At 38.5% G+C, this 70064-nt stretch overlaps 7 protein-coding genes, 2 long non-coding RNA genes, 1 other non-coding gene and 1 pseudogene across 15 annotated transcripts; 9 read left to right on the top strand and 2 right to left on the bottom strand.

The window, feature by feature from the left end:
• The first annotated feature begins 9288 nt into the window (after positions 1-9288).
• Positions 9289-11607, top strand: LOC137743655 (uncharacterized). Its single transcript, XM_068483587.2, has 2 exons — positions 9289-9431; positions 10557-11607. The coding sequence occupies exons 1-2, from the start codon at positions 9393-9395 to the stop codon at positions 11478-11480; spliced, it is 963 nt and encodes a 320-aa protein (XP_068339688.1). The 5' UTR covers positions 9289-9392; the 3' UTR covers positions 11481-11607.
• A 799-nt stretch (positions 11608-12406) lies between these two features.
• LOC137743104 (RING-H2 finger protein ATL52-like) lies at positions 12407-12949 on the top strand. The gene has a single exon (XM_068483012.1). It carries the CDS (start codon positions 12407-12409, stop codon positions 12947-12949), a length of 543 nt encoding a protein of 180 aa, XP_068339113.1.
• Positions 12950-13514: 565 nt separating this feature from the next.
• Positions 13515-15999, bottom strand: LOC137742409 (large ribosomal subunit protein uL23). 2 transcript variants are annotated; one of them, XM_068482267.2, is made up of 4 exons: positions 15913-15999; positions 15760-15827; positions 14323-14683; positions 13515-13820 (listed from the first exon to the last, which is right to left on the bottom strand). In XM_068482267.2, the coding sequence occupies exons 2-4, from the start codon at positions 15773-15775 to the stop codon at positions 13736-13738; spliced, it is 462 nt and encodes a 153-aa protein (XP_068338368.1). In that variant the 5' UTR covers positions 15776-15827; positions 15913-15999; the 3' UTR covers positions 13515-13735. The 2 variants fall into 2 exon arrangements, with proteins under 2 accessions (XP_068338368.1, XP_088536220.1); XM_088680094.1 differs by having other exon boundaries at positions 15760-15818; positions 15913-15990.
• A 1416-nt stretch (positions 16000-17415) lies between these two features.
• LOC137743621 (UDP-galactose/UDP-glucose transporter 5B-like) lies at positions 17416-22056 on the top strand. Its single transcript, XM_068483546.2, has 10 exons — positions 17416-17881; positions 17973-18179; positions 18270-18335; positions 18734-18832; positions 19679-19770; positions 20237-20349; positions 20756-20844; positions 21073-21159; positions 21254-21322; positions 21413-22056. Exons 1-10 carry the CDS (start codon positions 17771-17773, stop codon positions 21518-21520), a joined length of 1041 nt encoding a protein of 346 aa, XP_068339647.1. The 5' UTR covers positions 17416-17770; the 3' UTR covers positions 21521-22056.
• Positions 22057-22668: 612 nt separating this feature from the next.
• Positions 22669-22740, top strand: TRNAH-GUG (transfer RNA histidin (anticodon GUG)). Its single transcript has one exon. It is a non-coding gene; the product is annotated as a tRNA-His (tRNA).
• A 1345-nt stretch (positions 22741-24085) lies between these two features.
• LOC137742146 (glutelin type-D 1) lies at positions 24086-26278 on the top strand. The gene is made up of 3 exons (XM_068481912.2): positions 24086-24521; positions 24830-25547; positions 25836-26278. Exons 1-3 carry the CDS (start codon positions 24326-24328, stop codon positions 25987-25989), a joined length of 1068 nt encoding a protein of 355 aa, XP_068338013.1. The 5' UTR covers positions 24086-24325; the 3' UTR covers positions 25990-26278.
• Positions 26279-26408: 130 nt separating this feature from the next.
• RAD51D (DNA repair RAD51-like protein) lies at positions 26409-29479 on the top strand. Of its 2 annotated transcripts, none has more exons than XM_068481913.2 (10): positions 26409-26781; positions 26932-27011; positions 27119-27234; positions 27331-27412; positions 27641-27775; positions 27895-28008; positions 28094-28181; positions 28358-28428; positions 28757-28906; positions 29125-29479. In XM_068481913.2, the coding sequence occupies exons 1-10, from the start codon at positions 26694-26696 to the stop codon at positions 29155-29157; spliced, it is 957 nt and encodes a 318-aa protein (XP_068338014.1). In that variant the 5' UTR covers positions 26409-26693; the 3' UTR covers positions 29158-29479. The 2 variants fall into 2 exon arrangements, with proteins under 2 accessions (XP_068338014.1, XP_088535420.1); XM_088679294.1 differs by having other exon boundaries at positions 26501-26781; positions 29014-29143.
• On the top strand, positions 29320-33185 carry LOC137743103 ((2S)-flavanone 2-hydroxylase-like). 3 transcript variants are annotated; one of them, XM_088679291.1, is made up of 2 exons: positions 29320-31148; positions 31584-33185. In XM_088679291.1, exons 1-2 carry the CDS (start codon positions 30205-30207, stop codon positions 31618-31620), a joined length of 981 nt encoding a protein of 326 aa, XP_088535417.1. In that variant the 5' UTR covers positions 29320-30204; the 3' UTR covers positions 31621-33185. The 3 variants fall into 3 exon arrangements, with proteins under 3 accessions (XP_088535417.1, XP_088535419.1, XP_088535418.1); XM_088679293.1 differs by having other exon boundaries at positions 30076-31128; positions 32856-33105; XM_088679292.1 differs by lacking the exon at positions 31584-33185 and adding an exon at positions 31299-31442 and having other exon boundaries at positions 30076-31128.
• LOC148692832 ((2S)-flavanone 2-hydroxylase pseudogene) lies at positions 31633-33185 on the top strand (annotated as a pseudogene). Its single transcript, XR_015953194.1, has one exon. The product of XR_015953194.1 is annotated as a (2S)-flavanone 2-hydroxylase pseudogene (transcript).
• A 1228-nt stretch (positions 33186-34413) lies between these two features.
• LOC137743786 (uncharacterized) lies at positions 34414-36422 on the bottom strand. The gene is made up of 3 exons (XR_011069529.2): positions 36290-36422; positions 34949-35151; positions 34414-34788 (listed from the first exon to the last, which is right to left on the bottom strand). It is a non-coding gene; the product is annotated as an uncharacterized LOC137743786 (long non-coding RNA).
• On the top strand, positions 36272-41970 carry LOC148692833 (uncharacterized). The gene is made up of 2 exons (XR_015953135.1): positions 36272-36410; positions 41646-41970. It is a non-coding gene; the product is annotated as an uncharacterized LOC148692833 (long non-coding RNA).
• The last annotated feature ends 28094 nt before the right edge of the window (positions 41971-70064 follow it).

A 70064-nucleotide genomic window follows, 5' to 3' on the forward strand; every position in this document is an offset into this window, starting at 1 on the left:
GTCAAGTTGGTGGGTCGGGTGGAGGAACCGGGTTAGCTGATTTTCTCTTTCTCCTGTCCCTCCTTTTCACTCCTTTTCCTTTTTCTCTCCGTTCCCTCTTTCCTTGTTTTCTGATTGGGCAATGCTCTGTCTTTCCCAGCCAATGCCACACACGTGGCACCTCACAATTATCTGGAGAAATCTAAATTATGGTCAAATGACCATTTCGCCCCTTACTTCGCTAGTTCATATCTCATTTGTTATAACTCCGTTTCACAAACGGTTTGTGCCTACACGTTCGTGAGATCGAGCTCTATCCAACTATGCTAAGAAATATGATGAAGCATATAAGGACAAAATACGTCCTCATAAAATTACGTTTAGCCAAAAAGGGACATTTTTGTCATTTCACTTTCTGATAAAAATTTCCACTTAATCATATATTTTAAAATTTTTAGGGTATTACACCTGGAATGTTATAAACTTCGTTAAAATTCTAATTGAATACACCCAGATTTCTAAGGATTTTAATAAACTATCTTAAAATCTTGATTGAATACACATTGAATTTTAGAGAATCACTTAAAATTCGGATTGAATACCCCTAGATTCATTAAAAGAATTAAAATCCCTCAAAATCCCAATTGAATACACCCCGCTTAATTTAGTTATTTTAGTTTATATGTTCAACTATGATTCGTAAATAAGAAAGAAACGGCTATTTACAATGTTACAAATAAGGAGTCAAGCATTATTCAAAATAATATCAAGCATAAAAAGAAAGTCACTTAAAATAGCATGATATGGAATTACATGATTAATGTTACATAAACTACAATACTAATTATGTATCGAGGTGAGATGTATCATAGATACAACGGAATTTGTAAATGTGGCCTACTTAGGTTCATCCATTGGTACACAATGTTATAAACTCCTATGCTAAAATTAAAAGTCCATGTATGAAGCACAAAAAGTCAAGAGGTGGATAAGAACAATAAGATTCATATGAACATGAAGTTAATTACAATTCGGGAACATGGGTATTGGTTATTGACCATAGATACCTATTCTTCTTCCTTTCTTTATAAAGACAGGCCTTGGAAGGTAAAGATTAACGAGCAGCTAGCAGCCAAGCTAGCATTTCACATGAACACTGTAAATGAGAGAGATATTTAAACTAAGATAGAGTTCTAGAAGAGGCCGGCAAAGACCCAATAAACAATTTTGGTAGGCATTGGAGTGAAGCACAAGTTACAAAGACTGCCTTGGATTGTGTTTTGGTTTGTACACTAGAATGTTGAAATTTTCACATACAACAAGTTACAAGTGATGTATACGTTTTGTCACGTAAATTCATAAAATACATTTTCCACAAGATCTGAGCCAAACTGTTTGATAATAAGTCAATTTAAATCATATATTCAAATAAAAAAACGTGGTGTGCAATAGATAAAGACCATTTTCCTTTTGAGTTCGAACAAATATTCAATTTAAAGCATAGATTATCTTTTATACTCAAAATGACACAGTTTTGAGTTTTTGTACAATTGATTTCATTTCAACTAACGCATTGTAGCTTGTTTGAGATTTATATTATCTTACTATGAAACTACTCAAAATATTTTTTTGATCATTGTGCTCGAAACATATTTAGTTATTGGCTTCCTAAGAAATAGTTCGAGATTAAATCTTTCGACCTAGACCTTTTATCTTGTTAAGCTTAATCACAAACACTGAACCCTAAACAGGATTTTACTAGCAAATGAAATTTGAAGAAAATTCCATAAAATTGACTTGTAACCATTTCTTGGTCCCCTCAACGGGCTATCTAAATTCTAATGGCAATGCCGTTTGTAGACTGTTTCCTTCGTTCACAAGGGAGGACCGATTCGACCAGAACCACTCACTGAGTCACTGTTTACTATTGCAAGTCTTTCTGCTCAATTTCTTCACTAGCTATAACTCTTGGGCCACATGTGAGCTCCTCATCGGCCAGCTTCCATGCAGCGACGGACGCGCCGCAGGGTGAGTAAACCCAATTTTGTTTGTGCGACTTCCGAGCTCTGGTTATAGGTCTTTGGATTGTCATACACGTGTCGTGACGACGACGATCCACACATGACCCGTACCTAATTGCATGTGCAGCTGCAGTACACGACAATCCAATCGGCTTTGCCGCAACATCGCTTATGATAAGGACGGTCTTAATAATTAAATTTAATCATAAACACTTAATTGCATTTGTCTAATTACGAATAATTATATAATACGGTGGGTAATGTGCCAAGAAAATGGACAAAAGTTTACAGTATGATCGTCAGTATGATCGTCATGCTCCTATCAGCGATTCAATTGTTACTAATTTGTTATTAATTTATAACCTATACTAAGAGCATTGTTTTAAAAATATCCGTGTAGTGCCACTTAAGTTCCGTTTAGATGCTAGAGGGTTAGACACTTCTTCCGATTAATTTTTAGGCATTTGAAAATTAAGAAAGGATGTTCAGGCCTACTTGGAAGTACGTCTAGCCCGTTCAAACCCACCTAGGTACCTACTTAGGTCACGACTCTCACCTACACAAAAAATACCTAACTTTAATTTTGCGTGTTTTTTTTAATAAATTATAAGAGACTTGTTGAATATTTAAATAAACACACATTATAGTTCATTATGTATTTTAGATATAAGCAGACACTTTATACAATATATAATAAATTTATTTAAATCCACTTTGTCCGTCTAGGCCCCCACCTAGCCGTCTAGGCGCTAGACTCCAGCCCGCTGCTCAACTAACGCCTAATGTCTTTTAGAACCTTGATTAAGAGTAAATGATTAAGTTAGTTTGTGCAAAATCTACAATTTAATATATTTGAGCAATTTTCTAATTTAGTTACGGGTACATAAAACTTGTTAAAAAAAGAGACACGTTACTTTAAAAATTTGTACACTACATGATACACGATCGAATTAAAAGATTACTCAGCAAAAATTTGCAGAGAAATAGATCCTCACATGAGTGGCTACGACACCGTCTAATTATACAGATAAAGGGTGATAGTGATTTCTTTTTCCCCAAGAAACAAGAGTGATGAAAGTGTTTTCTTTTGTATATATTTTAATTTTTTTTCTCCCAAGAACATGATTTGGTCGACAGGTAAAGTCGTTACCAGTTAGGAGGTAAAAGTGGGAGGTGGTCTCAACTTTTTAGGACCATTCTTCTAAGTTAATCACTGCAATTACGATAATACCCCTAGAATGCGGCTGCATAGCATTGTCCATAGATCATTGCCCATAGCTTTGTATCATTCTCCATCAGCCATTGAACATGCATGCATGCTTCCAAATCATGCAGATTAAATTTATCTAACAGTAATAAGTAGGTATTATACCATCACCTTACTTAAAAGTGGTGAACAAAAATACTTCTGAATATTATAGCCTACATACAAGATTTTTTTATTTTATTTTGGTAAAACTACGTACAGGATTTGCTTCATTTCAAACTACCAAAATTATTCATGCAAAAGCAACACTCAATCTTGACCATCTGCAGTCCAATATTGGTAATTTGACAAAATTAAAGACGACACAAGTGTTCAAGTTCTAAGTATATCGAGTTTTTTTTTTGTGATAAAACGTATCTTTATATCTACTGTACAAACATCAAAGTACAAGTTGAAAACCACATCCGTATATTCAATAACGGTCTCCGTAGTCCGTTTTCTCTCAAACATTGACAAAACTTAGACCTTTAGTTGATTAACATCGCAAGATTTAGCCAGTCAAATTTAAAAACTCAGTTAGCCTATTCAAATACAACAGAGGTACAATCACTATAATGAACAAGTTATAATCAAGCTTAGTTTGCCTATTCACATAGAATAAAGGTACGATCGCCATAATGAACAAGTTATAATCAACCTCAGTTTGCCTATTCACATAGAATAAAGGTACAATAACCATAATGAACAAGTTATAGTCAAGTATGTAAACTCAATATAATATCTATTGTGCTTTATCTATGTTTGTTATTAAATGCGAATAACTAATAGATAAGTTTTGCGCTCGATTAGATAGATCCTAAGCTACAATGTTAGATCATTTTTACTCTTAACAACATAAATCTTAATAACAATATAAAATTAAAGGGTCAACTAGTGAAGGTGCCGAAACCACAAAGCGAAGATTAAAGAACAAAACAAATACATAATCACTCACTTACACACGTATAAGCAAACCAGATACATTGAATCAAAGAGATCAAATGTTTCTAATGCAGTAGCCTTTGTCCCAAACCAAAACATTTTTAAATTTAGAATTTTTGTCCTTTTTCAAGTTCAACGAGAACCGTCAACAATAAGCAAGAAATCAAGTAAACTATCCAACAATTAGAATAACATTGTGGGAATACCAAAACATTTCTCGCTGCCTGGTTGTGTGGTACATGCATACTTATTTTCTTAATCTCAACGGATTAAGGAATAATGCTATAATTAATATTATCACAAGGGTGAAGTTATTGTGTTTGATATAAAATTATGAAAGAGTGCCGAAACCGTTTGTCGGGATAAAGAAAGAAATACTGTGGTCTTTTCAATGGAATTCCTGGGGAAATCATCCATGTGCATTGTGCCTTTGTCTCTGTCGGAAAGAGGTTTATCAGGTTGGTTTTGTTCTTAACTTGAATATAAATCCTACAAATAATACAATATTATGCTATATATCTGGATCCACACCATGTCCAAATGGAAATCTAACTAATTAAGATTCTAATATTAACATGTAAAGTGTTTTATTACTTCAAACGACTGATAACCACTAATTGAAGTAAATTTCATATTAATTGGTGGGTACAAATACCTTTATATATAATATATTTAGGGGTGCGATGTTCACACACCCTATTTTACTTTTCACACACCTTTCTAATTTTCGGTCGTCGGGTCAGATAAATTGAAGAAAATCAATGGATATAAATTAACAAGGGATGTGTAAGAAGTAAAATGGGGTGTGTGGATAGCGCACCCCTACATTTACCTTAAAAACTTCAGGACCTTCAAAATCGAGAGTCTTATGCGGGTGCACCACCTGCACTCCCTCAAAGCCAACCCATGGGTACATTGTTAGAAAATATGAGTTTCATAGCATGTCACGTACCAATTGATGACTTAAATTCAACCGTTTATGTACGCACAGTTTTACAACTTCAAATGCTTACAACATTTAAAGAACAAAAAAGTCGCTCATATATGCATGAATAATTAATGCTAGTAAATCTTTCAGAGTTTAGTATGTTTAAATGAAAATGAATGATTAAGCCTAAGGAAAAATAATAGTGATTCTCTTCGACATATATATATATATATATATATATATATATTGAATCTCTTCATATTGGTAATGGTGAACCTAAAACTTAAGAGTACAGGGTTTAGGCACTAAAATCGTAGAAGTATGGTAGAAGTTACAATGTAGAACCCTAGAAATTGAATCAAGAAGCATACTAAGTCAACCGTTATGTTGTTTATTTCAGTTTCCTCGGGCAGTTCACATGGAAATCTAGTACAACCCTAGAACTTAAGATAATATATGGGTCCATCCTTCATAATATAATAACCATCAAAACGAAAAGCCAAATTTTAAATGAGTACATATATTTTATGATTCATCAATCATTCAAGGTGGAAAATTGATATTCAAGGTAAGTGAACAAATGTATCTCTACTGTCATTGTCCCGGTCACATGGGACTTAAACTATACTCTCCATTTTTTAATGTAAATGTATCGCTATATTAAAAAAAATTATACAATAATTTTGACAGATATTTGTATCATATCTCATTGATTCAATTCTTTTTTTTTTTTCCAGAGATATATGTATAAAGAGACCAACTTTCTTGTTGATGTCATTATTAAATATTTTTTGTTGACGTATATTTGATTTAGTTGATTTCGGTTGTACTAAGGCTTCGAACTTAACCCCTTTTTTTGTATTTTTTTTTTTTATAAACAAAAACACGATTGCCCGTGAATTTTAGACTATTTTTTGTAAATAAAATTTGGGTGATCCTATCCACACACCTATTTTTATCTCTGACACATCCCTTGTTAATTTATGTCTGTTGATCTTATTCAATTCATTGGACCCAACAACAGGAAATTGAAAAGGATGTGTGAGAGATACAAAGGGGTGTGCGGATAGAACCACCCTAAAATTTTCATATAATAGAATTAAAAAGAGGGTGGTTCTATCCATACACCTGTTTTTTACGTCTCATACATCCGTCTCAATTTTTGGTCGTCAGATTGAATGAATTGAAGAAGCTCAATGGACAAAAATTAACAAAGTTGTATGAAAAGTGAAAATAGGTGTGTGAAGAACCAAACAAATAGTTTGCGTACGTTACACTGCAAGATTGTGTCATGGTGGCATTTATATTGCACTAACAAAAGTACATAAAAATATATAAGGAAGACAAATTGCAATTCCAAACTACAAACTAATATTGGTTTCATATAATATTTTATTTTTCAAAATCTTAATTTTTCATGTTTCATGTATTATGGATACGAACACATTTTTAATCCTCAATCTTGACGGGATCCACTTAGACTGATAATCTCACCCTCTAATATCCACTTAGATAAACACGCATAATATCACCTACTAATCTTGAAGGTGATATTATGAAGAATTCACTTAATTAAACCTCATAATATCACCTACTAATCTTGAAGGATTCACTTAATTAAACTCATAATCCCATAAAGTTCGTACCAAATAAAATCATAGTTAAAATAAACACACATATCACCCTTTTTAGCTCATAAAATGGGAGCAATAATAACCTATATAGAATGATGTGATTTGGCAAAATAAAATAATTTATTTGAAGCATGTAAAAGTAGGATTAGCCGTTAAACTAGAGTCCCATAAGGCCATCTCCATCTAAAGGGCTAAACATAGTCCCTTTCAGAAATATAGCACTACAAGAAATTATTCTTTAATGAAGACCATATTCATATACTATCTCCATCCGAATGGGCTAAATATAGTCATCTTTAATTATTTATTAGTTCTAAGTTTATTCTTTAAGTTTATTGTTTAATTTAATTAAACTACTTCTTATACCATATTAAAATAAAGTTATTTAGACATGAGTTTTTAATGCCACGTGTCGTTGAATGAGTAAGTTTTCAAATTTCTTATCTTTATATATTCTCAATAATATTTTAATTATGATTTTTAAGGATTAAGAGGGTATGAGAAATGGTGTAGAAATGGGATGGGTATTCATAGGAAAAAGTTTGGAACTTTTTAAAAAAAAAGAAGAAAAAAAATAGTATACAAGTGGCTGTTGGAGATTCAAATATGATCGTTAGATTCTTTCAAAAGTGACTGTTGAATCTATAAACAGACTGCAGCTGCTGTTACTAGGCCCCAGCAAACGGGCTAGGTATCAGGCCAAGCTTGGCCAATCTGATGGCCTTTAGGCCGTGTTAGTTGGCTCCACTGACATGAGTTTTGTCCAAATAAGACCATATTTTTGCTTTTTAGCTCTCTTCGTTATAAATGACCTAAATTAAATAACTTTTAAATTAGGGATTAAATTTTCACATTAAAATTAGGGAATCCCTTTCTATTAATTAGGGTGGGGTAACTTTTTGTTGATTTCCTTTTTGGAATGTAGCCAAATAAATATTTCGATAAACTTTCTAAAGATGAAAATAATTTGAAAGCTGATCCTAATGAGAAACGACGCAAACATCTCACCGTTGATTGGCCAGGCAATCCTATCCTAAAATAAATTTCCTTTGAACAGAAAATTTTGGCTTATTTTTAGGAGCTCTATTTTGATCTTACTTTATTGCTGGAACTTAAAAGTCACCACTTTATTTTTTAAACTCAAAATTTGTTTCATTTTAACTTTTGGACTCTCTCTCATCTTTGAAACTATAGGTCGTCTCCGGAAGCATATGTGAGATCGAACACCCAATAAGCCTATGTTACATGTGTAGTAAATTTAATTATAAATCTTCATTATGCATTAACATTCAACAATCAGAGAATAGTAAGTTGAAGAGAAATTGAAGGGATGAAAAAAATAAAAAAATAGCTTGGAGCACCCAAATCAAACTCACATAAGAAATTAGCAAATCTAAGGACAATGTGGAGTGGATTTTGAGTTTTATAGAGACGACTTTCAAGTTTCAAGTGGTAAAATGAAATCAAAGTTGAGTTCCAGGTGGCAAAGTATAGCGAACTTTGATTTTGAAAGTATAAAGTGATGACTTTTGAGTTATAGTGAAATTAAAATTAAGTTCATGAGACATAACTAAAAATAAGTCAAAAAATAAATAAATCTTGCCATTATCAACCAATAATGGAGGTAGCATGTAACTTTTTACCACAGTAATGAAAATAAGTTAAGTTCTTACCAATAATGGAGGTAGCATGTAAATCTTGCCATTATCAACCAATAATGGAGGTAGCATGTAACTTTTTACCACAGTAATGAAAATAAGTTAAGTTCTTGTATAATGATATGGATTGAAATTCTGTCGGTGACTAATATAACATTAAATCTAACCAAATATATCGTTTAATAAGAAGAAGAAAAAAAAAAACCAATAATGGAGGCGCATTACTCTCATCGTGCTCCGCCGCTATACAAAAACACGTCTCATCAAGACATGGTGAGCCGCCGGAGGAAATATTTCATTTTAAAAAGGGGTATTTATGGGAAGTTACCATATACAAACAAAGTAAAACCGCGTAAAATCCTCCACTCAAAAAAACAGCAAAGCTTCTGTAATCATTTGAGAATTGAGTGGGAAGTTTTATTTCATTTTTTTATTTTTAGAAAAAAGAGGGAAATAAATTAAATGATTTTAAGTTTTGGATGGATTAACTTGATTTTTCTTTTTCGTTACAATTGAGAGTTTTGAACCTCGAATTTAGCCTATACGTACACCTATTTTTGCGACTAGGTAATCCAGGTAAATTTAACGTATTAAACAACAATTAAAAAAGAATACAAAAGGAGAAAACGAGAGTGAAAAATCATTAAAAAAAACGTTCAGAGTTTTCTTATAAAAAGTAGAATATAAATTTTGGGTAAGACACAGGTCTTGAAAGAGTGGGAAAAGTTTGAATGAAATTAATTTTAATTGGAACCTCTAAAAAAATTAATTTAATTAAATAATTTCTTTTTTTTATAATTTGGTCGGGGGCTTTTGTGGATCCTTGTGAAAAAGCCATCTCTCTCTATTGTCTTATTTGCCTCATTTTCCATCTATAAATGTGTCACATTCCCACCCTACCTTAACTCCTAATTCTCTGATTTTCCTCTGCCTTTCCTCCTCCCTTCTTCCACTTTTCTCACCAGAGAGGTTGAAACTCTTCCAATGGAGGAACCGGGTTCTCTGTGGACTACTTACCCTGAGGTGGGTCCCTCCTCATTCTTCTTCTGTGTGCCACTTTTTGTTGGGTTCTTTTTTCTGCTGCAGTTTCATCAAAGTTTGCTGCTTTTTCTGCTTCAATTGTGTGTTTTTATGGTGGCTTTTCTACTTCATGCTGTATTATTCTCACATGCAATTGCAAATGCTTCCCTTCATTGCCTCTTTCGATTCGTTTTTCGGTTTTTTTATGTGAATTTAATTGTTAGTGATGGATCTTCCATATCTGAGAGGAATTCAACCATTAAAGTCCGAATTTTTGGTCCCTATGAAACATTAATTTGTACTTGGCACGCAAGTCCTGCAGTCTCATTAGAAGTCATCGTTCTTGTGAATGCAAATTTTGTTTTCTTTGTTTTTCTCCACAACACGACGTTTCTATTAGGAAATATTCTAATCTTCATGCACGGAATTCAAACAAAAGGCGGCCGCGTTGTCTTGTCCAACTGACCTAACTTACGTCGGTATTCAAAAAATTCATATGTCAATTAATTGGCTTTAATTTTTTCTTTATAAAAACTATGGTAAATGTGTACCTCTTCTATTAATATATGTGATGAACAGAATATGCAGAATTTGAGAACCAATGTGTTTGTAGTATTGATGGACCCAGTTCTCTGATTTCGGTTACAGGGGTAGGTTTTAATGGAGTTTCTTTATATATTAACCCTTTTTTTTCACGCTCCCTTTTCTCTTTTCTTCAAAAAGATAAGCAGGATTTGTTGACCAGGACGTGGGATTTTCATGGGCCCTTTTTGGGATTTCACTGTCTTCCTAACCTTTGAAATAGTTGCTTTCCGTTTTCCACCATGATTTTGTTCCGAATCTTTTGATCCTCCCTTAGTTACCTGTTTGAGAATTGGTGGGTTTGGTGTTCATGTTTGAGTTTGAACCTGTAACCTTCGATGTTTGTTTTGGTTTGTTTGGTCTCGAAAATGTTTTGAGTGTGATAGTCGCACCTGTTATTAATTCACGTGTTATGATATGAGCTTATGTATTCTTTTGGATTCTACTATGTTTAGAATTGTTTTTTTTTTTTTTTTTTTCTAGGTTCAATTTTATTATTTTGATGGAATTGAAACTCATTTCTTGAATCCTGTTTTGAATTGACAGAGCGCTGATGAGTTGAAGGAGAAGCTTCTGTACACAACCCTTGAGCTAGAATCTGTAAAAACACGCGCAACGGATGAAATCCGAAAAAGCGAGGAGAATGTGGAGAAACTAGTCAATCTTCTAAACGTTGCATCCAAAGAGAGAGATGATGCCGTAGATCAGCTACGAAAGCTGGTAAACAAGATCATGCCTTCAGGTCCAATGGAACTCCCACTCAACATGTTTCCTCATGAAAGTACACTTTTGCTTCCCACCAAAGCAAACTCGAGCATAACTGAATCCAACAGCCTCTCTGAAACCTACAATCCCCAAAAATCGCATGTCTCTTCCTCTGTGGACTCCTTATTCGATGCAGTTTCTTCACCCGAGTTTTCGAACATAAACATGGCTGAATCTGGCTGCATTCCTTTTGTGAAGCACCAGCCTCGGGTGCAAGAATATAATGGTACTGTATCTGCTGGTGTAGTCTCTTCAGGGATGATCAAACCCGACCCGGCTTCTGAAGTGATTGACAACTTTGTGAAAGGAAAGATTTTGCCTGAACAGGGAAAGCTCTTGCAGACTGTGATGGAAGCCGGTCCACTGCTCGAGACTCTTCTTGTTGCTGGGCCAATGCCTCGTTGGCGAAACCCCCCGCCTTTGCAGCCCTTCAAAATCCCACCTGTTTCAATCAAAGGCTGTGAAGCTGCTGTAAGCTTCAACCAGAAACCAGTGGGAAATACTAGTTATGTTGTCCATAAGCCAATCAACTCGGCATCATATCCTGAGATGTCTCGCGGCTTTTCGCAGACATGTTCGGCTTCCATGTTGAACTTCAACAATGGTGGTGCTTCCATTTCACGCCTGGACAATGCAAGGATGTTGGCTTCGCTTTCCGGCATTGACCACCAATTTTCGATTGGCAAGCGGCAGAGGCTTCAATGATAGTACGGTGAACTTTTGCTTCTTAATTTTTAGTGTAAAAAATTGAAGTTTGAGAGCTTTGAAGGTGTAAAAATGGGATACTTTTGTTTTTGGGTTCAACTTTAAATGACATGGCCATTTAACTTCAGTTTTACCCTTTTTGGCTTCTCTTCGTGTACATCAAGTTGCTTCTGTTTGCCAGTTCATTTGCATAGGAAAAATAACAAGCAAAGACCATATTGGTCCAACACTACATGCACCAAATCAAAAACTAAAATTTCGGATCCCAACTTATGCAACAGTGTTTCATTTGTCCTTCGGCGGTATAATCACGTCAAGCTATATGTAGCATATAGTAATTACCATCTTTCTTCCTTGGGAGCCACTCGATTTAGATTGTTTGCATCTTTAAATTTAGATGTTTGCACTTATTCTGCCTAAGATTAGTGGAAGCTTGGGTATGGCCAAACACAGAGAATCTCATGCTTTTGTGAGAGTTGTTCTACAGATAATGTGATTCAGACGGTCTTACACAAGTTTTTCTTGTAATGCTTGTCACCAACTAATGGTGGAAACCAAATCCTCTTGCAATTTGGAGGAATGGGGTAGAAAATAAAACTATCCATCAACATGCGACGAGCGAAAGGTGTACAAACCTGTTATCTAGTTCTCGTGTGAAACTTCCCTCCAACTTTGATATTATCTACAGCAAAACAAACATTTAAGCAGCTCTTACAATTTTGAAATCCTTGAGATCCTCACGTCAACCTTCAAATATGTCCACATATGTTTGTTTTCATTGATTTAATCGTTTTAATATCATTAATTAAACAGTTTTTGTTTGCTAATCACCCCTATTTAATCAGCAACGCAGCCTAATACAAAGCCCTTTTGGAAAAACATTTTGGTAATTAGTCTCTAATTACACAACTTTAAGTTAGATTAGTATGTCTTCATGGATCGTAGCTTCTGTTGCTATTATTTCCACCTTCACCCTCCTCTTCACTTACTACAAGATACTCCAACGCCTCTGTAGACGACTTCAGAGCACGGGCTGGTCGAGAAACCCGAACCTAAGGCCTGTACTGAACGAGTTCAACCTAGACGATGCCAGGCTCGAGTCTCAGAGCAACGGACTGGACTTCTCGGTTGCTCGGTCTCTTCCCGTGACTCAGTTCAAGAAGAAAGATGAAGCTGAGGATGCCGAACAGAGCCCCGCCCAGAGCTACACAGACTGCGCAATCTGCTTGGGGGAGTTCGAAGACGGGGAATGGATAAAAGAACTACCGAAATGCTCCCATGGATTCCACATTGCTTGCATAGACACTTGGTTTGTGTCTCACTCAAACTGTCCCATATGCCGATCACAGGTCCATGATCTGATGCATGATTCTCCTCTTCCTACGCAAACTCCAGAAGAAACATTGAGCCGAGATGAAATCGAAGAAAGTGCGACGCATTTCGAAATGCTGCAATCCGCCACGATGTGAAGCTATGCTCATTGATTTTTTTTTTTTTTTTTTGGTCCAATTCAAGAGGATTAGAGAAACAATTACTTTCGTAGATGAACAAGACAAAGCTGTAGAACCGGGACCGGCGAAAGGGTTTAGGTTTATAGAAAAAAATACTACTTGGCATTTGACCTTCAACTGTTTCCGGCAAAAGATCGAAGCTGTAGAACCCAAACTGAAGCATTTGCTTGCCCCACACACACACACACACACACTCTATATATATATATATATTTTTTTTTTTTCAGCATTGTCGTACATGTTATGTTATCAAACTTCAAAGAGAACCACTCATTCAAACAAGAATCCACATTAATATCCGATTAATAACTTGAAGCTTGCTTTAATTGGAGCTTGCAAATGAAACTTGTGTTTGAAGCAACAACCCAGAAACCCTGTTCCCAGTACTTACCTAGTCTCCCTACAAACATGACGGTAATTGAACGATTGCAAGACTTTCAAATGCAGCCGGTAGCGATTCTCACCATGCAACACGGTCAGCCATACCGCCATTATATGAACACACTTACAATGAACGGTCGGATTCATAACACATTTAGTTATTAACCATTCCTTAATATGTAAAAACGTCGTCGCATATGAAAACATAAATAATGTTCCAAAATAGATTAACCTTTCACGCCTACAAGGTCCGAACTGCAGTTATAACCACAAAGGATAAAAGACTAGTAATCGGGTATCAAAACTAAACAGAGCCACCGCAAACTCACAGAACTCCCCTCTTTGCAAAGCTTTGCCATGAACTTAGATGATACCGATTTTGTTTGCCACATCCAAAGCATCGTAGTCAGGGGTTAGCCTAACATAAGCCTTTTTGGTACCATCGGGCCTGGATCAAAAAAATATTCAGATTATCAGATCATCCTATGAAGACGCACAGAAACAAGTATGGATCACAAGCCAGTAATCTTACTGAACTACGATGCCAAAATTATTACAAAATTGAAACTATATACCCATTGAAAAAAAAAATGCTCATTATTTTTCTCCGTTCACCACTAGTAACCTGTCATAATTGTACACATTTAAGGAAGTGTGTCCACACCAAGGTACTCAGATCAAATCATGAGCTACATATCTCATGCTTCATAAACCTTCGAAAAATAAAGCAATTTGGACAAAGTCACAGGGGACAGCTCATGCATCAAATATTAAAACTTGCAAAAAATGCATTAAACTAACATCTTGACCGAAGTAAAAGAGCACATACACAATTATTCTTGAAGGAGGTCCGTTTACATAATCAAGTCATCTTTGTAAAATTTTGAAAAAAAAACATCCGTTGTTCTTCTTTAGGCAGTATTCTAATGTCGAAATTGCAATTTACTAACCTGATCAGGGTATTCACTTTCTTGGTCTGAATGTCGTACATCTTCTTGACTGCATCCTTGATTTTCTTCTTGTCAGCACGTATGTCAACAATAAAGACCAAAGTGTTGTTATCTTCAATCTTCTTCATTGCAGACTCAGTGGTAAGAGGATATTTCAATATTTGATAATGATCAAGCTTGTTCCTCGGTGTAGCACTAATACGAGGGTACTTAGGGTTCCTCTCCTTTTTCAATGTCCTAGGGCGGTGAAATGTAACTGAGGTTCTGATCTTCTTAACTTTTTTAACAGCAGGGCCAGATTTCAAAGCCCTTGCAGCCTTCACGGCTTGTGACTTTGGGTCAGCCTTTTTTGAAACATTAGCTGCAAAAGATATGCACCGGTCAGAGAGAATCTATTTAAAATTTTATCCATATAAATTTTCTCGTAGCTCATTGGAGAGGGGAAAGTCGTAGGGGTACTTATGTGAAAGAACGTACTAAACGCCAGTGAGTATGGGGAATTAAGAGTGGAAAATGAATTTGCATCACCTACGGTTACTGATTAAACAAAAGCCAAGCAATTGCAGAGCTAATTACATCTTGTCAATATCTACTGGAAGGAGCGATGAAAATTTGCAAGTACAAGCTAACGTTAACAGGCATTGACCTATAATTCTGTTACCCCTTAACCTAGAATGCTAGCAGACGAGTCATAATTAAAACCCACACCTAAGATGTTCAAATCCAATTGACTATTAGCTTATAAATTTTATCTTCCAATTCCCTTGATACCCTTAGAGTCTGACTACACCGTGCACACGAAACTTAACAAAACTAGACTCCAAATTTTGCATTCAATTGGCTAAACATTCGAATTCTAACAGAGACCCATGGAACCAAGTGTAACAGGTTTCATTCCTATCTATAAAAAAAAAAAAAACTCCACAACTCATAAGCACTTAATCATTGATACATTCATGTGCAGTTAATGACTGCGATGTAAATAGGAAAGGAAAACATGTAGCGGTAAACTGAATATGATGGCGAAGATTTCTTTTGTTTAGCCGATTCCTCAAATTTCACAGCAGCCATTAATTTAGGAACGTATAAAGTTGTTCTTAGAACAATGAGAACTCACACAATGATTAAAGGTTAAAAAAAGAAATTAAGGGTTTGCACAAACATAGAACAATCTAACCCATTTGGTTTCTCAGAAAATGCGGCATACAATCTTAGTTTCCATACCAACAAGAACCCAATACATCCACCTCCGACGATAATTTGGTTAATTTGAATTCATTTTTCACTAACTAATACTAAGACTCATGCCAAGATAAATAAAATACATCGAGATTTTGATGCAATAACTAGACTTTCCACCATTTTCTCAGCAACCAAACAGCACCATAGGAAAAAAAATTGAAGCACGACAAGATAATGAGAATGAAGGGGCAGTACCTTTAGGTGGAGCCATTGATGCCGACGAAGAAGCTCTGGTTATATTCCCAAATCACCACCTGGAAACCCTAAAAGGACACACAGATACAGCACGTAAATTTCAATACTTTCTCAGTTATCAAAAGCGTGTGTCTGAAGAGAGCGGAGAGAGACCTGCCGGCGTGAAGCTGAACCAGTAGGGTTTACGGTGGAGGAGGAGGCAGGGGTTATATAGAGAGTACTCGAAATTACATAAATGTCCATGTATGTTATTTGATTTACCCGCATGAGCATGTGGGCTTTCTCGCGGGAATGTGGACCCGACTTGAAAACTCAGGCCGAAGTCCAATTGTAAGATTTGATGTAGCATTGTCTGAGAATCAGGGCCCGTTTACGGTTTCTCAAAAAAGCACTTTTGTTAGAAAAGCGTTGAAATTTTTTTTCAAAGTCAAGTGCTTTCTCTAGCCAAGTACGAGAACGGCTTTTATGGGCTCAGCAGTATATTTTTAAATTTTTTTGTCAAACAGCATCAAATACATTTTCTGTTGTTATATATACAGAGTTTGGATCCTCGTTGAATTCTTTTTGTGAGAATTCCGGAAATTCATGAATCAAGTTCGTTCATTATATATCGTGCGGTCAGAAATTATTTTTTAAATATTTTTATTTAAAAATAAATATAAACAGTACTTGACAAAAACTGACCGCACGTTGTATGATAAATAAACATGATTCATGAATATTTAGGATCCTCACCAAAAGGATCTGAAGAGGATATAAACATATCTAAACTTACGAGCCACAATAAACAGTTTACTTTATGTCCTATCTTTGTTCCTTTTGTTTCCAAGTAGGTCTTGTCTTCCTCTGTAATTGGTGTCAAAACCGGAACCCTCCCGAGTCCCGACCACGGCCTCGTGTCCCTTTGGATCGGTGAACTTTGCCGGGTTGTTTGTCATTGTACTCATCGTTCGGCCCCTATGTTTCTCAAAATCTGTCCAAAATTATTTAAACAATAGTTTGTAAGTCGCACTTCATATACACGTCCATAAAAATGTTCTTATAACCGATTGTAAATATGCATTCTAGATTGATAGTCTGACAATATAATAATTTGTATGCCTGACTTGGGCACCGATCCCATATTCACAAAAATCAACAGCTAGTCCGAGTTCTCCATTGGCATGGACTGTGTCATGGCCTTGGCCCTGCAGATTGTAGGCTTGAAGTTTGTGGCCTAGACCAATGCCTCTTCATGACCTCCGAAAATGTTAAATTATTTTTTTCCTAATTTTACATGTGGTCTGCGATCTTTTGCACTCAGAGGAGTTGTCCAAAACTTAATAAATTTGTACATTATTTATGTAAGATTTTTAGGTTAGTTTGACGACAAAATAGAAAAAAAGAAAGCAATAGTGTCAGTTGGATTGGACTTAAACAAATTATAATCTTGTTCTAGAAAAATAATTATAGTTTAGTTATTAAACTCTTCAAAATTATTATTTAATAATACGATTCAGTGATATTTCTTTTAATTTATAAGTGAAAGATTTTAAATTCAATTTTTATTTTTAATTTAAACAATATTATTACTAGTATAAACCCACAATTTCCTTTTAAGATATATAATATCACTTGTTAAAAAATAAAAAATAAACTCTTCAAAAAAAATTATTTGACCAAATCAACGATTCAACGGTCGATCTAGTACTGTAGAAGAATAAACATTGTCAGAATTTTCCAGTCTTGGGAACCTGAGCGAGGGAGAGGCTGCTGACGTGTCCACACTTTTCAAAAGCCAGGGAAACAACAGTCTTCCACCAACACACATTACAGAGAAATCGCGGCCGGCAATTCCGATACGCTGGTCGCCGCTGCTGCTAAATCCGCCACGTGTCCCCCTAGCTCTCTCCCTACTCTATTTGATCCCAACTCTCGGGCCCCGCGCCATTTATCCGGCGACCTAACGGCACCGTATTCGACACAAGCTCCCAGGCGAACTCCACTCAGCTACACTCTTCCCCATCGTGCTATGGCCGAAACGACGCCGTTGCCGGGCGCTCCGCAGCCGAGCAAGCTGTGGAAAGGGGTTTTCGCGGTGGCCGGAATCATGACCACGCTCGTCACCTACGGCGTTCTCCAGGTTCCTAATTCCCTCGCATTTCTCTTATCCTTCGGATCGACCTCCGTTTTCGTGGCGGAAATGTTGAATCTTTTGCTTCGATTTCTTGCAGGAGAAGATCATGAGAGTGCCGTACGGCGACGACAAGGCGTTTTTCAAGTACTCGCTTTTCCTCGTCTTCTGCAACCGCATCATGACGTCGGCGGTCTCCGCCGGTGCTTTGTTGGCGAGAAAGAAGGCTCTGGATCCCGTCGCTCCGGTTCACAAGTACTGCCTTGTATCGATTTCGAACATACTAACGACTACATGTCAATATGAGGTGAGAGCTGCGGTCTTTAACTTTTTTGCAGAATGTGTAATTTTTTTTTATATAGTTTTTGATTGATTTCGTACATTTCGGTGGCCGCAGGCTCTCAAATACGTCAGCTTTCCGGTTCAAACGCTTGCGAAATGCGCCAAGATGATACCTGTGATGGTAAGAAAATACAGTTTGATCAGTTATGGTGCTTCATTGTACTATTTCTGAGTAGTTTTATCTGTTTGGTTAATTTTTGTCATGATTTATTGTCAAGCTGAGTAACATGTTGTTCGAATTCGAAGTTTCAAACTATAAAAAATGCTTGGAGCATTCAACTTATCTAGTGTGCTGGATAAGAAAAAATGGGTAAACTTGCACGAGTGACGAGTTTTTCTCAACGTCTAAACATGCTTGATTGATCAGTGAGCTCCAAATGGTTGAACGTGTGGAAGTTGGGCTTGAGGTGTGACCTATCTGTGAAGAGACTAATTGAGAAACTTCAGTAGCTTTTTCATGAGGGACATATGATCTTGTGTTCTTTGGTTTGCCAATTCATGCGGTTATTGTTTATGCAGGTTTGGGGCACTATCATTATGCAAAAGAAATATAGGGGACCGGACTATTTTTTGGCATTTCTAGTGACAGTGGGCTGTTCAATATTCATTCTATATCCGGTATGGTTTGATTCCCCGTCGAATTCTTTAAAATTTTCCACTGAGGTGTGCACATACAAAGGATTGTTTTGAAAAGTGGTCTTAATTGTTAGCATGCCACTTTTTTGTAATACTCGTAAGTGACCTTGGTCTCTGATTCATGCTGCAAGTTTCTTTAGATTTCCCTTTCAGCCATGCACATACGGATGATGGTACATTAGGAACTTGCAACGAATGCCAGCATGCTACCACTTTGCATCCATGTCTATAAATTTCCATTTCCTTTCTTTTCTATGTGGAATCTCTTGCAAAACTAGAATACATATAAGTACACTTATGCCTCCCATGTTTCTTGTACAATGGCTGCTGTATGGTGCTCGGTGATACTATTGTAGGAATGAAATATTTGTTAGTTGAAGATGTTTCCTGTTTAGTTTCATAGTTGGCCATAGAACTCCCAGAATTACCACCTCTCAGTTTCAAAGCCAAAGATTCATTCCAGTTCAGGTTGTTTATTACAATCGGTTGGGTGACTGCTGTTTACATGCTAGCTTCGTCATATCTTAGTATGATCACAGTGCCATGTACCTTTGCCTTACCACACTTGAGTATCTTATATACGTACTCTGTGAGGGAATTTGAAAGTAAATAGAGTGCGCTTAGTATCCCTGAAATTCTATTGTTTAGCAACGAGATATTAATGAATACTCCCTTGCTTGTTTTCTGAAAATGGTCTAATTAATTAGAGAAAATTCCATATATGTTCATGTATGTGGCTGTTTTGTGAGCTGGTGATGATTCTAATGAGAAAAATGTTCTTTGATTTAAATTTTAAATAGAACTAATTGTTTGTGCTTTTGAATGTAGGCAGGATCTGCTGACATTGGTCCATCTGATATATACGGTAGAGGAAGAGAAAATACCATTTGGGGCATTTCCCTTATGGTTGGTTATCTTGGGTATTAACGTGAACCCTCTCTTTATTAGATGGTTATGATTTGTCAAAAAAGAATTTGTTGCTAGCTGCTGAGATGAACAGACTAAATCCACTTATACCAATTCAAAAATATTAATATATACCTATTCTTACTAAAAATGTGCCATCAAACTTTATCTCCATGTCTTGATGCTTAGTTGCTAGGGTACCAATAATTTACAATGAATTAATGCTCCCTTACAGAAGCAAACCATAACAAAACTAGTAGTTTAAAGTTTGCCTCCTTGCAATTGATTATGAGTGCAGCACTGGCAGTGTGGGTGATTTTGCTTTTGTCTATTTTTCTTTTCTTTACTTTTTACAGTGTATAGTAATAACACTGAGAATTTGACCGATAAAAAAGAATCAATGACATTGAGAATATTTGAAACAAGATACTTGGAGCCAAAAATTTATAGATTTAAGATGCTCCTTTCTTTGTCTAATAGGTTTGATGGATTTACAAGCACGTTCCAAGATAAGCTGTTTAAGGGCTATGATATGGAGATACACAATCAAATATTTTACACCACTTTCTGTTCTTGTGTTCTCAGCCTGACAGGTAATATTCTTATTCAGATCTTGTTGCTCCATAAGTAGTTACTAATCACACAGAGGGATATTTCGTAGCGGGGTCGTCTATGCTTCATATTGCTTACCAGGATTCAGTGTTCATATGTTGTCACAATTTATGTTGCGGATTTCGTATCATTATCTTGCTTGTAATCCAACTTCAAAGTTATCCAAGCATGTGTTTGTGTGTCCACTGAAGGTTGTGAATATTACTACTATGTGTGTACTAGGTACCGCTTGAGCCACTGGTTGATCACTGGTTCAATGGTGTTTGAATATATTTTCTGTTGCTTAAACTTATCTGCACGTACCACCTCCTTTATATTTTTTTTTTGCATTCGAGTTTATTTATTTAACCTTTTAGCGATGAGTTGTTGATTCTGCTAAATTTTCAGGTCTTCTATTACAAGGTCAACTTCTGCCAGCAATTCATTTTGTTTCTAGCCACAATGATTGTTTCTTCGACATTGCATTGCTTTCCACCGTAAGAGATCTTTCCTTGCTATTATGGTATCTGTTAATGTTACATGTTTAATTACTTTGTATTTATTTAGCAGATGCTTCTAAGTTTTTTTAGGGCTAGTGGCCGTTGTTTTAAGTTTTTCTCATTTCCCACTGTGCCAAATTTTTTCTTTTTCCTGTCGTGTCTTCTCCTCTGTCTGTTGGTTTCCTTTTCTTTTCCTTCCTGGTTTATAAGTGTTTTGTGTTGCAGGTAGCAACAGCGAGCCAGTTTTTTATTTCTTACACAATTCGCACTTTTGGTGCTCTCACATTTGCCACAATAATGACCACAAGACAGGTAAGTCATATCTCTCCAAAATAATCCTTGTAAGCGTTCCCACTTCTCCGTTATTAGTGCTTCTAATTAATGGTGTCTCTCTTTGGTATTGAAGCTGGCCAGCATTTTGCTATCGTGCCTGTGGTTTTCGCACCCCCTTAGCTGGGAACAGTGGATGGGAGCTGTAAGCCTCAACCTCAAACCTAGTAATTTTTGTATTTGTGTTTTGTTTCCCCAAAAGCCCAAATAACGCCACTTTTGTTACAATGACCAGGTTGTTGTCTTTGGTTCCCTATATGCGAAAAGCTTCATGAGAACGAAGCCTTCACCTTCCCAACAAATTCAGAATGGAGCTTTGAGTCCAGTGAAGGGGATCCCTTGATAGTGTTTGGGTTTTAACGGTTGCCACAATACGTCGGACTAGGTACCTACCTCTAACTTTGACCAATGGGCAGCTTTGGTTTTACAAATGTCAAGCTGCAACCTGCGAACAGGCCTTCGATGCAGTGAAATTATTCTAAATATACTCTAGATCACACGCATGCATACCGCACGCAAGGGGTCTCGATGGAGACCAAAGATTCTTGGAGGCCTACGTCTCCATAGGGAGGATTAATCATAGACTAACTAAAGGAACAAGAATGTTTCGTTTTATTCTTACATACGTTTTGGAATACACGGCTCAAAAATGTATAACGCAACTGCGCAAGCGACATTTCCTTAGAGTAGAAATCGAAGAACAAAAAAAGAAGAAAGTTTTGGATAATGCCACCCTGGAGTATTTTCTTCTCTTCTTCCTTTTAATGATTTTTCTTTTCCTGTGGCCCCAGCTCGATTAGGATTGTAATAATTGGTTTACTGTTTCGATTAGGGATGATGGTGTTTAAATTAAATGATATTTGGTGGTTGTTTTGGTTTCTTATTGTGATTAACGTATCTTTATTCTCTCATGGGAAGCTCAGAAAGATGTGAGAAGTTGGATTTCATCAGTGTTGTGTGCATATTGTTTTATTGTTTTTCAGGAAACATATGCATATTTAGGGGAGGGAATAGAAAAACAAAGTAGATTGTAATAATCACAATATCAGGTCCGGTTGTAATGTTACGTCTCACAACACATTGATAACAAACTGATCCCTGCCTAGTCTAGCCCTTGATACCACTTGAGACGGCATTGATGTCAAACATTAGGCCAAATCAACGCGTGTTCCGAAAATATGCATTGGTGGGATAAATAAATATTCTTCAATCCATCTATTATAAGCAAATGACGTTTTGTTGCAATGGCGGCAGAAAATGATGTTTATGCACTTTGTTGTGGGTTCAATCATAATCTCATCCTTCTGAACATGTAACAAATTAAAGAAAATCTACAACAAATAAATTTGACCAAATTTGGCAAGTGTATTTTCCATTTGATTATCGATGGACCGGATTAGTAAAGATATGGACGTCAGCCGGTGGGGTCCGGGGGATGGGGTTTACTGCGTATGTTACATATACCAAAAGTGCACAACATTGATCAACCAAGTGGCTGTAGTTTAGTGGTAAGAATTCCACGTTGTGGCCGTGGAGACCTGGGCTCGAATCCCAGCAGCCACAAACATTTTTAATGTTTTTTTCTTTTAATTTTGAGTTTAATTTCCATTCATCTAAACTCTGATAATAATAATTACATTGCTCTGTAACTCTCTAACAACATGCTGATTACAATCTGAGTTGTCCCGATATCTCTATATTCTTTTTACGTATCCTCAGTTTGTACGAATTCTGAATTGTTTTAATGAATATTGTACGAAAGTATTATTAATTTTACGAACTCTTACGTATGACATTGAATCTCTTTCATTATAAGACTTGGACGACAATCCATGGTGCTTCCTCTTAAAAAAAATCACATCCTAATCTCATATCTATAAGGAATGTATTCCCAACTTTATATAATTGGTGAATTTATTCCCAACTTTTGGTGTTTTTTATTTGCTTTTTAGAATTATTTTTAAAGTCTTTACAAGCATCTTATAAATAAAGCAAAATCGATTATCTTGTAGTGGTACCTTTTTTTGTAATGTTAAAAAAGGTCTTATGAGTCACGTCACAAATATAATACGAGCACGATTGTATAATACAAGCATGTGCTTAATATTTTATTTATTTAGGCTGTTTGCTACAATTTAAAATGAAGGCATGGAAAGGATAAACTATTCTTTTTTATTACAATAATAATTATTGATATAGTTTTTTATTTTATTTTATTTTACAAATTATAGTGTTGTGGATTAATTTATAAAAAGCTATTGTTTTAAAAATAAAATAATGTAGTGAAGACAAATATATTATTTTAAAAAGTTGGTCTCCATATTACCTTAAAAATAGATTATCTTGTAATACAAACTATCCTCTAATCGTACTTAAATACTTCACAGATAATCCACCCTCATCCCAAATCAAAGTCGCAGAGAACTTGAGGGACTCCAAGTACCGATTTAATTACATCTTACTTATCCTAAATTTCATCCGAATTAACCCATAATCCTTTTTCTAATCATATTCTAACACATAATAATTAATGAAAATCCGCAAACCCATCATGTTTCTCATTATTCATTCATTTACTACGCTACACTTATTTGAAGTGATCCTGGACCATCTTGTTCCCGATACCACTTTAATCCCCTGTACATCTGTCACTCAATGCAACTATTGGCGAGAACAAAGCCAAAAAATCTAAAAATCATAGAGTTTTATTAAACTAAAATCTTCCAACTAATGTTTAGATTGAAATATGAAATAGAATCACATTATCTCTCTAGTTAAAATCCAATCAAATATTTTAGACATAACAGTAGATATATCGACAAGAAAGCAAGATTATATCCAATCTAATCTGTCCCACTAATCCTCTTTTAATCATGAGAAATTGATCAGTTTATCCATTTTTATCCTTAATCCAATCCGAACTCACAATTCCTCTCCTCATCAGATTCTACCTCCTTCCTCCTCCCTCCCTAATCTCTCTCCAACTGGATGTCGTACCTCCAAACCCGCTCAACCCCCCCTATATATACACCCCCCAACACACGCCTTCCTCACCGGTCGATCGCATTCAATCATTCAATCAATCAATCACTTTTCTCTCGTTTTTGGGTTTTGGGTTTTTCTGGGTTCGTGAAAATAATCGCAAAGAATGGAGCTTGATCTTTCACCCAAGTTGGCCAAGAAGGTGTACGGCGGCGATGGTGGCTCCTACTTTGCCTGGTCACCGTCGGAGCTTCCCATGCTCCGTGAAGGTAACATCGGCGCCTCCAAGCTCGCTCTGGAGAAGGACGGGTTCGCTCTCCCCAAGTATTCTGATTCCAACCAGGTCGCTTATGTCCTCCAAGGTATACAATCTTCTCTTCTGTTCGTGCGATTAATTCATTAATTAATATTTTTTTATGATCGGATTGATCTTATTTGTTTTTTCTGATTGGATTGATCTGGATCATGAATTTTATACGTGAATAGTCCATATTTCATCATTAAGATCATATGGCTTAAACTAATTTTTTTATATTTTATTTTCTAAGATTATCTTTGTGAATCATGAAATTCGTAGATGAACTGTGATTAACTTTATGATCAAATAAGATAATGTGGGTTTTAATTTGTTATAATTGTATTTTTTATTTTCTGGGATTTGTTCTTTTAGGTACTGGTGTAGTCGGAATTGTCCTCCCTGAGAAGGAAGAGAGGGTGCTTCCAGTAAAGAAGGGTGATGCCATTGCCCTCCCTTTCGGAGTTGTCACTTGGTGGTACAACAAGGAGGACACTGAGTTCGTTGTTCTTTTCTTGGGTGACACTTCAAAAGCTCACAAGAGGGGTGAGTTTACCGACTTCTATCTCAATGGCTCCAACGCCATTTTCACTGGCTTCTCAACTGAGTTTGTCGGTCGGGCATGGGATTTGGAGGAGAGTGTTGTGAAGACTCTTGTTGGCAGGCAATCCGGCAAGGGCATTGTCAAGTTGAGCGGAGTTACCTTGCCCGAGCCAAAGAAGGAACACCGTGATGGTATGACATTGAACTGCGAAGAGGCTCCCCTGGATGTTGACATTAAGGGTGGTGGAAGGGTTGTGGTCTTGAATACCAAAAACCTTCCTTTGGTCGGTGAGGTTGGGCTTGGTGCTGACCTTGTGAGGTTGGACGGAAGTGCCATGTGCTCCCCTGGATTTTCTTGTGACTCGGCTCTGCAGGTGACTTATATTGTTAGGGGCAGTGGCCGTGTCCAGGTTGTTGGTGTTGACGGTAAGAGGGTGTTGGAAACTACCATCAAAGCCGGTAATCTCTTCATCGTTCCTAGGTTCTTTGTTGTGTCAAAGATTGCTGATCCAGAGGGCTTGGAATGGTTTTCTATCATCACCACTCCCAAGTAAGTTTTTCCTCTTTACATTATCCGATATGTTCTGCATTGCTTTACCTGCCCCTAATCTGCTTTTTTCTTCTTGCATAATTACGCTTTCGTTATTCTTGATTTAGGCTCAGCTAGTTGAATTATGTTTTTCTCTGCATTTATAACATCCTGTTGCTTGGAACACACACATACATTTATTCCCACCACACACAGAAAACTTAATTCGAGAGAGTTGACAATGTTTTACACCAGAAGTTTATCGATTGCTGTTGAATGTTGCTAATTCATTTAATTACTTCGCTGCAGCCCAATATTCACCCACTTGGCTGGAAGCATTGGGTGCTGGAAGGCTCTATCTCCTCAGGTGCTCCAGGCTGCGTTCAACGTGGATTCGGAAACAGAGAAACTTTTCCGTTCGAAGAGGACTTCTGATGCAATCTTCTTCCCTCCACCCAAGTGAACAGATCGAGCTCAGGCCTAGTTCCATGGTCCAGAGTCTCCAGACTCCAAATAAAATAGCTTTTTGCTCGTAGGATTTCTGCCTTTTAATTTTTCAATCTTCTTTTCTAGTTGTATAGTTTTGGACCTGCCTTATTTGGTATAAAAATTTCTAGCAATTTCTTGCTCTAATTAATTCAGATGGTTTTGCATGTTGGAATGTTGGATGTTGATATTATCTTGGATTGACAAAAAAAAATGTTGAAGTGCTTCCAAATTTTGGTAATGCAATTTTAACGTTTGGCTTGTTAGATTATTGCAAGAACACGAAGGCTTGGTAGGGTGCTATTTAATACTACAGTTTAGTGATATTTCTTTCAAGAGTTTGAAATTCGATTCTCTTCAAAAGATAAATTCGAACTATAATTTTATGGTTAGCCCAAAGGCAAACTTCGAACTGTAAATTAAACTAGGATGTCGCTTGTACTAAAAAAACAAATTGAAAAACCAAGAGATCCTCAATATTCAATAATATTTACAAGTGCAACTCAAATTACACAACACAGCTAGAGTCCCGGTGCTGAAAAGCGTTTCTGTTGCTCCGATTCCCTCTTCGAACAAAAACTCGTCTCTGCGATTCCGTGAAAGCAAAAACCAAGAGAAACTCGGTCGGAATTGCAAAAGCTCTTTTTCCAAAAGCACCGCGCGACTCGTATTGCGAAAGAAATGGCACCCTTGAAATCTCTGGAGGCAGAGCACCCAGTAATCGACTCAAATTTCCAGACCTTTTGCGCCTCCCATGGCATCTTCTCAGGTGGGTTCCATAATTCCGCTCCGTCAATTTCGAAATTTGCTTCAGTCCTAGTAAAAGCACCTAACTTTATATCTGGGGTCTCTTGAAGTTGATACCCAATAGAGAAAATGAAGAACCCAACTTGAATTTTGTGAAATTTTTTTGGTGCAGTGGAAGATTTCCTCATTCACGACCTCGATGAATTGGCTGGTTCTGCTCAGCAACATCCCACATCTGAAAAGCTAAAGCAGGTTTTTCCCATAAGCACTTTTTTTTAGTAATCACAGATTCATGTTTTCTGTTCATAAATCCACCTTCAATTCAATTAATCATATCATGCATGTGATGGGTTAAGCAGGGAATTACTGAGGTCCACTCTATCATTGATTCTCAGCACCAGCCATGGTTGAATGGTTTGGAGCTTTTAGATGATGCTTTGCATTTCAAACATGTATTATCAACCGGGTGTGAAGGGTAAGCTTTTTGATTAGTCAAAACACACTGACCTATTCCTTTTCACTGCTATTAGTAATACTCAATGTACTGTTTCTTGGATTGTTGTGAAACCAGGATTGATTTGTTACTCAGAGGCGGATTGCGTGAGGGGCAGGTAACTGAACTTGTCGGTCCATCTTCCTCTGGTAAAACCCAAGTAAGTAAATCGTGTTTCTCAACAATTACATAAGTTGGTGAAGGCAATGATTTCAAATTTTCAGCTTACACATCACAATTTGTTTTGTCATTGCTTATGCAGACCGTGTTGCGCCTACTTTGTGATCAATAGTTCAATGTTTATCTTTGTAGTGATACCATGAGTAACTGTATGATATTAGTAGCGTTTATATCTCAAAATTATATTCAAATTCTTGGTAGTGTTCAGGTTTGCCTACTATCTGCTGCAAATGTTGCAACGAAGCACATGGGTACTGTTGTCTACCTGGACACAGGAAACTCATTCTCACCTGAACGAATTGTGCATTTTGTTGGTGATATCTCTGACCATGCCTTTGATCAGGTCACGACAATACGACATCACTTTGGATAAATTTTCTGTGTTTTGTTTGTTTTAGCTAGCCATTTTACCCTAGTGAACTACTAAATTCTCTGATTTGTCCGAACTGAATTTATCTGTAGGCTGGACAAAGAGTTTTTCAGAAAGTAATGAACAACATTTTATGCCATCCTGTGTTTGACATTTTTACAATGTTCAATCTCTTACACCGGCTAGAGTTCAGTTTGCCATCTCAGGTTGACATTGCCATGAGGCATTTCCTTTCCCATTTCTTGATAGAGTTCCTATTCCCTGTTTATTGAACATATGTACTCGTTCCAGATGCGGAAGGGAGAGCAGGTGCGGTTGCTTGTTGTTGATTCGATCTCTTCACTAATCACCCCGATTCTTGGGAACAGTGGTTCACAGGGTATGCATCATTGTATGCAGATAACAGTTTTCTTCAGTTTGTCGTTTGCTTCAATTTATATTTATGATGTTTTCCCATAATTAAGAAAAAGGAAGGTTCACCTCGGTAGGTATATTACATGTTTCTAACTCGTTAAGATGGGAGCTGATTTACTGATGCTTGGGGAATAACTGCAGGACGTGCTTTGATGATATCTGCTGGATATCTGTTAAAGAAGTTAGCACACGAGCATAATCTTGCAGTACTGGTAAGTTTTCATTGGATACACGATGTGTAGAATTCTCAGCTTTACATAATCTTTCACCTTTAGTGAATTACTTTCTTACTAAAATCAACCTAGAGAAGCTGTCGTTCTACAAATTATTTTTAGCTGTAGTAAGTATGATGTTGTTATATAATTTGTAGTTCGGATCAGTTCTTTATCACTTGAAGATTATTTGCATCCCCGCTATCGTTTTTTTTTTGTCTTTATATTAATTAAATGTAAGAGAAAAATATTTGAATTGAAATCAAGTTCATGCTTTCAAACATGACAAACATTTCATTTGAAAGGGTTTAATGGAATAAATGTGAAGGTGACCAATCACACGGTGGGTGGGGAGAAAGGTATTCCAAAACCAGCTCTTGGACAGACCTGGAAGAGCATTCCACACGTGAGGCTTCTTCTTTCCGGTGATCAGGGAAATAGTACCCGCACTATTTCTGTCCTAAGACACCCATCAATGGTACGTTAATCCACATTTGGTTATGATTGTGATGCATTTACTAATAAAATCACTTTGCTGTACGACTTTACTATCATTACTCATGTCTCTCGCTCCATCCCTCGCAGATAGTTCCTTCTTTTTCAGTTTCCGTTCAGCGCTGAAGCATGCTCCTACCACAGTTAACATTACTTCCAATGTAGTTCCATAACTTCTTATTGCTCCTTTTTCTTTCTCAGGCTTCTGGCAAGTCTACAAGGTTTACAATATAGGAGTGCACGGTAGATTTAACTGATACGTGCCACTCCTACACGAAAAGGTAGGAAGAGTGGATCATGTAGATAACTGAAGCTGCTCTATACGACGATACTGTTAACAAATTTAAGGAGAGTGCTCTATTTATAAGTTCGAGATTCTGAGATTGGGGATAGATTAGTTAAGATTGCAATTTTTTACTGACTACAGGGAAATAGATATAACTTTATTATCTTTTGTGTGCACTTTGGTAGTTAATGGTGTTTGTGAAGTTAGGGAACTAGTCACCAACATTTTGTTTGAATGAGAATTAAATTATGTAATTTTCGGTTTATTTTTTGTTGGAGTTTTGTTTTAATTCGAGAGCTTAACCGGAAGTTTATAGAAAAAGGGTGTGGAAAGATGATCAACTGATGGAAGGAAGCCCGCTCGATGACTGCCGAAAGAAACCTTTTCACGTACAAAGTGGTAGTCCAGCACAATGTGGCGAGTTTGGGCATGTAAAACGGGGTTCTAAGCCATATACGTAGTGCTGTAAGTCGTACAGCATCGCTAAGATTATGCAGAAGGGAAAGGAGCCAAGACATCCCAGCAGACATGACCCAATCAGCGATACTCCAACTTGGCGCTCGATTGGGAAACTGTAGGTTGCTTCTAAGATCACCTAAGATATCAAGTTCGTTCTTAAGTAAACGAGATAGCAAGAAGCAAGAGGCTTGTAGAATCTGCGTCGGAGTATGCAACAGGCTTGTAGGAGAGTGCTGAGCTGCGATAAGGATTCCCAAAAATGAACTTTTGCAGTGAGATGCAGATTGAGAAATTAGGGTTTGTTGGCAAAAGTTTGGTACAAATATTAGATGGCACGCGTTCGGTGAAAATTTAGAGGAGAAAGTTAGCTGAAACTAACCTTGGCTGATTGGGTGACTACGGTACGACTTTGTATTTATTTAATCATATAAACCTTTTGGACAGTGAAGATGACCACGTTATGTACATATAATATAATGACCATGTTTTGGAATACAACCTGTCAACCATTCTTCCTCTAGCAAGAAGGAGAAGCCATGGCAGTCGTTGAGCTCCTCTCCCTCTTCTCAATTCTCTTCATCGTATTTCTTCTTCTCCGACCCCTCTCTGCCTCCAAATCCCAAACCCTACTCCCTCCAAGCCCCTTTGCCCTACCCATCATCGGCCACTTCCACCTCCTCAGCCCTCTCATCCACCAATCCTTCTACAAACTCTCCCTCCAGTTCGGCCCTTTATTCTCTCTCCGCCTTGGCTCCGTCCCATGCATCGTCATTTCCTCCCCAGACCTCGCGAAAGAGTCCCTCAAGACCCACGAGCTCTCCTTCATATCCCGCTCCCAGTCCATCGCCATTGAGCGCCTCACCTACAACTCCTCCCTTGCATTTGGACCCTATGGACCTTATCATAAATTCATCAAGAAGCTCAGCCTGAACGAGTTTCTAAGCAGCCGTAGCGTCAGCAACTTTGCTTTGATTCGAACCCAAGAGTACGTAAGGCTTTTGAGGCTGTTGGCCAAGAAAGCTGAGAGTGGTGAAGCAGTTAATCTCACTGAGGAGTTACCAAAGCTTTCCTACAATGTGATCGCAAAAATGATGTTGGGGAATTCTAAGGGGTCTAGTAGTGCTGAAGGCAGAGACGAGGAGGCTAGGCTTGTGGTGAGAGAGGTAACAAGAATTTTTGGGGAGTTTAATTTGTCAGATTTTGTTTGGTTCTGCAAGAAGCTGGATTTGCAGGGATTTGGAAAGAGAATTGAAGACACTCATCGGAGATTCGACGCGTTGGTGGAGAAGGTTATTTCAGAACGTGAAGAACTGAGAAAGAAAAACATGAAAAATGAAGGAGGCAATGGTGGCGAGGAGGTGAAGGATTTTCTTGACATTTTGCTCGATATACTGGAAAAAGGGAGTGCCGAGTGTGAGGAGGTGGAATTCACAAGAGTGCACATCAAGGCCTTAATCATTGTAAGTAAAAATTCTTTTTCGTATGACTTTCAGTTCGATTATTTTAAATAAAGGTCAACTTATGGGGATATGCTATTGAAACAACAAATAGAAATGTTAAAGTGAGATTCTCTATGAACCCTTCGCTTATTTTTTAGTTGCTCTCTGATGATTGTGTCGTTGAAATCAAGGAAGTTGGCACAAAATATTCAAGTCCGGAATAGTGGGTAGGAGGAATCTGATGCACGATTGCAATTGTACTTGGGCAATTGGATACTTCTTGGTGTCATTGAGTGTTGTTTGGTCTCTTTGCAAACAAAAGTGGTTTTATCAAATTTTAATTTCAAGACGTTAAGAATTCTCTTTTGTTACTGTTTAATTTTTAGAATATTGTTTTGTTTAGGTCTTCAAGGTCATTTTGCATGAAGTTAATTTTGTCAATAAAATTTTCATATTAAAGTGGGTGAGAAAATAAGAGAATGGGACGTACGTAGGCATAACACCAAAGCTTAATTTTTCACATAACGCCTTAGTGCCTTTTCCTATTATCGAGTCGCTGGGAATAGACGGCTAGTTGTAGAATCAGACGGTCCAAACCTTCCATACATACAAGCCATCATAAAAGAAACACTGAGACTGCACCCATCCGTGCCTATGATCCCAAGAAAGAGTGTACAAAAGTGTAACATTGGAAACTATGTGATCCCAGAAAACACAATGCTATTTGTGAATGCTTGGGCCATTGGAAGGGACCCAAAGTATTGGGAAAATCCTTTGCACTTTTACCCTGAAAGATTCTTAGCACCACTCAGTGGTGGAGGAGATGGAGCGAGTGCATTAGATGTTAGGGGGCAACATTTTCAGCTGCTTCCGTTTGGGACTGGGAGGAGGATATGCCCTGGTTTAAACCTAGCCCTGCAAATGCTGCCAGCCCTACTTGGTGCAATGGTTCAGTGCTTTGATTGGAAAGTTGATGGGGTAAATCAAAAGCATACGAACGGTGATGAACGTGTTCTGGAAATGGATGAACGGCCAGGAGTGACAACTCCACGAGCCCATGATTTGATTTGTATTCCAGTGGCACGTTTTGATCCCGAGTTGTATCCTTAACCCATAAAGCAGGTGAGCAGATTTTAAATGTTTGAAGACTCTGATCAAAAAAAAGTTTGAGGACTTGAAGAGGGTGTCAAACTTATTGGGCAAATTTACCTTTTCTATTTACAATTACATGAAAATGGATAAATAATGTTATTTCTATTCTTAAAAGGGGTGCAAGAAAAAACTCTCCTTCCGTGAGAGACCTTCTCTCATCTGTGAGAGTTTTCTTTCCCCCTTTGGTGAGGGTCTTCATCTTGCCTACCTTCTCAGGCGCCGACTCCGGCTTCGGCTGGAGTCAGTTGCCTCCTTTCCTTTGCTTCTTCTGTTTTCTTCTCTTCTACCCTTCTCTGCTATGTTCTTCTCTTCTCTTTTCTTCTACTACTTCCTCCTCCTGTTTTGTTTCCCAATTTGTTTTGTCTCTTACCTCGTTGGTATGCCTCATTTTTGTTTATCCTTGGTTCGATTTTCAGCCATGTTTCCTATTGAGATTGTGTGTAGAGCTCTGGTGTTTCCAGCACCACCACTTTCTTGTTGCTATCTGCCTTTTTCGATAGTGTTGTTCGTGGGTCTTCACGGATTTCATCTTGATAGTTGGCTTCTTTGTCTTTGTTGCTGGCTATCCTTACTCTATGGATGTGCTCGTGGAGCAGATCGGAATTGGATGGTGCATTTGATGAGGTGTTGCTTGGTTGTGGGTGAGGATTGGAGCAGATCGAAATTCTCTATGGTGGCAGAAGCAGTGGATCTTTCTAGTTGCTCTCTGTTGTGTTTTACCTTTTGGGCCGGCTTTGTTTGTTTGGCCCTTTTGTTTTTCTGTTTGTGTTTGGCCCTTTTGCTTGTTTATAAGTTAATTTTGGGCTCGTGGGTTGTTCCTTTGTTTGTGTTGCTTTTTAGTGTTTATTTTGATAACAAATAACATTCTCGTGATTGTTTGATTTAGAGAATCATTAGATAATAAAGATAATGAATTATTCCCATTATGATGTTTGTCTGCGGTAAATGATGTCACTATATCATTGAAATGGATGAATAACTTTTTACATGTAAGAAACCAACCCCTGCCCTTATCTATCTCTCTCATCAAGTCATATGTCACCCTATTAAGTTTTCTTTTTCGACCCATAAAAATCATAATAAGTACTTTTATGATTAAGGCTTACTTAAGCCTCATGTACATTACATGAAGTCTCACTTTATTTCTACAGTTTGTCATGTCTCACTTTGTTTCCTGTACTCATCCATTGTGTTTCACTTAACTCTATTCTTTAATTGGGTCAAAGAGACGTTAGTTTGGTTGATTTGACAAAGGCTCTTTGATTTTTTCAGTCAATTTTTTACATTTGGGATATCTTAAACCATAAAAATTACCCTATGTGATTCTCAAATTTCCTTCTTAGCAACCCTAAACAATATTATCCCTAAAACTCACAATTTCTTTAAACCATAAAAATTACCCTATGTGACCCCTACCATATTAATGAAACTGATGCTCAACCCAATTGACGGAATGGGATACTGTGTGACACGAAAAATAATTACAAAGGATAAAGTGAGACAGAATCAAGTGTATGTTGTGAAGTGAAATTTTGTCTAGAATACGTAGGGGTACCCAAAAAATAAGCTTTAATGGTTAAACTGGTTACGTAATTGGGGTATAAAGGGCAAAATCAAATAGGGTGACACGTTACGATGAGAGAGCTATAGCTAAAGGATATTGTTTGGCTCCTTATAATTACATGTATCATAATTGAAATCATTCATTCTTTTAATAATTATCTAAAGATCATCTAAAAAGACAATTATTTTGGTTTGAAGTCCGTTTAGTCATATATATATATATGAAACCACAACTTTTTAATAATTTTTTAGACAATATTTTGTAGACCATAATTTTAAATCATACTAGAAAAATTGCCTGCGCTTTGCTGTGGGTTTTGGAACCTTTGTCCACAACAGGCATGAATAATTTGTACAGAAAGATGCACTACAAAGATAGTACGAACAGAGTCATACCCTAAAATGAATCAATGCAGATAACACACATTTCACCGGAGTAAATCCAACAAAATCACAAATCAATACAGGCATCTCTAAAGAATTTAAATGACCAAGAGATGAGGGAACCGAGCTGATAAATATTTAAATAACCAAAAGATGGGTGAACGGAGCTGATGAGAATTTAAATAACCAAGAGATGGGTGAACCACGAGAAGAAAAGTATGCTACCTTATACTATAATTGGAAAGAATTTAAAAATATCTCCCCATCACACTGCCCAGAAGTACAACTCTTAAGGAGAAAGTGAGAATTAAAGAGGTATTCTCCAGATGATTCTCAAAACATCCTTCTACAATTTTTCACCCAATATCTCCTATGTATGATTATAGGTCAAAAGCACAACAGTAATCTGGGTAAGGGGGAAAATCTACCTTAGGAGCCAATAATGAAAGGAAATACAGGCTAAAACGCTCTTTGAATTGTTCCAACTACAGGATAATAGGATTCACTAAATCATTAGAGACTGCAACAATGAGAGAGTATATAAGCTCACCAATGTTCCCCTCTACACGTAGAACAAAATATCTGCAAAACAAATAACAGTCAGTCACCACAGATACAAATCAAAATCTACACGTAAAACTTAATGTAAAGGAATCTTATTGAGAGTAATGTAGGCGCATGATGTTTTAACATGAGGAGTCCAATAAAGATACGCTCCGGTTTAGTGAGAATTAGGATAAACCTGCAGCTATCAGTTACAGGTTCCACTGGATGAGGGTGCGCGAGCATATAGTTCACCTGCAAGGATACATCAGACCATCCTTCAATCTCACCGACAACAAACCTACCCTCTCCCTTCTCTCTCCGTCTGAATTCCTTTCAAATGACAGACAAATGCAACCACCATACATGAAATCACATTTTCGCTTCTCCCAAGCACTAAAGCTGAAAAACAAAGTAGACTTCCAAAATCAAAATAATTGATTTTACCATCCTCAACGTGCTCGAAACCCAAAAGAACAAAAACATAAATGAAAGCAAAGGGAATAACTTCAATCATAAATGGACTTAAAGAACTCAATTCAGTGAATTCATTAATCTTCTATCCTTTTTTCCCTCGATTTTCTCGGAAACCAAACAGAAAATGAGAAATGAGTTAAACGCCACTCAAAGGGGAGAAAGTGCGAATTCCCTATCACTCAATTTCTAATATCAAACAAACAAAATTAATCCAAACCCAATACAACATTAAACGTAAATATTCAAACTTTACTGCCTTTTAGCTCTCTGAATTGACTCTCAAACCAAACACAGAAACTAAACCCAGTAAAAAAATTATCCATTTTTTAAAACCACTTGTCAATTCAACATAAAAAAAAAGAAAAAAGGGGAACAGAAACAGTCCTAATTACTCCACGACACTGTGCTTTTTTTGGTCTAGTAATGCTGCATACATGGAAAACTTAAAGCTCAAAATTAGACATCCACGAAAATTAAATCCTTCAGCAAGGGATACAACTATTAACAAAGATTTGGGAAATTTCAATTTTCTGAATGAAGCATCTCTTCTGAATGACAAACTCAGATCTTGGAAATAAACAATAATATTTTACTATAGGCAAAGAAAAAAGAAGCAAAATGAAAGCCAATATTATAGGTGGTCCGTGGAAATGACAAATTGCACTGCGATAAATCTCCGAATTGCTCATCGTCCACCATCCCCAACTCAAACTCAAAAAGAGAGAGGCACTACATGAACTTCTAGAATCCCAAAAAAAAAAAAAAAAAAGAAAAGAAAAAAAAAAAGAGCCTATTTTGCTAAAGATACCCGAAACAGTGTACAATGCAATCCAAAACCCAATCAAATTAAACTCCCTAATATCAAATTTAAGAATCCCAATTAAACAAAAACTGACCTAATTAATTGGATAACCCCGCGAGTACCAAATGGAAGCAAAACCCATAAGAAAAACCCATCAACTAAAACCCAGCGCAAGGTAAATCATCAACCAAAACTAATAATTTATCAATTACAGTAACTAGGTCAAGCCCACATTGCTAAAAGTTAAAAATGAAAAGATACCTTGCACTGGGCGGCCTCCTGGGCATTTCATGTTCAAACTTGGGGCACTTCATTGGTTGGTGGAAAAACCAACGGAGATCGCAAAGCAGGGATTGAAGAGTTCACAAATCAGGGATTGAATGTTAAGCATTAGCCATTAACCAAGAAAACGAAAGAACTTAGAGAGAGACAGAACTTAGAGAGAGAGAGAGGAATTTCTATAAAACTGTATTTCTATCTTTTCTTACTTGAGCTATTACATTAGACTAGTATTTATAGAAAAGCCATTACATCACAACTGACTCTCCAACAATCCTAACTAATTGCTCATATCTTGAGCTGACACGTGGCAGTATATCTATCCTTGATTATACTCTAACATCCTCTCGCAATCGCATGTTGGGATGAGCCAAGCATGAGATTGTTACAATGAGTGTGAAATAAGGGTGCACTAAGACCCTTAGTGAAAATATCTGCAAACTGTTCCCGAGATGACACAAACTGAACACCAAGCTGCTTCTTGGCAATCCTCTCCCGTACAAAATGAACATCCACCTCAATATGTTTCGTCCGTTGATGCTGAACAGGGTTAAAGGACAACGCTATAGCCGACAAGTTGTCACAAAAAAGGACAGGTGGAGAAAATATGTGAACCTGCAGAAACTCAAGGAGTTGTAATATCCAATCAATCTCAGCAGAAGTAGTAGACATAGCCCAATACTCAGCCTCTGTGGAGGACCGAGAAACAGTTTGCTGTTTCTTGGAAGACCAGGAAATGGGATTTGAACCCAGAAACACTACCAAGCCAGTGGTTGACCGGCGATCATTCGGATCACCCGCCCAATCCGCATCACTAAAAGCTCGTATGGTCAAGTCACTCTTGGAGTAAGTAAGACCAAGCTGCATTGTGCCTTTCAAATAGCGTAGGATTCGCTTGACGGCAGTAAAGTGAGAGACCATAGGATTTTGCATAAACTGACAGACTTGGTGTACAGAGAATGAGATATCTGGACGAGTAAAGGTAAGATATTGTAAAGCACCAACAATACTTCTATAGGCAGTTGGATTATTATACGGAAGGCCATCATCTTTCAAAAGCCTGGTATAGGGTAAGCAAGGAGTATCACAAGGCTTGGCCTCGAGCATTTCTGTCTTCTGCAGCAGGTCCTGAATATATTTAGACTGGGAGAGAAACAAACCAGAATCTGTTCTAGTGATCTGAATGCCAAGAAAATAATGTAACTCCCCAAGATCCTTAAGATCAAACTCAGAAGTAAGTGACCGGATAACCTGTTGGATAACAGTGATGGAGCTTCCAGTAATTATAATGTCATCAACGTAAAGTAACAGAATCACAACATCACTACCAATGGTGTTGATGAACAGAGAAGAATCGGAATATGTTGTTTTGAATCCAATGGTTGGAAGAAAGGCAGTGAACCGTTCATTCCATGCTCTAGGAGCTTGCTTCAAGCCATAGAGAGACTTATGAAGCTTACAAACAAGATGGGGATGGCTAGAATCTGCAAAGCCCGGAGGTTGTGACATATAGACCTCCTCTTGCAAAACACCATGCAGGAACGCGTTCTTCACATCTAATTGCCTAAGAGACCACCCAAAGTGAGCAGCAAGGGATAAAACTAACCGAACTGTAGATGGTTTGACCACAGGGCTGAAGGTCTCCCTAAAATCTAAACCAGGCTCTTGGCTAAAGCCTTTTGCAACCAAACGAGCCTTATGTCGACCAATTGACCCATCATCATTCCTTTTTAGTTTGAACACCCACTTACAGCCTACAAGATTCTTCTAAGATGGTAAGGAAACCAGGGACCAAGTGCGTTGAGAGTGAAGTGCATGAATTTCTTCCTGCATAGCCTTGTACCAAACTGGAACCTGAAGAGCAGTCTTATAGGATGTGGGTTCAATAACAGATAAATCCACTTCACTAGATTCCTCCAAGGTGGCAAGTAATGCCTTTCTTTTGACAATACCACTTTTGCTCCGAGTTTGCATAGGATGCAAATTAATGGGAGCAATAGGCAGGACCACGGGCAAGGGCTCAGGACTAAAGGTGGAGCCTAAAGAATCAACAGGACGATGTAGAGAATCCACAGGGAGCGTGGAGGGAACATTGTGACCAGCAGTAATGGACTGTGATGGTAACTGAGGCTGAGATCCTGCAGGAGAAATAGATGCTAGTGGCACTGACTCGTGGGTTGAAGAAACAGTGTGTGTGGTAAGAGGGCGGGCAGAGGAGGAGGAAACCAAAATGGTATCTAGTGTGGGAATTAATGAGGAATGGGAAATAGTGCTAGAAGACTCAGGTAGATACGACTGATGCTTCTGAGACAACAAGGCTTTGTATGGAAACTCTAACTCATTGAACACCACATGCCTGGATAAGTAATACTTGTGCCGTGAGACATCAAAACAAATATAACCCTTGTCTTGGGAAGCATAACCAAGGAAGACACACTTGATGGTCTTAGGTTGTAATTTAGATGCATTATAAGGGCTGAGAAATGGAAAACATGAACAGCCAAAGATCTTAAGATGTGAAATGATAGGGAGTTTACCATACAAAGCTTCAAAAGGAGATTTATTTTGTAAAACAGTGGTAGGTATTCGGTTAATAAGATACACAACAGTTTGACAACCAAAAGACCAGAATGCAGAAGGTAGAGAAGCATGTTGAAGTAATGTGATTGTGGTTTCAATAACATGCCGATGTTTACGCTCAGCTAAACCGTTTTGTTGAGGTGTATAGGGACAAGATTTGTGATGTAGAATGCCTTGATGTTTTAAGAAGGAATGCACCCTGTGATTGACATACTCACCACCACCATCAGTTTGTAATGTTTTGACAGGAGTAGAAAATTGAGTATTGACAAAAGAACAGAAACTCACAAAGGTGTCAAAGAAATCTGATTTATTTATAAGAGGGAATATCCAACAAAAACGAGTACACTCATCAATTAGTGTGACATAATACTTGAAACCATCAATAGAACTACAAAGAGCAAGACCCCAAAGGTCACTGTGTACAATTTCAAATGGAATGGAAGATTGATGAGTTCTAGGGGAAAAAGGCAACCTGGTGAATTTACCCTCTAAACAACTTTGACACACAGTGGACACAACATCTTTAGCACATGTGATATGGGCATTTTTCAGCATCAATGAGGTAGTAAGATTAGAAGGATGACCAAAGCGGTGGTGCCAAACACTGGATTTGACAAGCTGTCCAAGACATGCAATAGCCGGATGAATTGAAGAGCGGGATTAAGAAAGAGTTGGTATGGGATAAAGTCCATTACTGCAAAGGCCTTTGTGGAGGATCCTCCCTGTGGCTTTGTCCTGGATCCAAAAACAATAGGCATCAAATATGAGCCAACAATTGTTATCAAGACAGATTTTATGAACTGATAACAGGTTATGAGTCAACTTTGGTACATATAAAACAGAATTCAATTTAATGGGATAGGTAGAAGGCTTGATAACACTACTGCCAATATGAGACACATTCAAACCTTCACCATTGGCAGTTTGTACAAGCTCAGTAGTGGGATATGGTGAGGCTAAAGACAGATTTTGAAGGTCAGCAGTCATATGGTTTGAGGCACCCGAATCGGCAAGCCAAAACTGGGGAGAATTCTGAGAAGAAGAGCCTTGAGAATGATGATTAACCACAGTATTCATAGCATGCATATGAGGCAGATTGGAAGACTGAGAAGCAGACATTGATACTTGGGAGGGATGAAACTGTGAAGCACCAATGTAATTTGGCCCCTTGTCATTATAAAAACAAAACCAAGTGGAGTGGTTTGCCTTTCCACAGATATGACAACCTTGTTTTGATTGAGATCTCGATCCACAATGAGATGCAGAGTGACCATATGTGTTGCATAGCTGACAAATGATGGAAAGAGATCCACCACTATACCCATTTGGAGAAGAACCAAGAACTCCTGAAGTTGAATTAGGATACACATTATAAGACTGTCTGTTGAATTTTACTCCTTGATGAAACTTGCCCCTGCCCTTTTGTTTGTGATGAGTAAACTGCCTGTTCCTTCCTGAGAAGAAACTAGATTGACCAGGATTATCATGTAACTGAGATGGAGATCGTTTGATAGCCGAAGAATGATCTGCAACCATAGCAGACAAAAGTGAACCCTGAACATGAGTTTCAACAATTAGCTCCTCAGCAAGAAGTTGAGATCTAAACTCCTTAAGAGATATAACATTCTCACGGCCCCGAATCACACATCGAAAAGTATTATATTCAGGAGGTAATCCATTAAGTGCAAGAATAACAATGTCCTCATCTGCAAAGTGTACCCCGGCAGCAGAAAGATAATCTCGAGCTTCTTTGATCTTGTGCAAGTACTGAGACACACTATCAGATCCTTTCTTGATTGTTTGTAGATTGGACTTCATTTGAAAGATACTGGTTCGAGAAACAGTGGAGAATTGTTCCTTCAATCGAGTCCACAAATCTTGAGAACTAACACTGCCAATAGCACAGGAAACAGCAACTGGAGATAAAGTTGCAGTGATTAATTGCATTAAAGCCCGATCATGCATTTTCCAGACAATGTAATCCTCATTTTCCACAGTAGATAAAACAGGCTCAGTGTTCGGATCAACATTAGAGTTTCCAGAACATTGAACAAAGCGAGCAGGACAAGGAGTAGATCCATCAACAAATCCCATAATCCCATGTCCTTCCAACAACAATTGCATTTGAAATTGCCAATTGAGGTAATTAGAACCATCCAATTTCACATGAACAGATGCAGAAACAGTGGAAACAAGAGAAGTTATGGGAGATTGCACAATCTGAAGTTGAGAGGCAGTCACCATAATTTCGTATATTAGGTGAGAAATTTAACAGAGGCAATATCACAAACACCTGGCGGGCAGAAAAAATTGTAATCTTGAAGAGAATCAAATGACAATACCAGAAACCCTAGAAATCGAATGAGAAGAAACCAATCCAATCTTTGAAAAACCACAACACCAATTGCAGAAATCGCTATGGAAAGAAGACGAAGAACTCGACGAGCAACAAGTAGCGGAAGCAACTAGAGGATCGAAGATGCGCAAGCAATGCAGGCGATTGATACCATGTTAAGCATTAGCCATTAACCAAGAAAACGAAAGAACTTAGAGAGAGACAGAACTTAGAGAGAGAGAGAGGAATTTCTATAAAACTGTATTTCTATCTTTTTTTACTTGAGCTATTACATCAGACTAGTATTTATAGAAAAGCCATTACATCACAACTGACTCTCCAACAATCCTAACTAATTGCTCATATCTTGAGCTGACATGTGGCAGTATATCTACCCTTGATTATACTCTAACATTGAAGAGATAACGAAACAGAGATGGAAAGCAAAGTTAACTACTAATTTGTAAACAACTCTTAAGATTTCTCAGGTCAATGCGTGTTTTCATTATTTGAACCAATCGGTATGGATAAAAAGCAAGGAAAGCAATCAGCTGCATATAAGTACCGAAAACATGGAAATTCATAACCCATACGCCGAAAACAAAATGGGAAAGAATTCAAATAAAATAAAATAAACAAGATCGAACAGAAAAAGCGTTTGAATTACTCATCATTGTCGAAAATTCGAATGCAGTAATGGAGGAGGAGTTGCAGAGAGAAACTCTGTTCAGCTACTACTAATTCCATTTACTGAAGAGGATGACGATTTTTGGTGTGGAAATAACCAATCCTACACCCGCACCTCAACCTACGGACTATATTACCCTCCTAACTTTTAGTAATTACCCCAGCCCAACACAGATTTGGTGGCAGCAGTGGGTAAATAAAGCAAAATCAAGGGGCAAAAATTTGACTGTAATCCTTCCTCAATTTTAGAATAAATAATTTTATAGACTATATTTTGAAAATGCCAGGGAGACCATATTTTTTAGATAACATGATGTGACGGTTGATGATTGAATACATTCTTTAAGAATTTAAATAATAAATTCAACCATCAACTGTCATATCATGTAATTTACAAAATATAATTTCAATATATCAGCATTACCATTTTTAGACAGATGATCACGTTTTATATGCACATATAAGGAGTCAAGGACCACGCTTTAGAGTTTCCAAAACTTATCAACCGTAATTCTTCCTCTCACAATTAACAATGGCAGTCCTCGAGCTCCTCTTCCTCTACTCTATTCTCGTAACCATCCCTCTTCTTATCGTCCAGCCTTCACCTCCAAATCAAAAACCCAACTCCCTCCAAGCCCCTTAACCCTACCCATCATTGGCCACTTCCACCTTGGCCCTCTCCTCCAATCTTTCTTCCGGCGGTTTGGCGCCTTATTCTCCCTCCACCTTGGCTCCGTCCCATGCATTGTGGTTACCATGCCAGAGATTGCGAAAGAGTTCCTCAAAACCCACGAGCTCTCCTACATATCCTGTGCTCAAACCATCGAACGCCTGACCTACATTCACTCTATCACAGGATTTGCACCCTATGGCCTTACTATAAATTGATCATAAACCTCAGCGTTAATGATGTCCTAAGCAACCGTAACGTCAGCAGCAACTTTGCTTCAATTTTTAACCCAAGAGTACCCAAGGCTTTGGAGGTTGCGGGCCAAAAAAGCTGAGAGTGGTGAAGCTGTTGATCTCACCATGGAATTACCAAAGCTTTTCAACAATGTGATCGCCAAAATGATGTTGGGGAATTTTAAGGGGTCTAGTGTGAAGGCAGAGACGAGGAAGCTAGGCTTGTGGTGAGAGAGGTAACAAGGATTTCTGGGGAGTTTAATTTGTCCGATTTTGTTTGGTTTTGCAAGAAGTTGGATTTGCAGGGATTTGAGAAGAGAATTGAAGACACTCGTAGGAGATACGACGCAACGTGATGAATTGAGAAAGAAAAACTTGAAAAATGCAGGAGGCATTGTTGAAGAGGAGGTGAAGAATTGCTTGATCTTTTGCTTGATTTGTTGGAAAAAAAAGGAGTGGTGAGATTAAGGGGGGTCAATTTTGCAAGGATTCACATCAAGGCTTTAATCATGGTACGTAAAAACTCTTTTGGCTCAAATTGATTTTTTTTTTTTTTTTTTTTTGGGTGTTTATTAATTTGTAACATCTATGCATAATTTTTAAAAAATGTTTGGAACAAAACTTGATAGTGGAAGGTGGCAAATGAGTTGGACAACTCACATCATTTAATTTCAATTTCAAATTTCTTATTAATTAAAACATTTGAATAAGGAAAATTGCAGACTTCAAGTCTCTCTCTTGCGTTAATAACGTAATTGGGTATGAACCCTAAACCGACATAAGAATTTGATTTTGACTCTTAATTCTAGTGAAAGCTAATAGAAATTATTTAATGAAATAATCAGATGAAATCCTTCTACTAAACCACAAAATAAAATTTGAAATGTAAACAAAAAAAAAAAAAACAATCACGAGCTAAGAAGCCATGGAATACCAATGAAGATTGGAGATGGAAATCACTTAAAAAACAGGCTTGAAAAAAAAATTAAAAAAGGGGAAGGAAGAAGCAGAACTGAAAGGGTTTAATGGAATAAATGTGAAGGTGACCAATCACACGGTGGATGGGGAGAAAGGTATTCCAAAACCAGCTCTTGGACAGACCTGTAAGAGCATTCTACAGGTGAGGCTTCTGCTTTCCGGTGATCAGGGAAATAGTAGCCGGACTATTTCTGCGCTAAGACACCCATCTATGGTACGTTAATCCACATTTGGTTATGATTTTGAAGCATTTACTGATTAAATCACGTTGCTGTACCATTTTACTATCATTACTCGTGTCTCTCGCAGATAGTTCTTTTTTTTTTCCAGTTTCTGTTCAGAGTTGAAGCATACTCCTTTATATCACGGTTAACATTACTTCCAATATAGTTCCATAACTTCTTATTACTCCTTTTTTCTCTCAGGCTTCTGCAAGTCTACAAGGTTTACAATTTAAGCACGTAGATTTGACTTATACTTGTCGCTCCTACACGAAAAGGTAGGAAGAGTTGATCATGTAAGTAACTGAAGCTGCTCCATTCGACAATACTGCAAACAAATTTAAGGAGAGTGCTCTCTTTATAAGTTCGAGATTTTGAGAATTGAGGTTAAATTAATTAGTTTAGATTGCAATTTTTACTGACTACGGGAAAATAGATGTAATATCTTTTGTGTGCACTTCGGTAGTTTAAGGGTGCTTGTGAAGTTAGGGAACTAGCCACCAACATTTTGTTTGAATGAGAAAATTAAATTTTATATTTCGGTTTATTTTTGTTGCAATTTTATATTTTTTAATTTGAGGGCATAACGGAAAGTTTAGGGAAAATAGTTCTGATGTTGGGTGTGGAAAGATGATTACCGAGCAGACCAGCTCGCTGATCAACAGATGGAAGGAAGCACGCTCGATGACTGCTGAAAGAAACCTTTTCACGTACAGTAGTGGTAGTCCAGCTCAATGTGGTGAGTTTGGGCATGTTAAACGGGGTTCTAAGCCATGTACGTAGTGTTGTAAATTGTACAACATTGCCGAGATCATATAGAGGGTAAAGGAGCCAAGACATCTAAGCACAGGCATGAACCAACGAGTGATACTCTGACTTGGCGCTCGCTTTGGAAACTGTAGTTTGCTTCTAAGATCACCTAAGATATCAAATTGGTTCTTAGATAAACGAGGTGGTATTAGAACTTTGCTCCACTTCTTCCTTGATTGCACATAGGTATCATTTGGTATGTAGACGGGATGGGACAGGACGGAACGGAACGGAACGGAGCGGGAGCAAAGATGCTCTCGGATGGAAACAAGGAGGAAGAAGGAGACGGAGAGGTTATAATTTTGTGTTCCACGGATGTGAAACGAGTCGTTCCAGGGGGTGAGGTGAAACGAAAATTCACCCAAAATTCGTCCCGTGGAATAGCTCGTTCCACCCATTTTAGGCGCATCAAACGTGGGACAGAACGCCTTGTCCCACTCTGTTCCGTCCCGTCCCACGTACCAAACGGTACCATAGAGAATACTAACAATTGCTCATATATTTCATAACTGTCTTGCCTTTAAACCACTATTTAACAACCGAACTCCTAATTCCAACTAACTAATAACAACCTACTGTACACTTGCACTATCTTATTGTGCCATTTGGTATGGTATCCTAACAATACCCCCCTTAAAACAAAACTTACAATTAAAAACACAAAACAACAACATTCCAAAATTACAAATTGCAGAAACAAGAAAAACAGTAATTTGAACTTCAAAAATTAACAATTTCTGGAAATTTGAGTTTCAGTTCATGGTACAACTCCCATGTAGCATCTTCTCTAGAATGGTTCTGCCATTGAACTAAGACTTCTGTGGCAGCAGCATTACCACTTTCAGTCATCCTTCCCTCCAAAATTGCAACAGGTACTCTTGCAGTATTCCATTTTCTGTAATCACAGGTAAAGGGACTGTGGTCTGCACTTGTGATCCTAAGTGTTTCTTCATACATGAGACATGAAACACGTGGTGTAATTTCGAGTGTTCAGGCAATTTCAACTTATAAGCAATAGCACCAATCTTGGATAGAATTTGAAAAGGACCATAAAACCTGGGTTGCAGCTTGTGAAAGAAATGTGAAGCCAAAGACTTGAGCTGATATCGGATCAATCTCAAATAAACTCAATCTCCTTTCCGCAAACACTTTCTCAGTCCTATGTTTATATGCTTGAACTCGCATCTTGAACTGAGTTGCTTCTTAATTAGTTTTTAGAAGAGCTAACATTCTATTTTGTTCCTGTAAAACCTGGTCCAAGGAGTCAACATTTGTTGTACTTTCATATGCGGTAATGATTGGAGGAGGCTGTCCATATAATGCTTCATACGGAGTCATCTTGATAGAACTGTGATAGCTAGTGTTATAGCTATACTTAGCCCAAGAGAGCCAATTTGCCCATTTCTTAGGCTGCAAGCTATAGAAGCATCGAAGATAGGTTTCCAAACATCTATTGAGGACCTCATTTGGCCATCAGTTTGTGGATGGTAGCGTGAACTAAACACAAGGCTGATCCTAGATTGAAGAACTCCTTCCAAAATTTACTCATGAAGACTGGATCTCTGTCACTCACTATTGATTGTGGCATAGCATGCAGCTTAAAAACATGATCAATGAATAGCTGAGCTACTAATGCAGCAGAAATTGATAATGCTACAAAGTGTGCATATTTGGACAATCTGTCTACCACCACCCAAATCTCAGATTTTCCCTTACAAGGAGGTAATCCCACAACGAAATCCATTGAAATATTAGCCCAAACCTTGTTTGGAATTGGTAAAGGTTGTAACAGGCCTGGGGGAGATAAGGTCTCATATTTATGCATTTGACAAGTTGCACAAGCTGCAACTCTTCCTTTAATGTCTTTTTTCATCCTTTCCCAATAAAAAGATCTTGACACTTTCTTATATGTTTTCAAGAATCCTTCATGACCTGCAGTAGGGCTAGAATGGTGTTCATTGAAGATTCTATCTCTCCATTCACTGGTGGGACTAACCACAATCCTGCCTTTGTATTTTAAAAAACCATTATCATACTGAAATTTAAGGTTGGCAATAGGTGATGAATCACCCTCCATAGCAAGCACTGATTGTCTTTTTGAAATTAGGGATCTTTCTCAATGTGTCTTCGAAGATCATCCATCCAACTAGAATAAGGATAAGAGATAGCAGCCAATTGAACTTCTTCCAATGACTGCAGTGATGGTGAAAGAGTGTTGAGAGGAGATCTAGACAAGGCATGAACAACTTGGTTATCCTTCCCTTGCTTAAATTGAACCTCATAGTGATCCAAAAACTTCTTGGTGATAGAACTATTAATTCCTAATTTTAGGAGTAAGAGTCATAACTTCTCTTTGGAAGATAGACTTCTTTAGTATGAGAGGGGAAACTTGAACTTTTGGAGAAACAAAGGGAAAGAAGAAGAGAATTTGCTCCCTTAGTTGCCTTTCTTATATTTCGACTGCAATTCAGGGTAAAGAATCCAACATTTTTCCTTTTAATGTTTGTTGGTTCGACAGTGATCACAATATTGTTTCTGTGTTCGCTCATGCTTGCTCTACTTCCCTTTTCCTTTCCAATCAGATTTACTAGAAGACTTTGGTTTATCATCTTTCTTTTTTCAATTCGTTTGTTTTTAGCTTCAATGGAAATGGCTTTCACAGTAGCATCTTCAATACTTTCTACGATGAACAATTTTAGTTCTTTGTGTATACAATCGGCAAGACCTCTAGTATACTTCATGAATACATCGTAGTCATTAACGTCAATGTCCAAAACCATTACTTGATTATGGAACTCTGTAGTATATTCTTGTACAGTCAGGCCAAACCTCTGCTTATAGTGTTGCCATTTGTACCATATTTCTTCCTCGTAACCAACTGGATAAAATTGTTTCCTCAATAATATCTTGAAATTCTTCCAAGTCAAATCTGATACATTGTACAGTATTTGATAAGACTTCCACCATGTAAGGCCATGGCTTGAAAGTTTCAATCTTGCAAACTTTATCTGCTGAGCATTAGAATACTTAGACACAGTGTAATAAATTTTTAATACATTTATCCAATTGTCCAGCTTCTCAGGGTCTATGTCACCCTTGTAGATAGGAATATCAACCTTAATATCAATCTTTAAGGTATCTGCGGGATATTTGTCATCACCTGTTTTAGCTTCTTTCTCATCTACGTCAGTTGTTGCATCATCTTCCTCCTCACTCTCTTCGACAACCTTCTTCTTGAGCTTACGATCGGGCTTCTTAGAAGATGATGCATGCGAGGTTTTCCGGGAGTTGATACTTTCAACGAGTTGAGAAACTAATGCTGTCAAGTTTTGAACTTCTTGTTCTAATTTGGAGATTTGGTCATCTCCACCAGGTGTTTCCTGTTTGTCGTCTCTTGTCATATCTCATCTCTTTGATCTTGGCTTTCGATGTAAAAGCAAAGGACCAATCTTCACCCGAAGTATTTCATCGATTGCGCGTCAGGACCATAAACCACCATCACCCTTTTTGGATTTGGTGCTCTGATACCACTTGATCCAAAATGTCTTTGTGATAAAACTATTAATTCCTAATTTTAGGATTAAGAGTTGTAACCTCTCTTTGGAAGATAGACGTCTTTAGTATGAGAGGGGAAACTTGAACTTTTGGAGAAGAAGAGAATTTGCTTTAATTCTGCTTGTTCATTTCATTTGTAAATGAAGGTTTATATACAACTTTGGCTTTCTAATATTAGCTAAATAAGAGTAACAACTGATGTTTAAACCATATAACTTTTATGGTTTGGCAACTTTGACGTAGCAAAACCATGCAAAATTAAGAATTATATAACACAATTAATTATAGTTATATTATCTTATTCATGTGATCCTTATGGATCACATAGTCAAATCCAAGCAATTTGGTGACCCATTTTTGCTGAAATGGAGTGTGAGCTCTGTCTTGAAGAAGATACTTTAAGCTATGATGATCTGTTTGTATGATGAAATGATTCCCCACCAAATAAGATTGCCACTTATGTATTGCATGTATAATGGCTAGCATCTCCCTTTCTTAAGCTGATAAAACTTGATTCCGAGGACACAAGGCCTTAGTAGTAAAAACAATAGGTCTGCCATCTTGTTGGAGAACTGAACCAATTCCTGTATCTGAAGCATCACTCTCTATGATTAAAGGCTTGTTGAAATTAGGTAGAGCAAGCACTTGAGGGTTGTAAAATTGTCTTTCTTAGTTAAGGCTGTTAAGGGAATAACGATCTTGCCAAATTGTGGAATGAACTTCCTATAGTAGCCTGTCAAACCTAAGAACCCGCTCAAATCCTTAACAGATGTTAGTATTGGCCAATTGGCAATTGCTTCCAACTTACTAGGATCTGCAGCAACCCCATGTTTTGATACAATATGTCCTAGGTATTCAACTTGAGATTTTCCAAAAGCACACTTTGATTTCTCCACAAACAAGCTATGCTTTTTTAATGTATCAAATACCACTCTCAAATGTTGTAAATGTGAACTTCGAGAAGAACTATAAACCAATATGTCATCAAAGAAAACCAAGATGAATTTTCTTAAATGTGGCCTGAAAATCTCATTCATAGGACACTGAAATGTAGCTGGTGCATTAGTTAAACCAAATTGCATAACTAAAAATTTGTAATGGACATCATGAGTCCTAAATGTTGTCTTTTCTACATCATTAAGATGCATACGAATTTGCTGGTAACTTGTTCTTAGATCCAGTTTAGAAAAGAATTGCACCAAATAGTTCCTCAAGTAACTCATCAATGAGAGGATTATGGAACTTATCTTTGGTGGTAATGTCATTTAAGCCTCTGTAATCCATGCACATGTGCCAAGTCCCCTTGTTTTTTCCTCGCTAAGGTTGCTGGAGAAGAATGAGGACTGTTATTGGTTCTAATGAAACAAGATTGCAATAATTCCTTCACACATTTATCAATATCTGATTTCTATACTCGACCATACCTATATGGTCTACTGTTAGGTGGTTTACCATATTCCACTAATGGAATTTGATGATCCTGAGATTTGTGAGAAGGTAGTGGAGTAGGAGTAATGAAAACCATTTCATAATCTTCCAGTAGCTGCTTCAATTGTTGTTGTTGATCTTTAGAAAGGCGGTTTCCTTGGTGATCCATTGTTGTACGCTCCATATGTTGAACAGACACATCCACTAACTCAATATGACACAAAATAGCTCCCATAGTTGTTTCTTGCTGCACAAGTCTGAACATCTGCAAGGTTGAGATATCCTCCAATTGCTCCAAATATGACTATGAACTAGCAATGCAGTATGTTGAAGACCTTTTTTTGGAACTTCATATATAGCTTATCGAAATTTCACAAGATTGGTCCTAAGGTTCGAAGTCATTGTACTTCAAGCACTACATCACACCCTCCTAGTGAAATTGCAAATAAATATGTTACACACTCATAATTTTGAATCTTAACAGGTACTTGAGCCAATGTGCCTTGAGTAGACACTTTACCCCCATCAGCTACTTTGACATTAAAAGTATGCCTTGTATCCAAGTTTCCCTTCAATCTTTTAACCAACGCAAAATCCACAAAGTCATGGGAAATGCTTGAATCAACCAATAGGAAAAGATTGAGAGGATCAAAACTGACTGATACCAATATTAGAACCTGTTGACCCTAAAAACTACCAAGCCTACGTGGCGCGCAAGCCGAGTAACTAATGAGCTAACTACGTCATTCAGTTGATGCAGGGCGTGCCAACTCATCGATTGAACTCAACTGAGGAGTAAAATTTGTTGATGTTGCGTTGAGCACACTGCTGACTTCTTGATCTTGCAATTGCAACCGAGGAAGGAACATATCTCGGCCTTCAGGTTCTCGAGCCTGAAGACAAGGCTGCTAGTTCTACGAAGTTCACGAATTGTCGGCATTGGGTTCGATCATGGTGATTATATTCGTAAGAGTATAAACACGTCAAACCGTCTCCAAACTATACGGACACAGGTACTCAAAAGAGATGTATGTCTTGATGGTAAATGTGGTTCGGCCGTCAGAATGCCGAACTTTAAAACTCACTTGTGAGTATCCAATCATAAAACCACTCGGCGTTCAATGTGCCAAATGTAGTAACTTGTAACACCTCACTTCGCCGAGAAGAATGAGATGACTTCTGCCAATAAGGATTCTAAAACTCTTATCGACTGAGACTTGGATAGGTAACTAGTTGACCTTGACGCAGTACTATTTATCCAAACTGAAGATGTTTGCCGATTACCTTCACAGTGCTATTTATCTAAACTGAAAATGTGTTGACGAAAAAGGAAAATAAAAAATCTCAAGATGTTTGAGAGATTTGCGTAGGGCAATTTGTGTGTTGAATTGGAGGGAGTTTGAATGATGCACTCTGCTATCTATTTATAGCAATAAATCCTCCTTAAGATTGAGTTGAAACCATATTTGGATTATGGCTTCTTATTCTGATCCAACCTTATCACAACCAATCTTACTCCTATTAAGACTTTGAACTCACCCCCTTTTCAGGCCATATTCATTTCCAGCCAAGAATCCTTATTGCATTAGGACCCCTTATCGTATTAGGACTTTGACCCATCCGCTCTTATCCAAATCACTCACTCTTGCAATAGGACTCGACCGGCCTAACTGAGCGGCTTGGGACCACTAGACAGCCCATAATACATTTGAAAAAGCTTTTAGCCGAACATAAACCTACGCTCGGCCCAATAATATTATTTTGGGCCCAAACATTGCCCCCTCACTTCTGAGGTCTTCAGCTTATAATTCCTTAGCTGATTTTCGACTTTGAAGAAGTGAAATTAAACCCTACAAGATAATTACAGGATAATGAAAAGCCTCAAACATCCCATCCATCGAGCGCATTTATGAAGCATGATCGCACGATCCGAATTCCCCTGCACGTCTTACCGCGTGTCAATACTTTGGTTAACCTAGTAGCCCTTAATCATGACCCTCGAAAATATATGCCCGTTGAAACGTCTCTTCTGCATTAAATCCCCTGCCATACACAATCGTGCGTCCTCAAACTGCGAAAACCTCGATCCTTTCCCTCAGACTCTCTAAATATCCATAGTAATTAGCGATTTCCCGATCGATTTTGCCCTCAATTTTGAAAACCAAACGTTTAAACTCCCCTCCCAGAATGCCTATAAATCCCTAAACTCCTTCCATTTGCATTTTACGCTTCCAGAAAACTTGAAAATCCTTTCGCCATCTTTGCCTTCAAAATCCTAGAAAATTTAAGGCTCTTACACCAACAATTCATCTTTCAAACCCAAACAATTCTTCATCAATGACTTCCTTCATCTCACAGCACTTTGATGAGTGCAACAAATGCAAAGGCTTCATTGACCAGAATGCCATCAAAACTCTGGGCTTTGAGAGTGATCTGAGCACTACTCATCAAATCATGGGGCCACTCTTCAAGGATGCAGTACCATCGTCCATCACCACGCTCTTTAAGACTCACTGCCTGACACCTTTGCTGCAAGGATTTGATTGGTCAAAATAAGACCTAACAAAGCCCCAAGGACGGGCCTACGACCAACGCCAACTGGGCAGCCTGGGTCGTCCAGATGGAAAAATTCTTCAGTCAAGAATGGAAAGCTCTTTGGCATCTATGATGCCATTAGACTCTCGACCATGGAGCTAGCCATGGATAATTATGGCAGCACTAAGCTTCTGGTGCTCGACCACCAACACTATGATCCTCCCCTTTGGCCCTATCAGCCCCACCATCCTCGACATCTTAGCCATTCTTGGAACTTCTCCTTCTGGCATCCCAATAGATGCCACCCTCTTTGGGTGCCCGTCGAATCTCGACCTCAAGATGTTTTTCAACGAACGAGCCGTCGAGACACTGAGTCAAGATGGTTAAAAGCCTTAGTAAGAAAAAGTTCAGAAGTTGCACAAGAACTTCTTAACTACAACACCCTCATCCTTCATTTTGCTAACCGAGGGGAGGTGAGTCTACGGAAGCGGGAACACGAAGCCTTCCTAATTTACTGGTACAACAAGTTTATCTACTGTACCAAGTCAAACAAATACCTGGTCGAAAATATGCTCGTGGCTGAAGCCCTGGTTTGTGGTCATACCTTAGCGCTCAACTCAGCCCTTCTTGCCAATCTCTTTCGCTGCCTGGCCGAAGTGACAGGTCTACTTTGCCACACTTCGGCCAGAGATCCCCAACTTCCAGTCCACTAAATTGCTCGGCCTTCAGTTGGCATCTCGACCGGCGCCTCCTCATCGAGCCGAAGAAGTCTTCAAATATTTCTTTGGCTTAGATGTCATTTCTGATGACGAATTTTTAATAAGTCGTCGCTAAGAGTACCCCTCTTCCATTAGGCTTCCAACATCAGCATGGAGTGAAAGTGAAGATGCTGATCTTCGTCAAAACTAGAGGTTGTTCGTGTTAACACGCGACCTTCCGCTCGATTGCGACTCCAGCGGAGAAGGAGTGCAGAGATACTGAGAAAAAGTTTCAAGAACGGTGTAAAACATTCCACCTTCAACAAACTGTTCCCGAATCTCTTAGCACTGACACCTTCGGTGACTGGTGGGAAGAGTATACTGAGGACTTTTTTGGGGCTTCGGTCGAAGATGTTGTCAACAAAATTTTTGATGACCAACCTGAAAAAACTTCTGCCCCTCAATCTAAAGAAACAACCCAAGGTATACGGCTATCTCTGCCTTTATTTCCTTTTTTTATTACTATTACTAAACTTTGCTAATTTGATCTCGCTTTCTCAGACGGTCAAGTGTTGAAAAAAATGGATATGATCATCGCGGTTGCGGCCAGGAAAAAAATTGGTCCCTTCCAAGAAAACCAAAGCCGTTACACAGGCTCTGCTAAGCAAACGACCTCGCCAGGAAGCCGAAATGGCAGATGAAGCTCTTCAACCCCCCAAAACGCACCAAGAAATTGGCGAAGAAAAGACAACGGGAGATTCACTTTATCTCTAACCAGACTACAGGAGCGATCGCTCCCAATGTCTCTCTTCTCGCTCTTGTCATTCAAGCCTCGACGGAGAAACGACCAACACCAACTAGCCAAGTGGCCCAAATTCAACCGGTCTTTAGGGTCGTGGCCAAACCAGTTGTTGCTCCGCTGGTCGAATAACCTGTAGCTCTTGGGCTAATCGTTGGGCCTGTCTTGGAAGAAGTGGCCCCATCCGTCTGGACAAATCTCCCAAAAAACAATCAACAATCATCTTGGAAGAGGTGTGATTATGTTATTGGTAACTCCCTTCGTCTCATCAAATTCAAAAGTATTAACAGCTTTTTATTTTAGGATGATGAAAGCGACGAGATTCCGTTGGTGAGTCGCCCTCGGCCAACCAAAACCCCCACCATTAATCCCCTTCTTGTGGTTGAGGCGGCCGACCAAGTTGACCCTCTTACAACAGACCGTGGGAAGAGGCTTCTTGTCGAGCCTGAAGTGAACAGCGGAGACGCCGATCCATCCGCAGGATCAAAACCTTGGCGTTCCTCCTCAAGAAGTCACTTCGGTTTTTGTAAGGCTCGATCCCTTTCTCTTATTAGTTTTACTATAACAAATTTGAACTGAGAAAATATTAAATGTCACGTGCCTAACTATTCATTTTATCGACAATTCTATGCGCCGATGAGTGTTATCTATATTTCCTGGCCATCTCAGGGGCCGTCGAATGTGGATAACCTCCATCGGCCGCGTGAATTGAGAAGCAATCTTAAACACTAAGCTCGGCCATTGAGCTCTCTGGGTTCGAGCAATGAACAAGTGGATATGGCTGAGGTCTCCTCTCGGCAGGTTTCAAATAAATTCCCTCTACTATGTTCCTTATAATTTTTCCTTCTGCTTAAAATTTTTTCCTGTGCAGCCTTCGTGGAAGGTCGAGCTTGATGCTCTATTCTTGAGCATTTCTGGAGCAGCTGGTTCTTCTGCCACATCGGCTAAGCCTTCGAGACCGTGGCCGAATCCTGTGCTTTTGCCAATCTGCAAGAAATTTTATTCTTCTCTCCCTCTCAGGTCCTCCAATGTAAAGGCCTCGGCTCTGCAGGAGAGTGCCTGAACGACCTTGCAGACGACGACTTATTGAGCACCGAGAATGTTGTTTATTTGTTTAACCTTCTAGAGTGGACCCGTCATCACTTTATCACTTTTGAACAAGCTCTCCAGGCCGAGGACAACCTAAAGGCGGCAAAGATTGCTCATGAGGCTAGTCGGCCGGAGGTTGAGGCTATAAAAGCAAAAAAAAACGTAGCTGATTGTCATTGATTGCCAAATTTCCGAGCTTCAACATCATATTGCTGAGCTTTAACAACAAAGGTCGGCTGTTGCTTCAGAACTCGAGAGGGATTTCGAGATGAATAAGGCTTGACTGACGAATTTCATGGCTGGCATAAAGCAGATCCAGCAACTTCAACTTAATAAGAAGATGAGGCAGGTTGAAATCGTACTGAACGAAGTAAGGTAGTTGGAGTTGAAATCCGCTCTTGAAACCTTTCTTCCTTCGACCCCCTAGAATTTTAGGAAACTTTTATAAATTTACTTGTACGTCATTTCATAAATTTAATGAAATGATCTTTTATTCTCTCATCTCCTAAGTGACTGGGTAGTATTTCTTTAAAAATTTCCCATTGATTGGCAACTTGTGAAATAAACCAGTCCGATCCTTAAGGTGGTATGCCCCCTTGTTGAGAATTTTGTGAATGACGAACGGTCCTTCCTAATTCGGTGACCATTTTCCGAACCTTGGGTCTTTAATTCCAATTGGTAGCATGGGTTTCCAAACCAACTTTCATTCGCCGAATGTTTTTTGTCTGACACGCTGATTATAAGCTCGCTCGGCAATCTTTTTCTGTGCCACTAATAAGTTATAAGCATCAAGTTGAAATTTTTCCAAGTCTTCCAAGTCTTGTCTCATGGCTTGATTGTATTTGACACTGAACAAACTACTTTGTTCAATCACTCGCAATGAGTCTATACTCAGCTCGACCAGTACCATAACGTCAAGTCCATAGGTTAATGGTATGGAGTCATTTCAGTGGCTGATTGGAGTGAAGTTCGATAGACCCATAATGTTTCATTTAGCTTCAAATGCCACATACCAGGTCTCTCTCTTACCATTTTTTCAAGAATACCGATCAAAACCTTACTACTTGCTTTGGCCTGCCCATTCGCCTGTGGGTAATACGACGTAGATTGCTTGAGTCGAATATTTAGATTCGCTGTGTACTTCTTAAACCTGTTGGCTGTAAAAATTGTGCCATTGTCAGTTATGATCGTTTCTGGCACACCGAATCTGGTCACAATAATTTCCTCTACAAAATTGCAAACTTTTTTGGTTGTTAACTCGACGTATGTTTTTGCTTCGACCCACTTAGTGAAGTAATCGGTTGCCACTAGTATCCACGTGTGTTTTGCTGCTCCAGAAGACAGCGTGATTTTGCTGATTACGTCTATTGCCCATCCTCTGAATAGTCATGGTTTGGTAACTAAGTGAAGTAATTCGGCTTGGACTCTCTGTATAGGTTCGTGAATTTGACACTGTATGCATCTTCGTGCGTATTCAATGGCAATCCTTCAATATACTCGACCAGAAGTAACCGTGTTGACGAAGCAACCAACGCATTTTTCGTCCAGATTGGTGAGCCCTACAAATCTCTTCGTGTACTTCGGCGATTGCTTGGGCAACCTCCTGTAGGCCGAGACACAATAGCAATAAACCATCCTCACCTTTTTGATATAACTCATTATGGTATGACACATAGTTTGTGGCATGAACTCTTGTCTTTCAGTCATGTTTGTTGCTAGGGTTATCGAGATATCGTATAATCGTCATTCTCCAATCGTCTGGCAACGTCTCGACAGCACATACTTCTACGAGATCTTTTCGTTCTAGCAACGATGGTAAAAACATCACTCGTGTACATATCACGTGATTGCGCTGGGGAACTTACTGATTAACCAAGGCTGGGTAAGATTGCAGTCCTATAGGTGTTGCCCGACCTAGCTCGCCCCTTAGGAGTTGTGCTTCAGAGGCTATTTGGGTGAGTTCGTCTGCATCAGTGTTTTAAACATGCGAAATGTGCTCAAATGTAATTCCTTCAAATGACTCGACTAAATAGGTAGCAACCATGTGATAGGGTGCCAAAGTACAACTCATGCAACGAAAATGTCGTTTAGTTGGTTAATCACCAGTTCGGAATCACCAAGGACGAGGACACGGGTTGCCCTTAAGTTATGAAGGACGTGAAGGCCGATGATAAGAGCTTCATATTCGGCTTGATTATTCATACAGCTGAAGTATAATTTGAGAAAGAGATACTAACGATAGTGGTCAGGAGATTGAATGACGATGCCAACACCATCCGAGGTTGAGGTGCTAGAACCATCAAAGTGCATCGTCCAGTAATTGTCTCGTGTTTTGACTAATTCAATGTTGACTTTGTTGCCCCCGAAACTATAAGGAGAGGGGTGTTTGGCCAAAAAATCGGCTAGAGCTTGACCTTTAACGGCTTTTTGAGGCACATATTACAAACTGAACTTTGATAATGCCATTGTCCATTTCCTAATTTGGCTTTTTATTATAGGCCGAGTAAGCATGTAACGAATAACATATGTTTGGGCAATGACCTGTGTAACTGATGAGAGCACGAATGTCGAAGTTTTGACGCGGCGAAAAACAAAGCCAAGCAAAGTTTCTCGACAGGTGAATAATTGATCTCAGGCAAATTCAGAGTCCGGCTGAGATAAAAGATAGCTTGTTCATATCCAGCATCGTTATCTTGTGTAAAGAGTCAACCGATGGACTCATCGGCCGCTGAAATGTACGGTTTGAGAGGCCTACTGCGTCAAGGTAGTACGAGTACTGATAGCGTTGTAAGGAACACCTTGAGTTGCGTGAAAGCCGCCTAATGTTCGCGCCACTCAAAGTTATCTGAGTCTTTAAGTTTCAAGAACGTAGAGAACATTTTCATTTTACCCGCCGAATTAGCTATGAAACGACGAAGAAAATTTATCTTCCTGAGTAACAACTGGAGTTGCTTCTTGGTCGTCGGGGGTGGAGCACTAATGATTACGCGAGCTTTATTTTCGTCTACTTCGATGCCACGATGGTGCACAAGAAAACCCAAGAAGTTACCGGCCGATACACCAAAGACGCACTTGGCTAGGTTCATTTTGAGATTATGCTGGCGTATACGAAAGAACGTTTGCCGAATATCATCTAGATGCGTTCGGCGACTCTTTGATTTCACTACCACATCGTCGATATGTACTTCTATAATCGTACCAATCAAATAATGGAATATGGTATTCATAGCTTTGTGGTATGTGGCATCAGCGCTCTTGAGGCCGAATGGCATGACGACCTATTTGTATGTGCCGAGCACCTCCGGGCAATGAAAAGTGATTTTGTGAACGTCAACTTTGGCTATAAAGATCTGGTTGTAGCCAGCATGGCCGTCCATGAAAGACAACATTTCATGATTGGTTGCAACATCAATTAACAAATCTGAGATCAGCATCGGGTATTCATCCTTAGGAGTGGCCAAATTCAAATTACGAAAATTGATACAGATGCGTAGGGCGCCATTTTTCTTTAGCACCGAGACGATATTGGCTAGCCACTCGATGTATCGAGCGGTCCAAATAAACCCAGATTTTAAAAGTTGAATTGACTCGTCTTTTATGCCGAGCTGTACTTCGGTCGAGAATTAGCGAGAGGGCTGTTGGAAAGGCTTACAACCAGCTTTGATGCGTAATTCATGTTCAACGAGATTCCGATCGAGGCTCGACATCTCAGGGTAACTCCAAGCAAAACAATCTTTAAACTCGTTTAGCAATTTACAAAGTTCGATCTTCATGGAGTGAGGTAACAACGCATTAATAAATAACAGTCGAGGGTTATCTGTTGTTCCAACATTTATTTCTTCTAATGGATCCTTGACTTGGGGTTAACTATCTTTAAGTTTAGCCGGCATGGCCTGAATTGTGACTAATGATAATACTGGGCCGTTATCTCCTTTAGCCAAAAATTTGATTAAGTTTATGCCCGAGTATGGATGCTTGGAAATAACATACTAATGAGCCAGCAGACGTTCCATGGTGGATGAAACCATAGCCCGACGCCTTTCTTGTTGGGTATCAGTCATCAGTGTTGGTAATTAAGTCTGCCAAGCCCAGTCTCGTCAAATCCTGGTATACAGTCTCAGCGCCTACCTTGATGGCTTTCTAGACTGAGATTCGAGTTGGTTGTCCATCCTCGTTAAAACCCTGTAGGGTAATGTAGCCGATGTGATCATCATAATAGCGGGCCTAAATCATGTTGGTCTCGAATGGCTGATTATCGGCTTGGTGGACCAGAATCGATTTACCATCCCAAAAGATGAGAACTTGGTATAGCGACGAAGGAATGCAGCTCGTTTGATGGATCCAGTCATGGCCAAACAATGTGTTATATTCAGTCTTTGAGTCAATTATAAAGAATGCAGTCATGTGGTTGCGACTTGCAAAACTTACCTCTAACGGGAGCACCCCTTTGGTTTGGGATTTGTTGCCAACGAAGCTGCTCATTGTTATTTCAGATGGTATGAGTTTGTCATTAGAGCGACATAATGCCTTCATGATGGATATGGGCATGATGCTGACTGTGGCTCCACAATCGACAAACACTTTAGAAATTGGGTATCCTTCAATATGAGCCGTAGCGTACAACGACTTTAAATGTTGGAGATTAACAAAAGAATAGAGAGGAAACAATTCGGCCTGGGCTGCTTTAAGTTTGTCGTCCTTACTCGCTTGCCCATCTTCTTCGGTGGTAATGAAATCAATATGTTACTTCCACGTCCCCATCCAAGAAATTTGGCTGGTGCGTGGTTGGTCGAAATTCAGCGAGTAAAACATGGACCATACTGATTTCTATGTTTTCAAGGACTGAGGGACCCATCGGGTCTTTGTCGTCTTCCTTCGAGTGATCGAGGGCAGTATCATGCTTTTGAGCATTCTTGTCATGGCCATATTCTACCTTATAGGATGCTTACTCTTGTGGAATGACACCTAGACCTGGTTCATTATGGTTGTTGTCTTCGAGCATGTTCAATGCTGAGGTTTGATTTTGTCCCTGCAATGTTTTACGGGCTTGTTCTTCATAGGCGATTCGGGCATTCCTTGTGTCTAGATATGCATCTAAACGCGCCATATGATCCTTCTCATCGGCCGTAAGGCCGAAGAGGGATATGGCCTAGAAAACTTCGAAATGATATTGTAAATGCTGGAGATCTTCAAGGGAAAAAGGAAGCTCGGTGATGTTTACGTCTGTGTATGGGTCGACCTCAAAGCTGAGGGCTCAAGCCTCACGTATATGTTGAAACCTAGCTTTTATTACTAGATCAGTGGTTTTCTGGATAATTTGTTTAGCATCGGGACAAGGTAGTGCCAAGTCGAGGGCTTCTTGACATGCCTTAGGCGTGCTGTATAAGTCATTGGCGAAATACTTCTTGTGAAATTCTCACTTGTACTCCAAGGATTCACCGAGGAATGAAGGGTGTACATTCCGCTAGACTTTTATTAATGGCTCTTGTAGGGGTAATGGGGAAAGCTTGTTTTCGGCTTCTTGTCTGAAATGTTCGAGACGAGCTTTCATCTCACCAGGCCGAAGAAAGAATTTGATGTTTTTTTCGGACTCTTCAATGGTGGTTTCAAAGTTGCGATCAACTGCCTTTTTCTCTTGAAGTAATTCGGCCATAATGGTAGGGGTTGGTCGATCATTGCCGCTTCCCGCTGCCTCTTTTGGTTGCCATCTGGTAGTCGAATTAGCTTATACTTCTTGTCGTTAGGCCATGCAGTCTATCTACTGGTAGTAAGGGAATTGTAACTATACCAATGTTGGTCGCGTGGCTTAGGCAGCTTGAAGGTTTTTTGACTTACCGATGAACTCGAATTGCTGGAGTTATGCGAGTAATAATCCTTATTATAAAAAGGTACGTCGAAGTCAAGACGTCGTCTGGCTGAGGTTGGATTATTTGTTCGTACTTAAGGGCCGAGTATCTCGAACACCTTCTAGCGTTGGCTGGCACCGAATTCCTTTGGAGGTGTCATTGCGTCCGTGGACGGTTGCCATAAAGTTGGAGCCTGAGGTGTTTTCTCTTTAGGTTTGGTTAGGACAACGCATGTTTTACAACGGCCGCACAAAACCATTGGTTCATCAGCTTATTCGGTACTAAAGCCTGACATAGATTAGACTATGGCCAGTCTCGAAAACTCCGTGGGTGGTTCATTTGAAAATAAATCAATCTTGGGTCGCGGCTAGGAGTTCTGCTTAAGGATATGTTGTACTGGGATGAACTCAACCTTCATTTTCCCTTTGTTTTTAGGTAGATGAGCATGCACTATACTAATTGTCGTCGAGGGAAAGAGATTAACGTCGGCAACCATCTGTTTCTCAGGAAATTTTAGCTTGCCTTTATCAATCCAGCTTTGAATGGCATCACGGAACACGACGCAATTGTTGGTGGTATACTTGTTTGAGTTATGGTAATTGTAATACGTTTTGCCTTTCAACTCTTCAGCCTTAGGAATGTTATTTCCTGGCCGAAGTTTTATGATCTTTTAGCATCCTTGGAATTAATTTGAGCTAATGCCTTACAAACGTATGGTTTATCTATTACTATCTCAGCCGCTTCTACACTAGCGTATTAGGAATCCTCGCTTTTAGCCAATATGTAACTAACCATGGGATTCTTGTATATCGTTCATCGGGACGAGGATTTTGAGATCTTTTCCTCTTGGAGCAAATAATCATACTACTCAACGTGCTGGGCCAGTTCATACATATCTCGAATATTTGCCCTCATGAATTTCTTTTTGTATTTCATATCTAGGCCGTTTAGAGCGATTCTGATGAATTCAACTTCAAGGAGAGGTACTCAGCACCAATTTCTGGCCGACTTGAACCTTGTTAAGTATTCCATTGGCGACTTGTCTGATGCTTGAGCCATCCTAGCTAATGATGAAATTGACATTTCCATCCCCGGTCGGTAGAATTGTTCATGGAATTTTTTGACCAGTGTCTCCCAACTTTGGACAAAACTAGGTTAGAGGTTGATGTACCAAGCGAATGCTGAACCTGTTATTGAGAAGTTGAATAGTCACAATTTATGGAAGTCACTGTTAACATTTCCACATTGCGCAGTTAACCAAGCTATATGTTCTAACGAAGACAAGGACGATTCTCTAGCGCAAAGGCTGAAATCTAGGATCTTGAAGCCTTTAGGATATTCAAACTTCTCCACATAAGTCGGGTATGGATGGACGAATTTTGGGAACTTCGGCCCTTTTTTTAAGGCCGAATCAATCATCATTTGGACCTCGGTCATATTGATGGATGCTGTTTCCACTCCCTGGTCGGGTCAGACTGATCTATTACTTGATCCTTCTTTTTTTTTTCCAAGTCAATCGGTTGGAGTCGAGCGGATCCTGTCTCGGCTTGCAGTTGTGGAGGTTGACCGATGTGTCTATCTTTGAAGGCTTTATTGACCAATAATTCAAGCAATCTAGTGTGTGTATCACCATTACTTCGTATTACTTTGAGCAAATTGTTCATTTTTTGGCTGACCGACTGTTCGACCCGTCGAGATTGCTCATCAAGTCGTCTTTGAAGAAATGACCTAGTCGGGGGATCAGAACCTTCCCCACCATCTTCGTCGCAATTTTCCACTATTCATTCGATTAAAATACTTGCAATTTTGTTGGGAATTTCTGCATTACGAAGTTGGCTATCGAGACAAATTTCCTTTTCTTGGTGTGTCGCACTTGCAGCTTCAGGTGCCACACTAATGATGGGATTTTGTACTTGTGACAAATCTTGTCCAGGGCCTTGAACTGGCAGGTGGGTCGTTGACTTTCGCATGACTGTTTTCTGTTTTACTGACCATGTCTCAATGGTCATGAACTCCGAAGGTTTAGCACTGGGTCCCACCGGGCGTGCCAAAATGTTGACCTTAAAAACCACCAAGCCTACGTGGCATGCAGGCCGAGTAACTAATGAGCTAACTACATCCTTCTGTTGATGCGGGGCATACCAACTCATTGGCTGAACTCGGTCGAGGAGTAAAATTTGTTGATGTTGCGTTGAGCATGCTGCTAACTTCTTGATCTTGCAACTGTGACTGAGGAAGAAACACGTCTCGGCCTTCGGGTTTTTGAGTCAGAAGACAAAGCTGCTAGTTCTGCGAAGTTCACGAATCGTCAGTGCCGGGTTCGATCACGGTGATTATATTCGTAAGAGTATAAACACATCGAACCGACTTCTAACTATATAGACACAGGTACTCAAAAGATATGCATGTCTTGATGGTAAATGTGGTTCGGCTGTCAGAATGCCGAACTTTGAAACTCACTTGTGAGTATCCAATCTTAAAATCACTTGGCGTGCAATGTGCCGAATGTAGTAACTTACAACACCTTACTTCACTGAGAAGGCTAATGAGATAACCTCTTTCAATAAGGGTTTGAAAACCATTCTCGACCGAGACTTGGATAAGTAACCAGTCGGCCTTGATGCAGTGTTGTTTATCCAAACTGAAGATGTTCGCCGGTTGCCTTCACAATGCTGTTTATTCAAACTGAAGATGTATTGGAGGAAAAAGAAAATAAAAAATCTCAAGATGTTTGAGAGGTTTGCGCAGGGAAATTTGTGTGTTGATTAAATGATGCACTCTGCTATCTATTTATAGCAATAAATCCTCCTCAAGATCGAGTTGAAACCATATTCGGATTATGACTTCTTATTCTGATCCAACTTTATCTCGACTAATCCTACTCCTATTAGGACTTTGAACTCACCCCACTTTCAGGTCGTATTCATTTCCAGCCAAGAATCCTCCATGCATTAGGACCTCTTATCGTACTAGGACTTCGACCCATCCGCTCTTATTCAAATTACTCATTCTTGCAATAGGACTCGACCGCCCTAACTGAGCGGTTTGGGACCACCAGATAGCCCATAGTACATTTGAAAAAGTTTTGAACTGAACATAAACCTATACTCGGCCCAATAATATTATTTTGGGCCCAAACAGAACCTTGCTCCACTTCTTTCTTGATTATACAGATAGAATACTAACAATTGCTCATGTATTTCATAACTGTTTTGCCTTATCTTACAAACCACTATTTAACAACCAAACTCCTAATTCCAACTAACTAATAACAACCTCTTGTACACTTGTCACTATCTTATTGTGCCATATGGTGTGGTATCTTAACAGATGCAAGAGGTAGACCAACAAAAGTTTAGGCATGCATCATAATCTCCGTTAGAGTATGCAATAGGCTCGTAGGGAAGGGTTGGGCAGCGATAAGGATTCCCAAAAATGAACTTTCAAGTGTGCTTATTGTGATATGCAATGAGATAGGGAGTGAGAAATTAGGGTTTGTTGGCAAAAGTTTGGCGGCGATGACTCCCCGCATCCTTGGGCCTTCGTGGTGGCACCGCAGATGACAAATAGCATGTAAGAGAAAGTAAACAATGATTAGTCAATTTCATATTATATATTTTACCTTATTCTTAGTGTGTTTTGATAATTATTTTGGTAAAATTTTGATACTTTGCTTTATATTTTCAATATAGGACATACGATTTCCTCTGGAGAAAAACATGACCAAACAGACGAATTTTGAAGTGATTCAAATTGGAGGACATTCATGTGTCTCTTGGCGTGTTCATACCAAAATTTCAAAAATTTCTACCAAGTGGTTATTTTCTGGCGATTAAATAAATGAGCAGTATGCGTCGTTGGAAAGTGATGTTTTTTGACTTAAATGCTATTTTTGGAGCCCATGATGATCTCAGATGGGTTCATGGCCTTCTGGAGAAGTGTTCAGAATAGTCCAAGTTTCAAATTCAGGTATTTTGGGCTAGTTTTGGAGCTGATATGGGTCCAAAACGTGGCTGTACAGTATTTTGGATGAATTTACAAAGTCAAATTGAGATTATGTTTCCTAATTTATTTCAATTTATTTGGCTTCCTAGTCTCATTCTAAGACCTTTTACTAGGAGGATTTAATTCTAAATAAGTCTTTTTGGCCGGCCCTACTTTTCTATGCAATTTTTGGAGGGAAGATTTGGGGCAAAACTTAGAGATTTCAAGACTTATACTTTCAAGGTGTTTTCATTCTTTTTCAATAAAGACTTTGTGATTTTTTTTATAAACATGCGTAACTAATCCTCTTTGCTAGGGTGAAGCCATGATCCTTAGCAAGAATATGTAGTCTCTTTTTAATTTGCTTATGAATTTATGCATGCAAGTTTTGAATTGTTAATCACCTGTTTAAACTATATATTTGTCTTAGTGCTTCACGACCATTAGGATATTTAGAAAAGTAATTTAATGCAATATTGGGGGAGGGTTGTCCCTAAAATTGACTAAGGCTTCTTGTGGTTAATATGTGTAACTTTTAGGATGGACGACATGTCTTTAGGGTTACATGGTTTTTCAAAAGGTTTTCACATAACTTAATGAGTCTTGCATGTTTACATTTGATCTGGACACCATGGATGGGTTGCATGTTAAATATACGTTATCTGTTGGAGGCTCCAAGTAGGATATACTTTAGGAAAACCTAACCTTCAAAATATGTATGTATGGTTCATAAGTAATCAGAAGAACTACATAGGATTGTTAGGGTGACGGCGGAACCCTAGTACTTTATCACTTTGAATTCTAAAAATTGTTTCCTTTTTCCTTCTTTAAAATTGCATATTTTAGTTGACCTTTTTAATTAAATTCGTTTTTCTTAATTTAGGTCATTAAATCATCCTTTTCCAAAACTTTGTTCTAAATAATTAGTTGGGAATTGATTTTACGTTAATCTATTTAAATTAATCCTTGTGGAGAACGACCTTACTTGAGCTAACTATACTATAATAATCTTGTTTCTCTTGCAAGTATTTTAGGTGTTTTTAACCCTTTTTGTGCAGGTGGTAAAAATCTTATCAAGAAAATGGCGCCGTTGCCAGGGATTGATTTTAAATAGATTTTTGTTTATCATATTCTCAATTAATTATTCCCGTCTATAATAAATTTAAAAAAAAAAAAATTAATTTTCGTTTTTTTTATTCTCTGCATATTGTGCACTGCATGGTCTGTATCAGATCACAAAAAATAGCAAATTGCAGGTTTTGATCCTGAACATGAACGAACAGCTAGACATAGACGTAGAGAGCATAATCTGCAATGGGAACCCTCACTACAGGGAACAATTTTGCATAATCTGTTTATTGGGGGTTTTGGACATCAAAGAGGCCATGGCATTTGTTCTACCAATAGCGGGACAACCGCTGAGGAATCTTTGGCAGCGCATGCTGATAGGAGCATATTCATGCGACTTAAATGGCTTGTTCTTGTGCATTTACGTTATGTTTCTTTAGTTAGTTTAGTCCTTTATGCTTCTTTTGTGTGTTTTCAGGATAATAAGACGTGTTTGACGAAATGATGCATTGTGGAGTGTTTTGAAGCACTATTGGGCTAAGGATGGATAGCTTATGCTTGGAGCCCAAGTGTTGGATGAAATTGAAGGCCTTGTAAGCACTTGAGGACACAAAACAATGGCCCTAACCCAATTACATTCACCTTGCCTTGGGCTTAACACAAACACCATTCCTTGCCATGCAAGGGGGAGCAATTTGGGTCCATTTCATGTACTTAAACCCTAGCCCAATCAAACAATCCATCAAAGCCATGCAAAACCTCTAGCCCAATCCACAATCACTTCAAAGCCATGCAAAACCTTTCAACACCCTTTAATCATCCCCCTTTAAGTTATGATTTTATTTCCTAACCCTACATGCATTCTTTATTCACTCTTCATCATTGCATTCATTCTCCAAACACTTTCATTAATTAAAACACATTTGCACATCCACTCATTCTTTCCCCAAAGCCGTGCATTCCCAATCCCTTTCTAACAATTCACATGCATTTCCACCTTGGTCATGCTTTTCCATTTCATTATTCATTCACTTTGCATTCATTCAATCAACCCACATGCACTTTAATCATTCAAACATGTAGCCACATAATCATTCACCCTATCCATTCTTTGTCACAAAACAATGTCACATACACTCATCATCACACAACCTAGCTAACCCTACATGCATTATTTATTAACTCTTCATCATGCATCAACATTTTAAATCATCAAAAACCAACCCATTGCCGTGCATAATCTCTCATTATTTCAGCCACATTTCTAACTCACATGCATCACATTCATTTCCAAACAACAATCACTTCAAATGCCATGCATTCACATGCATTTACACCACCAAAAACCCCTTTGCCGTGGGCTTTCAATGCCTTTCCAGCTTTTCCTTTTATTTTCCAGCTTTCATTCTTCATCATTGCAGCCATTCCACATGCAATTCTTCATCATTGCACCACAAATCTTCCCATACATTCAAATGCCATGCATTCACATGCATTTCCAGCAAGAAAACACCTAACCCGTGCAAACACACCCCATTTCCAGCTTTCACATGTTGTCCTAGCTGTTTTTCCATCATTCCTCCACACAAACACCTTAAACAAACAGCCATATACATCTCCACTCCTCCTATAAATACCCTTGCATTCCCATCATTCAAAATCATCTCATTTCATACACAACACATTACAAACACATTCTCCCTTCCCTAGCCGTGAGCTTCCCATCTCTCCCCTTATAATCCAAACACCATTTTTCCATTCCCCTTCCACTTCTCCACCACTCCTCTTCCATTCCACACTTCCATCCCCCAAACCAATTATCCCTTAGACCTTATGCTACAACGAAGAGGAGGAGAAGAGTGCCTAAACGTTCATACAATTCAAGTTTGAGTTGTTGGAATGTTTAGGTGTTTCTTTTCCTCGATTATAATGTTTAATTTTGATTCTCTTTGTTTTGTAATCATGAGGAACTAAACCCCCCTTTAGCTAGGGGGTGATTCGAAATATATGTTTATGCTTGCAATATAATTTGATTACTTCTAATTGCATTTCATAAGTTGTGGATTCAATTTGTTTAACCGTTTGATTGATAACTTATTTATGTATGTTTATTGAGAGTGCACGCTTAATTTTCATGCATGAATATGACGCTAGAATATAAGTAAGTTTCACCTAATAGTTATGAACTTATATTCACAAGTAGTGGAGGTTGCTTATAAACAATCGCGTTAAATGAATTCTTGGCACTAGTTTCATGCGTATTCCATAGTAACGAAGGCCTCGTCAACACTTATAGTTTTCATGATGCTTAATGATCTTTGATTGTATCTTTATTGTGCTGTTCACGTAAAGGACTTTTGGAGAATGTTGTGAATTGCGTTGCGCTAACCCATCCAATTCATTAACTTAAGGAGAACTTGACGGTTAATTTAAGCGGACCTAATTAACCCGGGGTGTTGAGTTTCATAATTTATCGAAAGACCAATTGGAAATCATTTTATTATGCAAGTGTAACATATGTGGAGATGAACCCCTTAGCTAGCATTAATCCATATTTTCATCATATTCATATTTACATTCTGCTTTAATTACAATTTGTTCATTTAGTTTAATTTCGTTCAAAACTCAATCCCCCTTTACTTTCTTATTCTTTAGTGCTTAGAATCTGTTTAGTTTATGTTTTAAAGCATTTTGAGTTTTTGGTTTGTCTTAGTGTTTTAAACTTTAGTTTTGCATTCTTTGAGTCTGGGATAGTGTTTCATATTGTTATTTTACGTTTTTGAGTCAAATCCAAGTGGTTAACAATCCTTCCTAATCCCCGGTCCAGAACGATCCCTACTTATACTTATACTACAATTGACAAAAAGAGGGTTAATTTATGCGCGTATAATTCTCGCATCAAATTTTGGCGCCGTTGCCGGGGATTAGCAACTTTGCTAATCTCTTGGATTGTTTTATTTTCGTTTGTGTGTATATATTTTTAGTTTTATTTTAGACGCAAGACATGGCACTTGATAGTGCTTCTCTTTTGTCACAGCTTATGGAAGAGTACCAAACGCAAAGAGTTGGTACATTTGATCATAATCAATCAAGGAACGACGTGTTTTCCAATACTTACAATTCCGATTGGAGTGATCATTCAAACTCTATATGGTGGGAACCTCAACATATTCAACAAGAAGGATATTGGCAACCTTATGAGGAGTTCTATTCAACGTCTATGCATCCACCACAACCTCATATTCAATATGCCCAACCAAACTCAAGTTCGTCAATAGATTATAATCAAAAGCTTAATGAATTACTTTGTTTGGTGCAGGGCTCACAAAACCAAGTCGAGGAGACTCAACAAGGAGAATATTGGCAACCATATGAGGAGTTCTATACAACGCCTATGTAGCCACCACAACCTGCCCAAAGCAATGTAAGTAATTCAAGCGATAATGATACGATTTTTCAATTACTTACTACTTTGACGCAGGAAGTCCAAACTCAAACCAAGGACGAACTAAATCAAGACAAGAAGTTGGGTAAATTGGAGGAGCAAATTGGGCAGATTATGGAGTTCATGAAACAAATTCAAGAGCAAGAAGTGGATGAGGAGCTGCTAATTGAGGAAGAGGAACACACGCAACCTATGGCAAGGGTGGAAACACCTTTGCCGCAGGCACCTATCGCTCCTACGCCATCCAATTCAGGTAAGGTTGTTCCAAAGTTAATTATTTCTAACCCCGTTCCACTGAATGTCCCTATTCCTTGCAGGATTATGCAATCCAAGGAAGAAGAGGGTGAGAAAGGCATCTTCGAATCCTTTCCAAAGAATCAAGAGCAAGATGTGACTGGGGAATGTCTAGAAAAGGATATACTTGAGGCAAACAACCCCAAAGAAATTGAATTTTATGACACAAGACAAGGACCAATACTCACATGCAATCTGGCCAAGTCCAATATCCCTGAAACTTTCCAGGGAGTGGTGTTTATTCTTGAGTTTATGTCGGAGCACACAGGTAAGCCGCCTCCCCGAATTTCAATTTTCTTTTATACTAATATGTTGTTAATGATCCAGGCACCCACTTTAGAATTTGAACCAATGCCGGTTCACTTCAAGTATCACCTTCCATTCAAGGACCAATTCCATGCCGTTTGATTTTATTTATGTAAAAAAAAAAAAAAAAAAAAAAAAAAAAAAAAAAAATTCATATATTAAATAAAATACTAAACATGGAGAAAGATGGTGC

Source organism: Pyrus communis, chromosome 11 (assembly GCF_041283825.1).
Source record: "Pyrus communis isolate YQ-2024b chromosome 11, ASM4128382v1, whole genome shotgun sequence".
Taxonomy (NCBI): Eukaryota; Viridiplantae; Streptophyta; class Magnoliopsida; order Rosales; family Rosaceae; genus Pyrus; species Pyrus communis.

Excerpts from the sequence above, each read along its gene's own strand:
- RAD51D (XM_088679294.1), top strand. The coding sequence starts at position 26,694 with ATGGCACCCTTGAAATCTCTGGAGGCAGAGCACCCAGTAATCGACTCA. Across the intron at positions 27,413-27,640 it reads CTTCCTCTGGTAAAACCCAA|GTTTGCCTACTATCTGCTGC; the intron begins GTAAGTAAATCG and ends GGTAGTGTTCAG. Across the intron at positions 27,776-27,894 it reads CTGACCATGCCTTTGATCAG|GCTGGACAAAGAGTTTTTCA; the intron begins GTCACGACAATA and ends ATTTATCTGTAG.
- LOC137742146 (XM_068481912.2), top strand. The coding sequence starts at position 24,326 with ATGGAGCTTGATCTTTCACCCAAGTTGGCCAAGAAGGTGTACGGCGGC. Across the intron at positions 24,522-24,829 it reads GGTCGCTTATGTCCTCCAAG|GTACTGGTGTAGTCGGAATT; the intron begins GTATACAATCTT and ends TTGTTCTTTTAG. Across the intron at positions 25,548-25,835 it reads TCTATCATCACCACTCCCAA|CCCAATATTCACCCACTTGG; the intron begins GTAAGTTTTTCC and ends ACTTCGCTGCAG.
- LOC137743104 (XM_068483012.1), top strand. The coding sequence starts at position 12,407 with ATGTCTTCATGGATCGTAGCTTCTGTTGCTATTATTTCCACCTTCACC.
- LOC137743655 (XM_068483587.2), top strand. The coding sequence starts at position 9,393 with ATGGAGGAACCGGGTTCTCTGTGGACTACTTACCCTGAG. Across the intron at positions 9,432-10,556 it reads TGTGGACTACTTACCCTGAG|AGCGCTGATGAGTTGAAGGA; the intron begins GTGGGTCCCTCC and ends TTGAATTGACAG.
- LOC137742409 (XM_068482267.2), bottom strand. Across the intron at positions 13,821-14,322 it reads AAAGTGAATACCCTGATCAG|GCCCGATGGTACCAAAAAGG; the intron begins GTTAGTAAATTG and ends TTTTTGATCCAG.
- LOC137743103 (XM_088679291.1), top strand. The coding sequence starts at position 30,205 with ATGGCAGTCGTTGAGCTCCTCTCCCTCTTCTCAATTCTCTTCATCGTA. Across the intron at positions 31,149-31,583 it reads GTAAGTAAAAATTCTTTTTC|AGAATGGGACGTACGTAGGC; the intron begins GTATGACTTTCA and ends TGAGAAAATAAG.
- LOC137743621 (XM_068483546.2), top strand. The coding sequence starts at position 17,771 with ATGGCCGAAACGACGCCGTTGCCGGGCGCTCCGCAGCCGAGCAAGCTG. Across the intron at positions 18,180-18,269 it reads CGACTACATGTCAATATGAG|GCTCTCAAATACGTCAGCTT; the intron begins GTGAGAGCTGCG and ends CGGTGGCCGCAG. Across the intron at positions 18,833-19,678 it reads CAATATTCATTCTATATCCG|GCAGGATCTGCTGACATTGG; the intron begins GTATGGTTTGAT and ends TTTTGAATGTAG.